Genomic DNA, 72,089 nt, shown 5'->3' with positions numbered 1-72,089 from the left:
TTTGGATTCCAAAACAACCACAGTATCAACTTTCAAAGCCTGAATCCCATCCCCAACCAAGCATACAAGGGCTGAAGCAAAGACCACTGTTGACTCACACAACAAAAAGGTGGATCCCAAAGAAGTATCTTCAAACACAAACGAAGCACGGGCAAGTATGGGTTCCCAAACGAGAGCCACCAACAAAATAGCCAATAATCGCAAAGAAATGGGTCCCAAAGAAGAACAACAAAACTGCTGTCAGTGCATCGCCGCTTGAATTCTTACAATTCTTCCTACGATTACAGTACAGTTAGAAGAGAGCAAGTTGCTTCAATCAAGCAACAAAACAGGAGCTTCAAAGACCATTACATTGCGTAGAATAGGAAGCCTCGCCAACAAATGCCAATCAGCATAATAGGGCTACATTACAAGGCCTGCATAGGCACAACTTTTAATTTCCCAACAACACATACCCTTTGCGATACCTTGTCGTAAAGGATGACTCCAAATAGGAAGGGGGGAGGCATTCTGAATGCGGACCTAACATTATGACTATTAGAGAGCAATGTTTTGTGAGAGGCATTGAATTTTTGCGTTTTATTGTGATAATTTTTTGACGAAATTTAGAGTATATGCCCTCATAGTAGTGTTACAGAGGAGTATGGGGACAAAATCCATATATGAGCCCCTAGAGACATGTGTATAGTGTACATAGCATTTAGATTTCTATTTGAATGATTTTTCTTTTGTTAAGTTTTTTTAAGATTTTCTTTGTTTATTATTAAGAAAAAATATAAAAATCCATAATCCACATGAAGAAAAGACTGACGAGAGGCTTGAGCACTACAAAGAGAAGAAGGTACAGGGAAACGATGAAACTACACGAAGTATGTCTCAACAACCACTACAACAGCCGAAGAACTTGTCACAAAGCAGTGTCAATAGGCAACCGACAAGTCATAAAAGTCAGAGTCAAGTAGCTAAGCCACAAAATGAGTGAGGTGTTAGTCCCAAAGCTTCAAGTAATATTCTCTGTGGTCTAAGTGTCTTAGCTATTCTAGGTACTGCTCAAGCTAGAAGAGTTGAGCATATTTACGTTGTATCGCTCATGCTGGTATAGGTGAGCAAAAGAGTCGAAGTCTAAGTACTTAAGTCTAGTGAACTGAAGGAGAAGGTCCAAAAGACACTCACGTACTGAGCACAGTGAGATACGAGTGGAGAAACTTCTACATCGACAACCCTTCTTGGAAAGGTGGAAGCTATTGACACATCTTTTGATGTCACATGTGCTACATTTATTCCTCAAAACACCCATCATCTCCTTCTTTCACATTGCATGCTTTTGGTGGCAAATTTCTCATATGCATATAGAGTGTCCCATAATTGGCACTTGCATCAGGCACTCTTTCCGTGTTTCACCCAAGCACTCACCTTTCATGAACATGTACTTCACGTTCAACTGATCAACTCCAATAAGAGCATATACCAAAGGCATTTTTTTTCCCACCGGGTTTTTTTCCCTTTGGTCATCCAGGTTTTAGACCCTAATCTAAAGACACCTATCACCATCCTCTTGTACATATTCCTTCTACATTAACAATAAGGAACGCTACTCAAATCAATTGACAAATGAATTGGAGCACCAATTTCAGATCATAGCATACTTCTCCTCAATGGCGAGTCAAAGAATGGCCTACAATGACAAAGCTGCAGACAACACTAACAACATGATTGCACAGGAACAAAGAAGTCCCCAATGAAGAAGATCAGACATAAAAGTAATCAGAGGATCTCAAAAGATGAATGGTTTTGATGATAGATGTCCGCTCTAATGGATCATAGTTCTTGTTGTGGTTCGACAAAGTTACAAGCAGTGCAACAGATGAAGCCAAAATGACAGCAAAGACCACATCGCCATCGACAATCAGGTCATGTCGAGGACGACATGAATGCGGAAGGGGAGAGTGTTGACCGTTGGGTCAACAACACAACATAAGGCAAGTTTCGTACCAAAGTCTCATCTTTTGCAAGTTATGAAATGCTACGGATTATGGCTATAAACGTCATTTGTAATGAGTAGTTATTCTAGTTTCAGAAGCCAGGGTGCAATGGCACTTCCAGATTGTAAATACAAAGCCATTTGACCCTTTCAACCCCATTTTTGGTTAAACCTAAGGTAGCCTTAGTATATAAGGTACCTAGGTCATTTTGTAAAGGGGGGGGGGGGGGGGGGGGGGGGGGGGACTTTAATCATAATCAAAACTTTGGCGATGCCGTCTACTGTGTGTGAGAGAGAAAGAGAGTGAGCGTGAGCTTTATCCTCTAGCTACACCCGGCTCGCTCAACACATTGAAGATCCGACTGCACCATTGTTGTAGGCTCGAGGAGAGCTACGCGACAACGCCAAGCATTCCACGCGAGACGAAGCGCACACGCCAACGCATCTACGAGCTATTTGTGGCCGTAAGTGTATCAAATGATGTCTGTTCTCTGTGTGCTAGTAGTCTATAGAATCCTGGCAACATAAGCTACGCATAGGTACTCATAAATTTCAGTTTCAGGCACTTTCAAAATTCTGCTCTATTATCCTACGCGTTTTCCGCAGATGGGTTTTGAGTGTAGAAGCTTAGGGACAGGTGTATCCTAGTGAGAGGATGGTGTTCCTTATGTTTCGTACGAATCTGGCATGATTAGGTGAGTTACCTTCCATATGTGTGTATGTGGCTAGGTGGTGTAGTTGAGAGCAGTGAGGTTCTTGATTGTGGTATAGTTGGCCTTCCAGAGTGTTGTATGTGTAGGATGGTCTCAGCCTGACAAGCTAAATATATTTCCTCCATGTGCCTATTGTGTCATCTGTGTCCTAGTTTGACATTATGTTGATTTAGGTAGTGTTTTCATGCACTTCATGGGTGTGTGAGTCGCTCCCGCAACAACCACCAAGCCATCAAATTTCTTTCTCCGACTACATAGTGAAAGATGGTGCACAATCCTCGTTCATAGCTGTACGTTTTGCATGAAATAATGCCTCGTTCATGAATACTCATCCTTTCTAGTCTTCATTTCTTCACAATCTGACACTCGTCTAGCTTGAGCACAAACACCAAATTTGAACCTAGCACTACAAAATGTCCCAAAGAACATAAGGAAAACCATAATTTGAAAAAAAAAAGACTATGCATTAATGTAGCTTCACCATTAGGTGGTACACCAAAAATATGTATCATTGCCATTTCAAGCCTTCTCAAATCAACAAAAATATTATTTGACATTGAGTAAGGAAATCCCTTGTCCACCCTGTATGCACCTATGCTTGTATTGGTACGTTTCCTTACTCCTTTTGACCGCTTGGTAAAAATGGAAGAAGTCATTATCTCCTTTATGTGCAAATAGCCTCCTATTCGAAAGTACACATCCTCGTTCGAGGCCTTCTTAGCAAGATTGACTTTAAGTGGTATAGGAAAAACATTCTCAGTAATTCCTCTTTCCCTTAAATCATCCTTAAGGAGAAAGGCAATGTATCCCTTAGTACTAATTCCCACTTCATTACAAGCCTTCTGTACATCAACATCGCTCACAAGATTTGAAAACTTTTGCATCACCTCCTTTGTGACATCAATGTTTAAATGTTGTGCATTTGGTGCTTGTAAAAGGGCTACGACATCGGATTTTGTGAGGCATAAACTTAACAAATGGATGCAATCCTTCTGGATCTGGCCACCATACAGCTCTTGGATAAAATTCCTACAAGAATGAACAAAAAGATTACCACAAAATTCCTATAAGAATGAGAAAAAACATTACCAAAGAAGCACAGATTGGAACGTAGCAAAATGCACCGTGTATTTGTAACCTTCTTTTTTGAGCACCGCCTTCAAGGGCTAAAGTCTCTAGGCATTGAAGCTCCTCTTACGTTCGCCTACACCCGAGGGCGTCTTTTTAAGATGCAAGATCTTATCTCCAAGCTTCACAGTCTTAGCATCCTTCTCTTCCACCTTTACCTTAAGAGTTTCCACTTCCTCCTCTGCATGAACGATCCTTTTGCGCAATCCACTAGTGGTATGGGAATGAATTGACATTGATGCAAAGACCATTGTGTGCTATCAGCTCCAATAGTCAACAAGTACTTGCAGTATCATAGAAGACCTTGCTCTCCTCTACCTACATATTGTAAGAATGAAGCAAGGCTATTGAATGTTGGATACACATTGATGGCTGGATCATTAGGGTAGAGGCAACCATGCACCCAAAGGTCCACATTGGTGTGACCTACACCACGGAATTATTGTGCAATTTCCAAGTAATGATGCTTTGAGGGTGCAAAGTCCTTTGATAGCCAAACATGTAGAGAAACCGTTTCTAAACTTGATGATCTTGCTATTCATTGATTGTTGTGGTGAGCCCACTTGTTATAAAGAAGCCATTTAGATGGAAGATAGCGTGAAGTGGGAGCAGGCTATGTAATTTGAGTATAACTCAATTTTATCCAATGAGACTTTGGATTTGACAGAGTTACCAGAGGGTGAATAAGTATTGCCTTGCAAATGGGTGTACAAGAAGAAGTACACGACAGAAGATCCCGAACCTAAGTATAAGGCTAGATTGGTAGAGACGTTGATTTTGATGAGACAGAGTGTTCAAAAGGGGTGTTTTACCTTAAGTTCACCTTGAGACTAAAGTTTTGACCAACATTTAGTACCCAAAAGACAAAAGATGGAGTGTCAAAAATGGGAAAGATAGAAAATTGTGATTCTGAGCATATCTTTACATGAAAATGGGTAAGAGTGCTTTGAAACTAGTGATGGAGACTTAGAGATGCTTGTGAATAAATCCGGGCTAAAAATCCATCAACAAGCATTATATGCGTATGATGTCGCAAAAGTGAATCTAACAGCCAAAGTGAACTTTTGACTCTGCACCCATCTTTTGCAAGTAGAGTAGAGCACGCACATTAAATCCATCAACAAACATTATACGTGTACGATGTCTGAGAAGTGAATCTGACAGCCAAAGTGAACTTTTGACTCTACATCCATCTTTTGCACGAAGAGTAGAGCACACATATCAAGTTTCATTCCATTTGGACATATAGATTGAGTATTGAGAGTATTTTACTATGTTGGGGAGATTCCTCGTAAAAAACTCATGAATTTGTACAAGTTTGACTTCCAAAATTTGATGTGAGCACATGTGCTTGTTGTGCACATCAAGGAGCACCTTGGGTAGAAATAGAACTCAATTATGACCTTAGAGACATTATATATGTATGATGTCTTTGAGACCACATTGAGAGCCAAAGGACATATCTGTGTGCACCATTGTGATCTAGAGTAGTTAAGAAGCAAATAGGCAAGATCCTATTGAATTTGAAGCATTTTTGGGCTTGAAAAGGCCAAGAGATGGATATAGGTAAAGTAAATGCTAGAATTTATCATAATTAACACAAAAAGTGTTGAAATTGAGTTTTGAAAAGTGTTGTGAGTTGCTTGTGTGGTGGAAGATCTTTAGAGTGAGTTTCACTTCATTTGGACCAAATAGACACCATACACATTGTTAGCATGCAAATGACAAGGAAAATGAGTGCCTCTATAGCCTTGCAGGAGTCACACCGTCGGAAGGAAGAACTATTGCACTGCTGAAACCGCCTGTAAAGATTTATGAAGAACCCTTATAGCATGAAGCACACTTGGAATTAGGAGAAACCAAAGACATAATGATGTAGCTCATCTTGAGTAAATGTTCATAGAGTATCCATAGGCTAAAGACAGATGAAAGATGAGAGAGATATGGCTATCCGAAGTTGGGGTGTACTCTCTCTTGCTAAAAAATGAGCTCTCTGGAAAGTTTGCGGCTGTAAAATGGGGCCTCTTTTATCTTTTATCCCCAAATATTTTCTTTCTCTTCTCAATTGACAAGACTCTCCTTGTAGGCTCCTTCAATTGGTCCATTTTTGGCCTTTTTGGGTAGGAAATGAGGTGTCAATGACTTTTGACCCAAGGGAGGGGGGTGTGGCAAGTGTCTAGGGAACCAAAAAGGGAGCCAGCAGGTGCCTGGCAATCAATGGGAACACAAAAATGACCATCTTCCCCTCCATGAAGCCCACAAGCCCCCTATTGGGATAAAGGCGCTTCGTCTTTTGCCCGCCCAAATGTCTAGTGTCTAGCCGCCCATCCACATGTGTACATATCCTTATTCTTCATTACATACGAGAATAAGGAGCCATCATCACAAGTTCCTGAAGCTTCTCCACCCACATCCTGTGTTCTCTCTCTCTCTCTCTCTCTCTCTCTCTCTCTCTCTCTCTCTCTCTCTCTCTCTCTCTCTCTCTCTCTCTCTCTCTCTCTCTCTCTCTCTCTCTCTCTCTCTCTCTCTCTCTCTCTCTCTCTCTCTCTCTCTCTCTCTCTCCCCGTTGTCGGGGGATTTTGTTCGCTACGTGAGCCAGGCAGGCGCCGGGCCTCTGGCTGTGGGAGGTGTGAAAGAGAGAGAACAAGAAACACCGACAGCTCTGACAACCACCGCAATCATCAATTAATTGAATATTACCTTGACTACAACTTCGTCCTTAGACAAGGCGGGCTGTTAACAGCACCGTCACTTGGATCAGCTGCTGACTAGGAGTTTAAGCTCCCATTTACAGGATTAACTTGGCCGTTAACGACACCGGACTTAACAAAATGCTAATTCAATCTCTAACGGATGACGGTGATGGAAATTTTCCTCATGTCGCTTCATCTGCTTGAAATGCCCGTGGATTTTGCAGTCTTCAATTCAGTTCACTACCTTGATCATCAATGCTTTAGACCGGCTTAATTGCCATTCTCTAGTTGTAACTTCCTCCTGCTTCTTACCTTGCTTTGTTTACCATGCATGCCTTCTCCTGCTTTCTTCTCTTGCTTTGGTTCAAGACCAAGCTCGCCTTCTCAAGATTACTCGCTTCGACTTCGATAAGTTTACTTGCTTCGACCTCGATTCGGCCAAGACTTGGCTTGCTCAAGCCTCGACAAGCTCTTCTCGACTTTGATTTGCTCTAATCACTTCACGCCTTGCTTCTTGCCTTGCCGAGAACTAGCTCGAGAGAGAGAAACCTTGCCTTGTTTACCTTGCCGAGCATGAGAGCGGGAGAGAGGGAGCTTTGCTCCTTCCTCCCTTCACGCCTTCCTCTAGTCGAGGACGAGAGAGAAGAGAGACAGAGCTTCGCCTTCACCCTCCCCTGCAAGCTCTTCCTTTCTCCCCGCGTTCTCCTTCTCTTTCGTTACCAGTTTCCTCTTTCAAAACGTCGTCATGCCCTCCTCCTCAAAGTTCGCCATCCCATTAGCGATGTTGCTAATGGGAACGGATCCCTGGTGATGTGGCAGTCCAGCCAAAGAGGAGCGTCGAATTGAGCGAACCCGGGGCAGAAATTCTTCGCCCAGGCCTGCTCGCCATCACTCGCTTCATGGGCTCCCTCATCCGAGGTCCGGTTCGGCCAGCGCGAGCCTCTTCCCTGCTGCTCATCGCCTCTCACCTGCATGCCATCGACCTCCCCCTTTGAATGTTCACACCCCTTTTAAAAATAGGGTTTCCCCTTTTCCCTTAGCAAGTGGGCGGCCATGATTTTTATTGGCTTTGGGTGGCCGCTTTAATTCATAAGGGCACCACATTAGGCATACATATTGGCCAAACAATGCCAAGCACTGCAACTCTCTCCAGCAGCCCCGTCCGACAATGTCATCGGGGAATCTCTTACCTTGGTGTAAATTTCACAATCAATGCATTCCAAGAGGCCACATTCCGAACACAAAGCTCTTCAAGCACTTTTTGTGCTTTCGTAAAACAGCATTACATTTAGTATACACATCGGCCAAGCATTGCCTAGCAACTCAGTTTTCTCTAGCAAGCTGCAGCAGTGTTGGCCTTTCCCCGCAATAATTGCATTCCAAAACCCGGACAAAAGACAAAGACTTCGAGATGGCACTCCAACCGAGTGACCGGACTAGTGCGGACCCGGCCCCCGATAAATCTTAAACGGTCAATAACTTGAAAATCGTAAATCCAATCATTGATCTGAAAATACCGACGTGCTCCTCAGAGTGAGCACTTTAGGCCCGTACATTCATTTCAATTTTGTCACCTTAGCTGCTGTTGTCCAATTCGGTACGGATCTGCAATCGACTTGAACTTTAAACTGCCATAACTTCTTCACCGTACCTCCAATCGACAAGCCGTAAAGACAGGTCGGTAGAGCACATCGAGCACTGTAGTTCTAGGTCACAATATCCCAGCCATGTCCACTTCAATCATAACACCTTTTATCATCATTAAGGCATGTTTTGGCCCTTTCAGCCGCATTTGACATACATTCAGCATTGAACTTGGCCTGTTACGAGGCCTTAATCACTGTTCATTAAACATATAAGCTTCAAACAACTTGATGTGCATTTTTTTGGCATCTTTCTTAGCATGTGAGCGGAGCTACACGACACCGTACACCCGCCACATTCGCACACTCACAATTGGTATCAGATTGCATGGTGATCGCAGAGAGCACGAAGCCTTTGAGAGCTTCAAGGCGATAGCTCACTCGCTCTTAGTGGTGGAGAGATCAAGAAATCTTGAAAGCTTTGTAAGAATGCAATGGGAGCTTGTGAGAATGCAATGGGAGCTTGTGATCTCAATTGAGAGTGATGTATGCTCTTGTGGAAGCTAAGAAAGGAGTGTGAAAGATTGTGTGTAAGTGAAGGTGCTGCCCTAAAACCTATGTGCGCAACAACATTGTTTTGAAATTTATTTTTCTCCTTACAAAAGACAAATTTGAATATTTTTCCCCTTATGCCCATCCGTTTTAACGTGGTCTACAATGTTGCAGAAGAAAGTTTTTGCAAATTCCTCACCATTTTGCTGATATTTAGCTCAGACTTACTGTATACAAAAATTGCAGGTTTTCTATTTTCGCTTAGTGTGCGAGTTTGATGCATTTTTGGAAGCACCAAAGATGCTCCAAGTGGGTGCATAAATTCTGAGTTGGAGATGCAATTTCAATTTTTGCAGAGCTTGTGGTTTAAGAGTTTTTGGTAGATTTGGGCAAAGAGCCACGGAGGCGTTTACACACCATCGAAGCGGTCTCTTGAGAGACACGATTTTTGGAGCACACAAATGGAGCTTCTTTCACAGGTTTTCACAGGATTCTTTGGCAATGATTTTGTACTTGGATTCATGGTCTTTGCGGATGGTTTGCATATGGTGATGACACATGATTGATGCCCATTGTACATGCCTTCTCTTGAGAGAATTGTTTTTGCATTAATCAAGTTTCCGGATTGCAACTCTTTTGGCACTTGCTTATGAGCGGTCCCTCCGTTGATGTACGTTGAGTGCGGATTGCCATTGTATGTGAAAATATGCAGCCATTTTGGCATTTCTACTCATTGGCATTGAGTAGTGTTATGGTTTATGGTAGAGATTATACTTGAGTTTTTGCTCAGTTTTCAGGGGAAACACTACCAAAATTTTCCCAGGTTCTCGCCATGGTTTATGCACATTTTTTATTTACTCTCTGATGGTTTAGTGGTCGCGTTGACTCCCACTCTAGCAGTTATCTGCAAATTCTTGGCTTGCGGTTTGCGTTGAGTTTTGGCTCATTTTGCAAAGGAAACTCTGTCCGTTTTCCCTCATCTTCTTGCCATAAAAGTTTGTAGTGCTATGCCATCTTGTACAATGGTCAATATATTCCCACTTTGACAGTGATCAAGTATTTACTCTCACTTTGACACTTGGACACAAGTTTAGTGTTCTTATATCAACTCTTGCAAGAGTGCATTTACGGTATGCTCGTAGTGGTTACATGTTTCCTTTGATTTTGCTTCATGTTCTCACATCGATGCATACTCCGAGCATGAGACTACAGCATGCAGGTTACAGGTTTTCACTATTGAGCCACTAGCTGGTTTATATTTGATTAGCGCAGTGGTCAAGTTATCTCCCACTTTTCACGCGTATGCATTGACATGATGTGTGACACAACTGAGTCTATAGTGACGGCTCATGAGAGACGGAGGTCTCGATCTTGCCGATACTTGCGTTGTTTGCAATGTGGTCACACAAGGCACATTAGGCGTCATTGTTTCAGACGTATGAGACAACAACGAAGATGTATATGAGATGCAGATATGACTTTGACACATGTAAGAGAGGCAATCCAGTGGTAGTCTATGCCAGTGACGGTGATGTCACACTTGCCTCCAGTGTACCTCTTGTAGATTTGTCTATAGATAGCACACTTTCTCCACAGTGGCTACTAGTTACCGATGTTTCTTTCCAGGGTGCACCGCATCGTGTTTGGTTTAGCACTTTTTCTAGTGGGAGACTTGGTTGTGTGCACTTGGACGATGGTTCGGCATTTGATATAGAGGGTGCATGAGACGTTTGTTTTTCTTTGCCCATTGGTGCGTCATACACACTACGATATGTGCACTATGTTCCGCAGCTGAGACAGAGCTTGATCGCAGTGAGACAATTGGCATCTTTTGGTTGTTAGATACTGCTTAGAGAGCAGTCTTTCTCGATGCATTGAGTCTCACTAGTGATTGCTAGAGGAGCCCACAACGGCTTGGTATATCCTATGCACGTGTCTGAGGTGCGAGACGGCATAGTCTCAGTTTTGTTGCTGGCATGCTTTGAGTGAAAGATGAGACGTGTCCCTTTTGCAGGTGAGCTCCACCATGCTCACAAGACAGAGCATTTAGTTGTGCAGGACATGTCAGTGGACTCTGTAGAGATAGAGATAGAGTGGCAATGCTTTAGTGAGACACATAAGGTGTTGTCAAAGTTTGTACAGGTAGAGGTAGAGTAGGTCTGCTCCGTAGAGACACAGACACAACTGATAAATATGGAGTTCTTTGATATGCTCATGTTAGAGGCTGATGAGTTGGTTCCAGGACACACATTTTTGCCTATGGGTGAGAGGGATGTAGCTTCCCCAATGTCGGTGTTGACACATCCATACGTGATGGTAGTCTTGATGATGCAGTGATTGCAGATAGCACAAGGGGAGGTGAGTACAACCAGGTTTGCAAAGATTTTGTCATCGTTTGAGAGTCTCATGTTCGACTTGTTAGTGTCGAGGCCAGATCTAGCAATTGTAGTATGAGCATTTGCACCAGGGATAGTTAGTCATACGGTGACTGACACTACCATGATGCTTTGTGGAGCTTTGCAAACCATACAAAGCTGTTTGCGAGATTTACATGTAACACTAGCCTACCACTAGAGTCGATACGATTGCGTGTAGATCGACAGAGTGAGCCAGTGGGCGTAGGTTGAGAGAGTCTCTCACATGTTTCCATGTTTCCTTGTACATAGCAATAGTTTAGCTAGTAGGTCTCACTTATCGGTGCATCACCTTTAAGTGGGAGATTGTTGCGGTAAAGGCGCTCCGTCTTTTGCCCGTGCTCGGACGTCTACTGTCCAGTCACCTTCCCACGTGTGTACATACTCTTATTATTAATTACATATGAGAATAAGAAGCTCCTCATCACAAGTTCTTGAGGTTGCTCCACCCACATCCTATGTTCTCTCTCTCTCTCTCTCTCTCTCTCTCTCTCTCTCTCTCTCTCTCTCCTTCCTTCTCACTCTCCGGATACACACTGCATTCGCGCACTCACACCCCCATAGCCAAGCCTTGACATAGCTCCTCTCACCTTTGATACACCTCTAACGGGCACCCATTCCCCCTCTTATACCCTTTGCCGTGAGACCAAGTTCCCCTAAGTGGGATTATTTCCTTGCCACATGGAAGCTTCCTCCCACATTTCTCCAAATCCCTCCTTCCCACCAAAAATTTCCAGCTTGACCCCTTCTCTGAACCAACTTCCCAGGAGCATAGTGCATCGCTCCGACCACCAAATGCAACACTGTAAAGCACGGCTGGGAGCCCATTACTTTGGCTATCTCCATTTAAAATCTCAGCATTTCTAATTTTAGATCCTCAAGTTGGTCAATTGCCTTTGTCGCATGCCTCTACAACCACTTTCTAAGTCAAGACCACCCACTTCGGACGCAAATAACTCATGATGTACAAGTCCAATTCACAAGCTATAAAGCATGGCTGAAAATAATTATTGAAAGCCATGTTTTGGGGACTTGAACAACCAAAACACTAGTACACAAGCCCAGAAAAACCAAACCTTTGTACATAAATTTTACATGGTCACTCCCAAGACTCGAAGCACTATGTACACATATATACATGAGATTAGTTAGCAAGCTTTTTGGCATGATCTAATGACTTTGTGCTCATCCAAAAAATGCCTGACATAACTTGCCAACCCCCCCTAGCTTGCTTGATCATTCATGACAAGCAGAGGTTTTAAGGTTGAACAATTGTTGTAGCTCATTCCCAAGAACCTCATTCATATTCTCAGATGTCTTCACACTGTCTTCCTCCATTGATAACATCTCATTTGTCGCAATTATCATCAAACGTGCTAGATATTTCTTTAGTCTATAACTATAGCACAGTATTTATGCTGCGCACCACGTAAATCTGCCAACTGATATGTGCCATTGTCAAACTTGTTAAACAGTAAAAGGACGTTCCCACTTGATTTGAAACTTTTTCTTGAAAGTATTGTCCAACTTACTATTGTATCACAACAAAATATCACCATTTTCAATTTGCTTATCCTTCACACACTCATTAGCCTTTATCTTAGCTTTCTTTGACACTTCTTCGTAGTAGCTCAAAGCCAAAACTCTGTCCAATTGCAAACATTGTAAGTCTAGCAAACTTTTCTGCCACGTATCTCTTTGCTCTTCATTTCCCAATGACAACAATTTAAGTTCAGGAATCTCTACTTCAATTGTAACATTTGATGCACTAGTAACTTGTGTGTAGCGGAAAATGATAACATAGTGAGCATTCCATTAAGAATAAGTTCCTAGTGAGCATAGAAAGAGTACTTCATTGGAGAAAGCAAGATAGCAATTTACACCTAGCTAGTTTGGCATAGACACTACTTGAAAAGAGAGAGAAATAGAACAATTGATAACAATTGAGGACCGGATTTACATGGAGCCAGTCCCCCCTCCAAAAAGGCTTTGTATTATAGCTTCTCCCATCAAAGGAGGCTTTTGTACAATACAATCTTTGTGTTCCTTGACAAAACTTGTTGGTGCAATGAAGATGGAAGCTGCATTCACCAAATTATGCTTGAAAAACACACTTAGAGGGCCTAGCCTCAGTCCCAAGACCTCACACGCCTTCAAAAATGGTGAGAGATAGCAGGGAATGAGGAAATATTGAGAGGAAGAAGATGTATCTTACAAGAAAGAAGTATTCTCCTCACATAATCACTCTAATAGTGTAGCTTAGCTTAGTAATTAGCATGGTAGAGGAGATGAGCTTGCGATTGAAGCTTGATTTGCATTCCATAGCCAAGAGTTGTTAGTGTAGGCCTCTACTTCTCAATGATTGGAGAAGGAGATGGAGTTCTTGCTGAACACATGAGTTGTGTGTGTGTGTAGAAAAAAGTAGATAGACTAAAATGTCAACCTCTCTCTCTCTCTCTCTCTCTCTCTCTCTCTCTCTCTCTCTCTCTCTCTCTCTCTCTCTCTCTCTCTCTCTCTCTCTCTCTCTCGGTCGACCCTCCTCCCAAATACTCTTCATGGCTTCCCATTGGCTCCTGTAAAGCTTAGCCAATAGCAAATAAGAAGCATACACTACAAGAGGTTGTGTGCTCTTGTGACGCTATTAGCGATGGAAATACATTGGGTTTTTATAACCCCCGGCGTCGCTAAAACCGTCGCTACGAGCATCGCTATGAGAGCGTCGCTATGAGAGCGTCGCTATAGGCGTCGCTATATGCGTCGCTATGAGCGTCGCTATATAGCGACGCATATAGCGACGCCTATAGCGACGTTTACACAGAAGACTATAGCGAGGCTCATAGCGACGCTACAGAGCCATAAATAGCGACACTCATAGCGACGCCCGAGAGAATATTTTTTTGGTGGCAGGGCATCCATCAACCATATTGTACTTGATTCACTTTTTAAAAAAGTGCAAAGGTAGATAATAGACCCAAAATAGTCACCCACAAGACGCATTGTTTGCAAAATTGACAATTGTACACATCATAGGCAAAATGAATTGATTGGCAAATGTAATAATGACAATTGTACAACATCATAGGCATAAAGAATTGATTGGCAAAAGGAACTGCGGTGACAAATGTAATAATATACATGGTTCAAAAAGACGTATAAAATCCGTCTCATGATACATAAGCTATGAGAAACCCTAAACTAATGCTATCTAGCTACGGCAAAACTGACGTCGTCTAGTCAGACGTCTCATCGTGTCCAAGCGGCGTATCTGTCGGATTCTGCAAAAAAAGACAATAAGACAGCTTTCAGTAAGTATAAACATATAACGACATTTATAAAACAATACAAAAAATAAAAAAGAGTAAACCCTAATACTAACCATGCCGCCGCGAGAACTGAGAATGTCCATAAGGGCGTTTAAGCCCTTCCTGCCTGCGTACTCGCGCTCGTACGGTGTGGGATCACGTCCTGTCATCGACCACTGTCAAAACATACAAAGATTTCATTATGTTAGAACTAAAAAACTCATAAACCCTAAACTATCGAACATGCATAAAGACCAATGTGAAAAGACTTACAAAATCGGCCTCAAATGATGCCCATCCACCGCTCCCCAAGTGGTGCGAGCTCCCTGCCTCTACTCGCGCTCTGGCTGCATCTTTTTGTTGCTTCCACTTGTCGGGATTCTCGTGCGCTGCTTTCTTCGCATTCTTCCAATCTTCTTTGGCCAGCCAATCTGGCCTGTTCCACCCATTCTTGATTGCTTTTTGCACTTCGGAACGCTTGTGTTTGCAGTATTCGCACATTCGAATCTTCATCAGGTCTTCATTGAAGCGTTGATCCCGTGTTGGAACGGGAAACTCATCATGAAGTATGCTGATGACTCTGTTTTTTAAATCACTTGGTACTTCACTCCATTTGTTTAGTATGTAGTGTCTAAACAGCTGAGAGCAAAGACCACGCATGCGCGAGATCACCTTCTTGCCGTCATCATCCATGATGATGCCGCCGCTGATGTCGACGGAGTAAGGCAAGCCCTCTGGCCGGTGACGCTTGAACCTGGGTGTCCCGACAGGGGTCTCTAGCGGCGTGTCAATGGGGGTACGGACGTCAAGTGTCTCCACTGGCGTCTGGGCCCCGAAGCGAGGAGTGTCGAGTGGGGTGGCTCCTGGCGGAGTAGGTAGAGGTGTGTAGCTTCTAGGAACACTCAGCCGTGCAAAACCTGGCGTAGATGGCGATGCTGTGGCTGGTGTGGGGGCGGGCAAAGAAGGGGAGGGTAAAGAGCCTCGTCGAACACGAGGCGGTGTGGAGGCATCGGTGGCGGAATCCTCACAACAACCGCCACCGCCACCACTAGAGCGCCGATGTCTAGACGAGTGTGAAGCTCGTCTCGTCGACGCCGAAGCTTCGGAGCGCGCCGAATGCTCCGAAAGAGAGGGAGATGCGGATGGTTTAGGAACGCGCGATGATGCGCCAGAGCGATGACGCTCCACGTACCACTGTCTCTGCTGCGGTGACAAAGAAGAAAGAAACTCCTCATCATCCATACTTGCATTAAACACACGAATATTTAAACTTAATATTGAATGAATAGAGTAGACAATGATGCAAAGACCATTAAATACAATGACGTAATGACGCATATAAATACAATGACGCAATGAATCGAGTGATAGAAGAGGCAAGTCGAAAACTCAGAATTTTCAATCAAAAGTTGTGAGCGCGAGTAGAAAAGAGCGTTATACACCATGGAAGGTACTTAGAGAGCCAGAGCTTTTACAACACGGAGCAAAATTGTTCAAATACAATATTTGTGGCTTTAAGAGATCTCTCTCTCATCCTCGCATAACTCAGCATAACTTCCTATATCTATATAGAGCTCTCCATTTAAACACATATCCTCTGTTTCATTTTGTAGCTCCTCTGCATGCACCCCATATAGAGTAGTAGCATCTTGATGCTCGTCTGGCACCACCGCAGCGGCTTCTGATTGATCATCTTCTCTGATCTCCTCCATTGATGTCGTTGTGATTGGCACATGGTAGCCTTCATACGTCCTTGCACTACGAGGGGCTACCTCTATGACGTACCACCAGTTTGATGTAGACTTTGTAGGATGAAATATTACCTGCCAGAGCCACATAACTTACATGAGAGCTTTCAAGCACATAACTTGTAAAAGGGGGATGTTAACTATTTACATACTTACTTGTTCACAATGCTCGGGTAGTACGAAAGTGTCTCTTAGGTCAGACCATTTCTTAGTAGAATCCACCTCAAGGAAACCAGACTCTCCTCTACGCACAGTAGCGTTGCGACCCTCCATGATTATCTTGAACCATTGCACGTCGAACAAGTAGAAAAAAAATCCTCTGTAATCGATCCTCAAAATCTCTTGCAGCGTGCCGAAGTAAGTGAGTTCCGCCACCACAGGATCTGCATCAGAGGAACGTCGTCGACTAAACTGTTCAAATTTTGCCATGATTCCACAATCTTGAGTAAAACGCTTTTTGTCGATTCGTTCCACCCTAAAATGTCGACCTTTACACCATGCTGCTATGTATGACTTATACTACAACGAACAAAGATTATGAGTGGCCGTTCAAACGTTTATAAATAAAGTCACTTGCTAGTCGTACATTGCAAACTTACCTTGGTCGCACAACCCCGAGAGTACTCCCACTCTTCTTCAGTCACTTCGTCACCGCATTGTTGTGCGCTTTTCAATTGGTTGTGCAACCATCTTAAGCTCATGAAGGTTGGTAGGCTCTCCAGAACCGCTGTATAGTGCATCGGTGGTCGTCTTCCGCCTCTCCACTCGATTAGTGCCCTTTGTCGCTCTTGCTTTGCATCCTCATATTGTGAAATCCACTTTTGCATCACTGGATTGTGAAGCATGCAAAATCGGTTGATTTTAGCCTCTAGATCTTCCGTCATCTTCTTCTCAACACCGAGATTGCACATGACAATCCCAGATATGCGCTCATCATCTATGGTTCGCCATAGCGTGTCCCGGGATTTATCAACTCCGTCTAGCCACTCTCCAATGTACACTAGGGACTCTGATACCAACCAACCTTCTGCCATGCTACCCTCCGGACGTGCCTTTTGACGCATATATCCCTTAAGCGTTTTCATGAAACGTTCTAAGAAGAACATCCATCTAGAATGAACTGTGCCAGCTATTTCCACCTCATCAACTATGTGAACAAGAAGATGCACCTGAATGGTTAGCATTGTAGTAGGAAAATGTTTCTCAAACATGCACACAAGCTCTGCAGCATTTAGTTTGGCGAATGGTATGGAGTCTACGTTGATCTCCTTTTGTGAGATCCATTGCACCAGCTTTGCAAGTTTGTAGATTGTGTTACGGATGTCGAGAGACAAACATCCCTCAATGGCAACCGGTAAAATAAACTGTAAAGTATGTGCAGCAATGATATTAAAGTCCACATTTTATGCAATGATATTAAAGACCACTATGAACGTACCTGACACATTTTATGCCAATCGTGTGACTTCAAACCGGTAAGCTTTCCTTCTTTAGTAAAACACGTTCGGAGCGAGTGCATTACGCCAGTGGGGGTCCGCAAAGATCGAATGGCCTCTTTTACTTTGCGTTCTTGGGCTCCTGTGAAAATCCATGGTGCTTTAGGGAGTTTTATCGATCCATCAAACGCTGTTTGCGGCCAATATTGCTTCATACGATCCACATTTCTAAGGTCAACTCTGGCTCCCAAAGTATCTTTCTTGCCGGTCAAATGGTCCCATAGTAGATTACCCACATTCTTGAATATGTGCATTGGATCGAGCAAGTGATTGATCATGAGTCGGGGCCAGTATGGTAACTCGTACCATAGAGATAGTCTCTTCATCCCTGGAGGCAATCCGTCATCGCACATCTCCTTCTGCTCTAACCATGCTTGTGCAGACATCCTTGGTGGCTCTCTTCCCAAAAAGCCGTCACGTAACACATGATTCTCTGGAAGATACGCTTGATGACCTTCGTAGATTTGCTTCTTCAGTGAGGGTGCCCTATGTGCATTCAGTCTAGGTCCACATGTGACACATGCTCTATATCCGCTTGTTTGAAGCCCTGCATGTATACACATGATAATAGATCAACTATGGGAAAAAACAATATTTACAGTGTCTGAGTGAGGAGTGTCAATAGATCACCTGAGCATTCTGTTAGCCCGCGATAGTCATGCATGGTCCACATTAGAATGCCTCTGATCAAAGCATTCCGTCGTCCTGTGTGTCGGCTCATATCCACCACCTCTATGCCAATCCACAATTGTTGTAGCTCTTCCAATAGTGGACAAAGATACACATCCATATTCCCCACTTTATATCGCCCTGGCACAATCAAGCTTAGCCATAGGTGCCCCTTCTTCGTAGTCAACCACGGGGGAATGTTGTAGTTGACGATGACAACGGGCCATACACTGTAAGATGTTGATCTTTGACCAAATGGATTTACGCCATCCATAGCCAGGCCTAAGCGCAAATTTCGAGCTTCCCTGGCAAAATCCGACCATGTTCCATCTATATGTTTCCAGGCTGCGCAATCTGCAGGAATTCGTAGCACACCATCCGAAGATTTATTCTCCTCATGCCATGATGCTAGGGCGGCCATGGACTTACATTCGAAGAAATGCTTGATGCGAGGAAGCAGAGGGAAATGTCGCAAAACCTTTTGTGGAATTTTTGTCCCGTGGAGATCTACTCGATATCTTTCGGAATCACATTTCGGACACTTCTCCATGTCTGTGTATTCCCCTCTGAAAAGAATGCAGTCATTAGGACAAGCGTGGATAGAATTGTAATCCATCCCCAAGTTTCGCAAAATCTTTCTTGCTTCATCTCGGGAATCTGGCATCACATTGTCAGCTGGTAGTATGTGCTCTTTCAACAATCTACACAACATAAAAATATGATACAGTCGTGTAAAAATCTATCAGATCATTGTACATTTAGAGTTCTATTAAAGTAAACTAATTGTAATAGATCACCTGAAAAGCGCTGTGACGCTAGTGTCACTCCATCCAAACTTTGCCTACATGTTGAGAAGAACCAGGAGTGCTTTCAATCTAGACATACGTGCTCCATTATACAATGGCGTATCGGCTTCACTTTTCATATCATCATAGATAAGCCTTTCTGAATCCATGATCGTCTCGATCATTTCATCAATCTTGGGCTCAAACATTGCCTCGTTGGGAATGTGCTCTGCATGATCATCCCCCGAGCTGTCAGAGGCTACATCTTGTGGCCTCACATATGCTGCTTGACCAAAGAGCCCGCGAACACGTCTATTGGGTTGCAAGATTGCTGCTTGTTGGCCAGCGTCAGAGTCCGACGAGTTATAATTGGCAACAACTCGATCTATAATAGATGGATTGAACTCGCCAAATTCGCGAACGTGCTGCAAAGAAACATGTCTTGTCCGTCGCACAGCATGCTTGCATTGATTACAAGGACATAAGACCCTCGTTGAGAGATAGGTGTTTCGGTTGGACGGTCCCACATCCTCGTCGCTACTCATAATGAGGATAAAAAACTTATAACCTGGACAAAAAATTTAATATTCTATTGGCATTCTTCGTCTTCTCTCTCTCTCTCTCTCTCTCTCTCTCTCTCTCTCTCTCTCTCTCTCTCTCTCTCTTTACCTCACATTCTCTAGTCATGTCCAATCCCCGCACACCTCGGTCTAGAGGTGCACGGAGATCAGAACCACCGGGTTATAATCTCGTCTTTATTGGTCAATACCTATATTTGTGGGTACAAGAAATCTACACACCCACGTCTACATGATACTGCATGTAGTGGACAAAACCCCTTTGCCTCTTCTCTAGCTGTAGCACTTCACTTCATCTTAACATCTTTTCACAGTAGATCTTTTCACTGTTCGTCTAACTCTAAACCCTAAACCGTAAGTAATTCTTGCGTGGACTCGATCTAACGTAAATAAGCGTAAATCTAAATAAACATAAATCTAACTAAAAATAAAGCTAAATCTAATTTAATGTAAGTCTAATGACTAGAGGTTTTCTAGATGGTCATTGTGTCGGGGATGTAGTGACTCTTGCCGCCCTGAAGATCCACCTTCTTCCCTATCTTCTGAAGACATTTCACCAGTACTTTTGGATCGACGGAGCCCACCATGAGTGAAGGCAGCAATACCCTATATTCCATTGAGGGCTTTCCTCACCCGCTTCATGCAGGCATCGCAGTCTATGGAGACCTAAATCTAATCTAATATAACGTAAATCTAAATCTAGCTTAAATAAACGTAAATCTAGTTAAAAATAAACATAAATCTAATTTAATGTAAGTCTACATATAACCTAATCTTTAACGCCTTTTAAGATAGTTTCCTACAACGTTATAACTCTCTTCTTCTTGTGTGTGTGCGCGTGTGTGGATGTGTGTGCCAATAAAAAGAGATAAATGGTATAACCTTTCTATCACCCATGCCAAGTATGATAGATTGATTATGCCATTTCCCTTTTGAATAATAGGTCTTGAGTTCAACTCCTCGTCGGCTAGATCTTTAGGTCTTTTAATTTTAATTAGTTTCCTACGACGTTAAATTAGTTTAATTTCTCTCTCTTTCTCTCTCAATGTGTGTGCGTTTTTTTGGATCGTATGCATGTTTTCTCTCTCTTTTCCTCTCTCAATGTGTGCATTTTTTGTTTATGCATGTTCTCTCTCTCTCTTTTCCTCTCTCAATGCGTGCGTTTTTTGTTTATGCATGCTCTCTCTCTCTTTTTCTCTCTCAATGTGTGTGTGCATTCTTTGTTTATGTATGTGTGTGTGCGTTTTTTTTTTTGTACTCTCTCTCTCTCTCTCTCTCTCTCTCTCTCTCTCTCTCTCTCTCTCAAAAACACTATGTGTGTGTGTATGTGTGTGTGTGAGAGAGAGAGAGAGGGAGAGAGAAAGAGGGGAAGGGAACATGAGAATGAGGAGAGGGAAGGAGCATACCTGGCTCTCCTTCCTCTCCTCGTGTGTGTGTGTGTGTGTGTGTGTGGAGAAGAAAGAGAGAGAGAGAGAGAGAGAGAGAGAGAGAGAGAGAGAGAGTGAGGGAGAGTGTTACCTGCTCCTTGCTTGAGGGCGCCGAAAAACTCAGATCTGAGATCTGAGTCTTTGGGCGCGCTCGGTTATTTTTTTACCCCAGCCGGCGTCGCTATGAGCGTCGCTATAAGCGTCGCTATGAGCGTCGCAAATTTCTTTGTAAATTTGCGACGCTCATAGCGACGCTTATAGCGACGCTCATAGCGACGCCGGGAAAAAAAAAATTGAGCGTCGCTGTGTGAGCGTCGCTAATATGAAGAACCTCTTGTAGTGATACTTGATAGCCTTGTGACATGTGTCCCGCTTTCCCCTTTTGTGAGAGCTTTAGGTAATCAAAATAATTTATTTAAACTCTCATTGGACCTTTTAGTCTTTTGGTCAATAGGAATCAAGCAAGCCATTGGGTTGTTGGATGCTCATTGGACCCCTTTGTAGACTTTCCAATAGTCTTCTAGGTATCTTAATTTCTATTGGTTCTTTTATCAAGCATTTTTAAATTTATTAGACTAATTTTATTCTAGCCTAATTCTCATTGATACACCTCTATGGTCATCCAATAGGATTTGAGGGGAGATTGGGGGCATCTGGGCTAAGATCCTGCCATGTGTCCATTATTCCCTTTGTGTAAAGGGGGAGCTTGGGTGTGTGTGTTTCTCTCTCTTCCTCTACCATTAGGGATCACCCCCTCCTTCCTAGGGATGTGGGAAGACTTTTAGTCTTCCCATAACCATCCAAATTTCCCCACTTTTGGCCATTGGACAATTTATTAAAAATTAGGAACTTTAGCCTATGGAAGTCTTAATGGAGCTGCACATTAGGTCTTTTAAGCTCCGTTGATGCACATTGCTCTTTTGCAGACTGTCCCCCTTTGGATCCCTATTTTCGGTCCTCGACTATGAGGTAGAGAAGATAAATCCTAGTCATTAGTCCATTTGCTAGCGGATAGAGGATCCCTATTTTACCCTATGACAGCGTTCTAGAATGGATGACTAGTCCATTTGGTGCTTGAGAGCCTTAGTTGATGCAAGCATGTCTGCACATTAGTCCATATCAATCTTCCATAATAGAGTGACAAACCGTACTTGGTGTTTGGGAGACGTCGTCTCCACAAACATGATCGTAATACTTATTAACATTTGTCCACAATAAAGAAAAAGAGAGTCTTATAAGACAAAAACTTTGCTCATTTATACAAGTTTTACATTTGCTTACTCTAGGGAATCATTGTAAGCATTAACAAGGTTTAGGTAATCCTTTAATTGTATGCCCTGCATCCATCTAGCATCTTCAAAAGGATAATTTTTAAACTTAATAAGATATCATCGGATAGTCTTACGGCCTCTCAATACCTTGTCTTTGTGTCGGAGAATGGACTTGGGCTGCAACATCTCTTCTTGGTTCTCGATCTCCGGGGGGTCTTCAATGGTTGCTTCTTGAGGTTGCTCTCCTTTGTAAAACTTTAGTAGGCTCACGTGAAAATCATTGTGTATGAGCCAATGGTTGGGCAGATTGAGTTAATAGGCCATCTCATTGATTGGCCTAAGAATATGAAAGGTACCCTAGTATCTTTTTGCTAACTTAGCATAGTACTTTTGGTGTCCCATAGGATTCTTGCCCATCGTGTGACTTAATCGAGGCTTGGGAAACTTAAGCAAGACCCAATCATTTTGCTTAAAGGCTAGGGCTCTTCTGTGCTTATCACAGCAGCCGCCTTTTGCCTTTGCTGAGAGATGGATATAGCATCCTTAATCTTTTGGAAAGATTCTTGTAGGTCTCGTCTATATTTATCTGCAACAGCAAAGATCTTCCCATGTACCTTAAGTAGCATGACTTTTTTATCTTCCCACCATCACCTCAAAAGGTGCTTTTCCCATGGAAGTATATACAATGTTATTATACGCATACTCCACTAAAGTTAAGTACTTCCCCATTGGGAATTTTGCTCTACTTCTGTGACATAAGCTTTTAGTAGATCAAGAATGCCATCCGTTTGGGGGTGATAGGCCAAAGAGAAGTTTAGCCTTGTACCTAAATTCTCAAAGAAACCCTTCCAGAAATTACTGGTCATTCTAGGATCTCTATCCGACACTCTCGACATTGGAAATCCGTGGTACTTGAAGATTTGTGATATAAAGAGGGTTGCCATTTGATGGGCCTTGATAGTCTTTTTGACAGGTATGAAATGTGCTTGTTTGCTAAACCTATGGGCGCAAAAGAGTCAAAAAACGGTCAAAAATGTTGTGAAAAATCTTCAATTTGACACATCACTCACGGTGCCATGAGTGTTGAGGTTAAGGGAGAACTTTTGGAGTACAATATCAGCACTTTCACCTCTCTCTATGTGGGAGGAAGCAAGGTTCCTAAAGGTGGTCTAGTGCAGTCTCGTCGCGTTCACGTCCTATTTTTGAGTGTGTGGAGAAGCGAATGAGAGCTTTCTCTCTTCAATTTTGCACTTGGGAGAGTCTATGGAAGTTTTGAGGTTTTCGTGGATGTGTGTGTACAAGGAATTGAGGGAAGAAGAGGCGGATTCTGCAGGACTTTGTGACCATGTATCATTGTCATTAGGGATGGCGCTACTCCAAAGAGTCCAACAAAGTGGAGTTTTGTGAAGTTTTTGCAATGGTTTGAGAGAGTCCTTTTGTGGCTGGAGTTTTTCAATTTTTGATGGTTTTTCTTGTATATTTTGGTCACCATCAAGTGTGATTTCAAGTGTTGATCAACTCGACTCACCTTGTAGTGTCTGTGGGTAGGCAAGGGCTTGTAGGTCGAGGTGCTTGGAGTTTGAATTGAGCTTCAGGGTAGTATTCTTATTGAGCTTTTGAGTGGTGGTGTGTGTGGGTTGGAATTTGAGTAAATTCCTTGGGTGGTGTTGAGTTGTCTAGGTGTGTGAGTGTGTGCACGACATCTTTTGCTCCATCAACGCTTGATGCAACTTGAGGAAGTCAAGGAATGTAAATGCTCTTTTGTGGACTTGAATGCTTTGAAGGAGTGCATGAGCAAAGTAGAGCATGACCATGTATTGAAAGAGGAGAATTTGAAACCATGAGTAGGGATGTATGCGACATGAAAAATGTGTGAACAATCTGGTTCCTAATTCCTCACTCATGCAATCTATGGTTCAAACAACGAAAATTGAGAATGTGGATGTGGAGGAGTTGAAGGAACGGGAGCGACTTCCAAGAACATTGTTATTTGTGGAATTCCCAAAGAAGTTAGAGACACCTCCTTCTCTTGCCATTGTTATCAAAGATTTCTTCAAAACCCACTTTGGCATGTCTGGAGTTATGGTCTATGGAGCACATAGAGTGGGGAAGCAAGGAGCTCCTCGCTTGAGAGAACGGCCAATTGTATGCACAATGCCCGATAAGGCCAAATGAAAGATTATCCTTGATAATAGTTGGATCTATTTGAGAGATACAAAATATTTTGTATGTGAAGATCACACTATTAAATAAGCAACAAAACATGTGTCGCAAGGCATATGATGAAAATAATAAGAAAAACAAGGAGATCTCTCACGAAGAAAATGTGCCCAAGGAGGAGGCAAGTCCCTCGAGCAAATAGGGATGTGTGACCTATGAGAACAAGTTACAATTGAAAATATGCTTTTGGAATTGTAACGGATACCCATGGAATGCAAGGGTTGGCATTGATGAACTAACAAGCAAAGCCGATATTGTACTTCTTGTTGAAACATGGGAGCATGATACACAAAGGATTAACGGCTTGGAGGATTACAATATACATTCACTGATGTGGTCAAAGAATATCAAGCAATGAAGAAGGCAAGGAGGGGTAGCATGTATGGTTAAGGAAGGATTGGAAGCTTTTGTATCAATTGTGAAAGATGAGTTAGGTCTTCGAGCAAGCTCAACGAAGCGAGATTTGGAGCGAGGTCGCTATTGCTTTGCATGGTTTTTTTTTTATTTTTTTGGGTGGCATAAGCATTCCTCTCTCTCCCTTTCTTTCCCTTTTTTTTAAAAAAAAAACTACACTCCACTCCCCCCCTCTCACAGTCTCTCCCCTCTCCTCCCCCCCCCCCTCTCTCTCTCTCTCTCTCTCTCTCTCTCTCTCTCTCTCTCTCTCTCTCTCTCTCTCTCTCTCTCTCTCTCTCTCTCTCTCTCTCTCTCTCTCTCTCCCTTTCACTGCAAGTTCGAGAGTCTCAGCTTTTGGTCACATGTAAACTTACTTTCTTCACATTTTCAATCATGACCTAGACCTACACACTTTCCTCTCCCAACCATAGTGTGGGCTCTCCATTGCGACTCTCATCACCACAATTTTGGACCATCAAGAATCACTCATCAGCGACACAAATACTACATCACATGTAACTTTGGTCCCATATGTCCCATGTAACGTTGGTCCCATATGTCATACGATAAACAAATCTATCTATCTACCTCTCCCTCCCCCGTTGGCCCCTCCCTTCCCCCCCCCCCCCCCCCCCCTCTCTCTCTCTCTCTCTCTCTCTCTCTCTCTCTCTCTCTCTCTCTCTCTCTCTCTCTCTCCCCTCTCTTTCTCTCTCATTTTCCTTTGTACCCATGCATTGTATTATATCCACCAAGACTGTATCAGTTTGGTCTCATATGTCATTTTTACCTTATGAAAATCCTTAATACAGCATTTCATTCCATTTCGTTTCATTTCTCTCTAGGTTTGGAGGGACTCAAGGGGGGGGGGGGGGGGGGGGGGAGTAAAGAGAGAGAAAAGGAATAGGGGGCGGGGAGAGAGGTGGAAAGTGGAGGGGGGCAGAGAGAGAGAGGGATAGGGAGAGCAAGATAGGAGGACATATATATATATATATATATATATATATATATATATATATATATATATATATATATATATATATATATATATATATATATATATATATATATATATATATATATATATATATATATATATATAGAGAGAGAGAGAGAGAGAGAGAGAGAAGGGGGGGGGGGGGGGAGGATCGGAGCTAGGGAAGAGGGCGGACGTAGAGCAAGAGGTGGGGGCCAGAGAGAGGAAAGAGGTGGGCTGGAGAGAGAGAGAGAGAGAGAGAGAGAGAGAGAGAGAGAGAGAGAGAGAGAGAGAGAGAGGGGGGGGAATGGGTTGGAGGGATCATGAGAGGGAGAGAAGGGCAGCGATGAGAGGGTCTAATTTTTAAAAAAAAGACCAAAGGAATTAGCAAAATCGCTAATGTTTTAGGTTTTTTTGGAGAGACAGAGAGAAAGAGAGGAGAATTTTAACGTTATAGAAAAGTACATATATATATATATATATATATATATATATATATATATATATATAGAGAGAGAGAGAGAGAGAGAGAGAGAGAGAGAGAGAGAGAGAGAGAGAGAGAGAGAGAGAGAGAGAGAGAGAAGGGGGGGGGGGGTAGGGGGTGGGAGGGGGAGACAACAAGAGAGAGGGGTGGCGGGCAAGAGAGAGACACATGCACATAGGGAAGACAGCAGGAGAGAGAGAGAGAGAGAGAGAGAGAGAGAGAGAGAGAGAGAGAGAGAGAGACAGAAAGGGGGGGGGTAGGGGGTGGGAGGGGGAGACAACAAGAGAGAGGGGTGGCGGGCAAGAGAGAGACACATGCACAGACGGAGGACAGTAGGAGAGAGAGAGAGAGAGAGAGAGAGAGAGAGAGAGAGAGAGAGAGAGAGATGAGGTCCTTGGCTACTCCACTGGAGAGAGGGGCGGCAATTGGCGGTGGTGGTAGGAGTAGGGGCGGCACATGGTGGTAGTAAGTTAGCACCAGTAACCACCAGTGGTGGGCTAGGGTGGTGGCTAGTGATGGTTGCTAAGGGGCGGCAATGGGAGGTAGTGGTGGTGGGATGAAAAAAAAAAAAAACCTCGCTCCAAAGCTTGCTTCGCTGAGCTCACTCCTTAACCGTCCCCGTGAAACATGACAAGTACAAACGTTATGTATGACTGAAAATTATGACACCAAAAAGAGCAAACCGTTCTTGTAGCCGGTTGCTACATTCCTCATCATGATTTCCCCTTTTATGCTTGCATGGATAGAGATCAGTCATTTTTTTATTTAGAAGAGGACGTTGCTTATTTCAAAGGCAAAGGTGATGTTATTGTATTTGGGGATATGAATGCTCGCACAAAGACATTGCATGATGATACTCAACAATTTGATATGCCATACATTTCAAGGGAGTTGAGGGAAGCTCACTTGTATGATCGTACTTCAATGGATGAGAAAGACCCAAAATCCGACCATTGGACCTTATGTATTGACCTTTCATATGGAGAAGCAACTAAGCATGATAATGTCAGCCAAATGAAAGAGAGATAATCACTATCTATGGATTTCAAATGGGCACCAATGTACATTGAAATAGTCGACCAAAAGTTATGGATGACAACGCTTCAATATGATGCACCATTGGAAACTAAATGGGAAGCTTTCAAGAAAGTTATTTGTTCTTGTGCTACAAAATGCTTTGCCATAAAGCATCTCCATGGTATCAACAAAGATAGATCGCGCAAAAGGTGGTTTGATAAAGAATGTCAAGATGCTTGAAAGTCCTTGAAAAAGCTTGATACAACTATGGACAAAGACAACTATCAAAGTCATTTGCATACATACAAGGCATTGATTCAAAACAAGAGAAGAAGATGGGAAGTAAAGCGACAACTTTTTCAAGTCCAAGAAACGGCACATGCATGTGGAAGATTTTGGAGAAACCTGAGGGGCAAGCGGGTTGAGAATTTTGATAACTTGAGTCTTGTGGATATGTACACACATTGTAGGCAATTATATGAACAAGCAAATGCTGAAAAAATGTCATTTTATGGTTCACTCCCATGTAAGCCCTCTTTTTTTGCTATTGAGGATGTATGCGGTGGGTTTGAAAAGTTGGCCACTCGCAAAGCGGGGGATCTTCAAGGTATCAAGCCGGAGATGATCAAATGAATAGGAGATTTTACCCATGAGTGGATATTGATATGTTCAACCTTGCACTTCAACATGGTATTACGAATACAAAAAAAAATAATGAAAGGTTAACCACCATCGATTGACTTGCCTTCAAAAATTAAACTGTTACAGAAATAGAAATCAACATAGGGCAAACACATATCAGATTGAGCAAAAATTAAAACATAGTATGACCAACCAGTAGTTTAGGTGTGCCATTCCATAGAAATAAGTTAATATGGAGTAATCAATACAAGTCAAGAATTAGGTTTCCGGTGGCCGCAAATCCTATGGGGATTGCGCTATTGGAGTGTGTGAAGGTGGGGGCCCCATGGGCCCTGTGGAAAATAGAGGTTGATATAGCAGTTGACCATAGCTTGTCCAACCAGGAACTATGGTTGGAGGTCTACTCGAAGAAGGAGGAGATGGCCCAACCGACTCTTGGCAAAGTCGTAAAGGAGACAGAGGTGGATGTGACTGTGCTCTCAAGATACCTTGCCCACATGAAGAGTCGATCCTAGACCAGTGGAAAGCCGTTGTTGCGATTGAATACGTGCCAAGAATAATTTCTTGTCTCGATCAATGCTGATACAATGTCGTTGAAGACGCTCGCACTCCATTTCCAAGCCACCACAACCTGCTATACTGTCTAAAATTGCATCCCCAACCTTTGTCAAGGTACCCAATAACCACTTGTTTACAAAAGCACAAACATTAGCAGACATTTCAATGGCACATTAGCAGAGTAGTTCAATGGTAAGAACAAAGCATAAAGGTTCTCTCCTTGACTTAACGAGCAAAGAACTCACTCTTCTCCACTCCATGCCAAAATGGTGCTCCAAGGACATCTAGCATCCATGGCTTGTCCCGTAGTGGCTCTCGGATCATGTCAAAATCAAACTCAAACCCATCATTGTCAGTTGCCACATCTCCTGCTTGATGATCATACAGTGGAATCATTGGAGGGCATTCAGTTTTACATGTGAACATGACTAGGTAGTGGCCTACAAAATGAGTATTGTTTCAAACAAAAAACACACCAATATCTACCAACCATGAAATCTGTGGAGAAATGGTTGAGAACTTACTAGAGCCGTGAAGTCATCTATCACAGCGTGTGTGCATGACACCATACAAAGAAATGTAGTGCAAAGATGGCAAAAATTGTGCAAGCGAGCCTCCTCGGTGATGAGTGCCAAGTGGTCTGACCGACACACCATGACTATTGTGCCATCCGATGGTAAAAACTTTGCAAGTAAGGTGAACACACTAGAAATGAGCTCGACAAAGAATGCATTCCATCGGGGTATGCCACCAATGCTGAAATCAAGTTTGCAATGTGTGAGAAGGTCTATCCACACAAGTCGCACCCCTCCAAGCCGCAAATTGGGCTCCATTTTTCCGGAGTGTGAGAGAGATCCAATCAAACATTGGATCACTCAAAGGCTCCTACAATACATAAATACCATGCAAAAGAAGATTGAGAGAGTGCTTGCCAAATTCAAAGTGGGAGCCAAAGTGTCATAAACTCTCTCAGAAGAAATCTTTGGATCCATGATAGCCTTCCGTAGATGGTATACATCAGCAAGTACTGCGAGATGTATTGGGTCTATCCTAACACTTAAGATTTATTCCGTTTGTGCGTCATAATGGACCGAAACTGTGTCAAACGCAAAATTTAATGAAATGTTAGGTATCACAATTTTGTTGTTGTCAAAACAGACATGGGTTTGTAGTGACATTTCTTACCTAGTGGAAAGGAGTCAAGTGGTTTGGATAGCTGAACAAAAACCCGTTGGATGACCTCGCTTTGAACAGTACCAATGGATTTGGTTCGCTCGGGACCTCGAGATCTCGAGGCTTGAAAAGGATTGGATCTCCGTGACTCCAAGTGATGTTCAGAATCACCTTTCTCATAATTTGACCAGCCACCTTTATGCTTGCTCCTTTTGCTCTGAAACTCTGAAAACTCTAAAAAATCACTGATGACTGGTCGTCCTCTCTTCTTGCCTTGTTTAGGTATGTCCTAAGAAATTTTTGGGCTTCTACGTTCCTTGCTCGTGCCAGGAGAAATGGCATCGGTGAGAGGCTAATTGCTGGTGAGACTTCCACTTTTTTCCTTACCCTTAACCTTGTTATGCAATGCTGCAAGTCCACAAAAAAGTGAGGATACTATAGCAAGTGAAACACATTACTTGAACAAGAAAAACATTACTTACCATTGTATATTCAGCTTCGTCTTTGAGAAATTTTCCATCTGCATAGTCCAAAAACCATGGACAGTCTCTCCACGTTTCCTTACCATGGAGCTTCTCTATCCAATCGTCAAGATAGAGACCGCTCTCTTCTCTCCACGCATCACTGGGATGCTCAGGGTATGGACTGCGAAGGTCTTTTTTAAGGGCGCCCAACTACCATCTACAAAAAACAAGAGGAATAACGTACTCCAGCATTCATAACACACAATTTTAATATTTAATAGTTCAATACCTATATAGCATTCATCGGATAGTATAAGTGAAATGCGGTTACTCCTCTGCATTGTGTGTAGCTCGTATGGTTTTCTTCCATCACACAAAATCCTTCCCAAAGTGCTTTTGTCAAAAAGCCTGCAGTGCATCGCTAAGGGATATGCCACAATCAGATGCGGTGCGTGCATGCAACCTCTTTAATGTGGAGTTCTTGGCCTCCATATTTTTTGCCACAGTCAATTCATCCCGGCACATTAAGTATTAGTAATGTGGTAATACTAGATAAGACCACAAACTCTAGTGTTAGTACGCTCACCTTTCAAGATGCCACCAATATACGTGCATCCTCAACCATTGTGAGAAGGGCTTCTCCTGTGTCGGAATAGATGCTTTCACTAACCACACATTGCCATTTGCCAATGAATTGATCAGGCAAAATTTTCTACAATGTATCATTGGATAATATTCCTAATAAATTAAGGAGAACAAATAGTGCTTTCAAAAGCAAATAGTACTTACTCTGAAGGACTAATCCGCACCCGTGCAACCTCAAAGACTCTAAAGGGTGTCATTTTGCAACCCTTCTCTCCCCGGTCCACAAAAGAGATGGATTTTTGAAAAAAATGTGTTCCTTTTTTGGATTGGCTATGACTGTTATCTCTAGTCCCTTTTGCACAAACAAAAATTCTCAATCTCTTTCAGTACCAAATCATGGCTTGTCTCCCCTTCACTGGTAAATTCTGTGTTTTCAGCCAATACATTGCATTGAGCTCTTCCTACAATACAAATCACCAAATCAAACTCATTTTTAAAAAAAAAACCCTATGTACTTATCCAATGCATGTGTATTATAAATTTATAACTGCCTTCCACAATAGTTGTGCTAGAAAATACATAGGTAGTCTAAGCCATTTTGAATGGTTCATTGATGTCCCATGAAATGCCCTATAAGCTTTTGTCCTATCTTCCTCATTGAATTTATTCAATAAGGATTGTGGGTCCGTAAGAGCTAATTTTTGCATTATGAATATGTCGTGCATAGTGGTGTGAGGAACATGGACTCGTATCACCCTAATTTTAAATGAAACATTAGATTAATAATTGATAATATCAAGTGCACCAATAGACTTGTGAAGAAACTTACTTGTTGATTATGCCGAGCACCAAAAGAAATTCCGCCATCTTCGTAAGGTCACACTTCACAATCATGCACTGAAGATTTGGTATAGAGAATTCATCCAACCACTCCCGCAATGCCCAATCTTTCCACGCATGGAGCCGGTGGTTGCTATCCCAAACAATGAACATTTTCTCCTCCATGTGAGAGAGCTTGAGGATGTCTCTAATTTGGTCATCAAATATGGCCGACATCACTGACTCTCTCCCGTAAGTGCCACACCTATCGAATGGTATAGGATCTTGTTTGGGAAGCTTCGGACACATCGAAGCGAGTCATTGTGGGCTGGTAACCTCTTTCGGCTATAGAGGTCATTGATTCAACCACACAATCATCATTCATTCTAATGGTCGGGTTGTCCAAAAGATGGCAAAGGGAGATGTGAGGCAACAACTAATTGTATGGCACAACATGTGCATCAATCCAGCCCGATGAGATGTGGGTATCAACCACGGAACCAAAGAAATCGGTAAGAGGATCATTACCCGTGTTTTTTGCAAGGATGGTCGTCGACGTGACTGCACTCGTCAAAGGAGGCACTTGCATCATCGTCAAAACGGACGCTCCAACCACGGAACCACTCTCTTGAGTGGTGTGCAGAGGATTTTCTTCTTGGGTGATTTGAATCATCATCCCTTCTTGGCGATCCACATCTTTGGATTGTTTTCTTGTTTAAATTGGCATCTTGTTTGTTAATTAGGGTGCTTATGGTTTCAAACAGGGATTTCATTAATGTAATCATGATTGGGTGATTACATCAATAACTTTAGTATTTACACAAAAAAATCACGTGATCATGTTAATTGTTAATGTGACTTTGATTATGACCTACAAAAACCTATAGAGCCGATTAGCCCTCTGGGTTTTCCATTTTTCACGACGGAGACCGCTGGGCTTTTTCATTTTCCCGACAGGCCCGCCGGGTATATGTAATAGCCCAACGGGCCCGTCGGGAAAATGAAAAAGCTCGACAGTAATAATTATATATAGTAAACTTTGTGCTAACCACGGTCTTTTAGCTAGGTAAATCCTTGGGGAGTGTATCCGAGTGCCGAGTATAGTCATCTCCTTGTGAATTGACCTAAGGTTACAGAGTCACATGTCCTTTTTTTGGGCTGAACGTGATTCTTAATTCGGTAACCACTTCTTAAAAAAATTAGTTCGTTTACTAAGTACATAAAGGTACGAAACCAAAACAACTGAAAACTTGGAGGATCATGCTCATTGCGAAGAAGCCATTGGTCCAAATGAGGGTTGTAATTGGTTTTAGAAGTGAGCATATGTAAATGACGAGTCGATAGTCAAGGGTCGGATGTCCTATACTAGTGTGCTGGGCATATAAAGATCCTTGAAGTCTTGCATTTAAGTTGATTTACACTCGTCACTCCACAATATAAGAGCTATAATCCTTGATTGGGTTAAATAAGCTTTTATATATTGAATTGGTTGCATGGGTGGGCTACAATCCTTCAGTGGGTACAAGTAGTCCTCAATTGAGTGATTATATTGAAGATTTATTTGCGTTAGCTCATGCATTGGTTTATACAGAGAGTGCATTATGTATTACGATAGATTATTAGTGCATGAAATGACCAATCATATATTTTATTGCTTTCGTTTGTTTTTTTGTAGCAATTGAAATTAGATGTGTCTTATTGTTTGCAAATCAAAGTGGACATATAAATAATCATTATAATAATAATTGCATAGAGAGATTCATAGCATTGTTATAGTTATTATTCCATGCATAGACTGCATTGCAATGTGATGGTTGCTCACAATATAGGTGATCGATATGTGGATTGACTAGCATGAATTGAAAATCTCATATTGTGCATCATGGTTACTTTCATATTGAATGGTTTTTAAATTTTAATATATAATGAAAATAAGAAAAATGTTTCAAAAACTGAACATCTGGTTCTTTTGTCTTCAGTTTTAATTTAAAGCAATGGAGCAAAATGTGGGCACAAGTGGTACGAAGAAGCCAAAGAATAAAAAAGCTCCTGGCAAAGACTGGGATTATGCTCACAACATATGCGGCCGATATATGGAGTGGCAATGTAGATTTTGTCACACAACAAAATCAGGCGGTGCACCACGTATTAGGGATCATTTTCTAGGTAGCGCTAAAAAAAGTTCTAAGAAATGTGAACATCCTCAGGTACCTGCAATTGCAAAGAGTTTGAGAGAAGAGCTCGCCAAAAAGGGTGGCAAGAGACAACAGATATATAGCTTTGTGGCTTCGAGTCAAGAGTTCCCAGAGCCAAATATTAACTCCACAGATCCTATAGTGATGCCAACTAACTTTGGAGAACAACTTGCGCAAGGAGAGGAAATTCCAGGCAGTGTTCCTTTTAAACGTCACAATAAAGGTGGACTTTGTCAAATGCGTCAAAAATCATTACATCAAAGCGTTCGAGTGTAGTATGTAGAAAAAGCACAAATTGCACTCGCAAAGCAATATTCTTTACTCGAAGTGCTAAATGGTCATGGTAGACAGCAATCATTGGAAGGCTACTTAGAAGAAAATTGGCGAGTTTGGTCTAGGATTTTCAGCTCCTTCTAATCACACGATAAGAAATGTTTTCTTGGTTACATCGAAGTCAAAGGGCATGTTGGCAAAATAATACTTGGGAATATTTCTCTTTCAGGATGTACAATTGTGAGTGATGGCTAGTCAAATGTTCAGAGAAGACCGTTGATCAATGTAATGCTGGTTTGTCGAAGGGGAGAAACGTTTATAAATGTGATTGATAGTTCTGGTGCAATTAAAAGTGACAAATACATTTTTGAGGTCTTAATTTAATGTAATGAAAGAAATTGGTGCTAAACATGTCGTTCAAGTAGTCAGGGACAACGCAAAGAATTGTAAAAACACCAATAAATTAATAAAGAAGTACTTTCCATACATTTTTACCAATGGTTGTAATACGCACAGCTTAAACTTGGTGTTGAAAGATTGGTACACTAGCAAAGAAACCACATGGTTCACCAAAATAATTGATACAGCACCTCAAGTTGTGAAATTTATCTTGAAACGACAAAGAGTGCTCGATTTGTATAGGATGTGCATGTCAGTGATGTTGAAACTTCCTGCTGAAAATCAGTTCTACACACACTTTTATACCTTGGAATCACTTCTCCGTAATAAATACGTTGTGATTGACACATTCAATTGTGGGGCCTTTGATGAATGGCAGCTTCAGCAGAAAGAAAAAGTGAAAGATAAAATTACATGCTTACGTGACAATGTAAACAAGGTTGCTTGGTGGAGGAGTGTAATGGATGCATACCATGTAATGATGCTCGTTATGTTCGCGATCTACAATCTTGATCAAAGGGTGCCAAACCTGGGCAAAGTGTGGATGACATGGTGGTCAGTCCAGCAGAGTCTTGAAAATCCTGAAGAGCTGAAAGAGTCTGTAGTAGAGAAGGAGTGGCGATTACCATTCTTTGGCAAACAGCGAAAAATTTTGACTAAGTATTTTCATGCAAGGTGGAAGAGTGCTCATAGTCCACTCCATAGTGTTGCTTACATGCTTGATCCAGAGGATTGGAATTTAGATCTAATGTCCAATACAAAGGCGGTAAGCAATTTCTATCACGTGGTCAACACGTTCTACTCCAACGTTCAGGACCGAATTGATTGCATCAAAGAAATAAGTGCATTTAGATTAAAAGAAGGTCCTTTTGCGAATGTTTTTGTACAGGTAATGGCAAAAGAGCAACATGCATGGAAGTGGTAGATGATGAATGGTGGAGAGCATTACTCTACCTTACGTTCCCTTGCAATGAAAGTACTCGTACAATGTGCAGCAAACTCAAATTCAGAGAGAAACTGGAGTATGTGCAAGTATGTTCACACCACAATTCGCAACAGATTATTAGCAGAGAGAGCAGAAAAATTAGTGTATATGTTTTGCAATGAAAAGATATTGAATCACATCGAAAGTGTTGTCTACGAGGAGGAAATGCCAACCTGGTTATATGATTGTCAAAATGAAGATGAAGAAGAGTTCAATGTTGGTATATCTCAATGCACTGTAGACGAAATAGAAGAGAATTTGATAATAGATGTGGAGGTTGAATTGCAAGGAGAACCACAACACTCAGACTTAGAACTAGATAACAACTCAACAAATTCAATATAGCTTGAGAGTAGAATGAGTAAATATCAAAAACCATTGTAAAAGACCTTGTATTCAAATGTGTTTTGAGTAATTACAATGCTTCATATTCGCAATAGCACATAGTTTGCCGATCTCAATTGTGTTTCCCTGAAGCAGCATCTTGCTCATCAAACAGATTTCTAATTGTGCTAGGGGTATCTTGGCGTGCTTGCTTGAATTTATACTTGTTTGTCATGTCAAACATAATATATATTCCTTGTGGTATATCTTGTGAACAGATTGTGCATTGACTATTGTTTTGCATTAAACGAATAAGACAAACTAAATGACAATAATGACCACATGTCAATGTATAATATCCACTCCATCCATCAATATTCTTGTAGCACCCTAGAAATTGGGAAGATGAGGATGCATCTGAAGTAGATGAGGGGACCAAATCCGAATGCATGACAAGGTGGCTGATGTGTGTCCCTTGTACAGGTGTTGGATTCACTCGCTGTGTCAGATTTTGAACGTTTTGACTTAAGTGGTGAATGCTTTTCTCCATCCGGACTTGTGAGGGTTGGGGTGTCTGGGTGGCTATAGAAAGCTGTGCTATTTCTGCATCTTTCTCTGCCAACTGTTTCGTGTAAATATCCTTCTCTCTTTCCAACTGTAGGTCGGTGTCGGGGAATAAGTGTTCAAAACTTGAGCCAGGTCAGCGCCGGGCTGCTGGCTGTGGAAAAATTGAGAGTGAAAAATTGTCGCACCACAAAATACAACAGTAGTTAATTACTTGCTAATGCTATTGATGCACAAAACTTGCTCAAAAATTGGTAACACCGGATACGCAATCAAGAAGAAGTGTCATTAACGACACCATTAAATAATGCTAATGATAGTTTAGGAGCTTAAACTCCCATTACAGATCACTCCGGGCCGTTAACGGCTCCGCAACTCATCAAAAAGAAATAATTAAACTAGGTTGCCTGCTGACGAGAAAAATCCTAATGTGCCGGTTCCATCTGTTCGATTTGTCTTCTAACACTATCTTGCCTTTTCTTTAGCACTAGACTTTCCAATTTCCCTTCATGGTCGGCTTGCTCCGAGCTCTCAAAACATGTCCTCCTTGCTATGCCGAACCTTGGCCTTCTTCCCCGAAGACTGCTTACGAGCCTTGTTTTCTCTCTCCTTGCTTAAGCCGAGAGAGAGAGTATCCCCTTGGTTCCTTCCTTAGCAAAGGCCGAGAGCGAGACTTGTGCTTTGGTTAGCGAAGGACGAGAGAAAGAGAGTGTTGTTCTTCCTTAAGCCGAGAGAGAGAGTCGTGCCTTGGTTGCAAAGCCCTTGCTTGTCTTTGATTGTCGAGCAAAAGAGAGATTTTTTCACGCTTTGATTACCTCCTCGCCTCACCTTGCTTGAGCCGGAGATCGAGAGAGAGAGCCCTTCACGCCTTGATTACCTCCTCGCCTGGCTTTGCTTGGTCCGGAGATCGAGAGAGAGAGCCTTGCTTGCCGCTTTGCTCCCCTCCTCTCTTCTTTGAACCCTTCCCTTTCTTGCTTCACGTCCAATTTTTTCTTCTTTTTCCCCTCGCTAAGCCTCCCTTGCTATGTTTTGTTAAGCCCATCAGTCACAACGCCGTGACTGATGTGGCGCGTGACTTATGGTGATGACGCGGCAGGAGTAGTTCCAAATCCGCTCGCGAGGCCCTCTTCGTCTCTTTACCCTTCTGCAGCGACCGCATCCGAGCACCGTAGCGCTCAGCGCGAGTGCTTTTCCCCTGCTGCTCGTCGGCTTTTTCTTCCCTGCACGCCTTCGCCATGCCATTTTTCTTCACATAAGGTTAAAATTTTAAAAAAACCCGTTTAGGCAGCCATCCTTAGTCCCTTGGGCGGCCATTGAGGAGTCCTTTGGGCGGGCCTTGGTTGTCTTGGCCGGGCAGCCTTCGGGCTCCACTTACATATTGGCCAAGCTCCACTGGGCGGCTCTTTGGGCGGCCACCTTAATCAAACCGCCACAACATTAGGCATACACACTGAGCAAAGCAATGCCAAGCACAACACCTTTCCCCCACAGTCCTTGTCTAACCTTCATCTTGAACTTCGATGCCCGTATCAACCTCTTGTATAATCCTGCATACCTTTAAGATGCAAGTATAGGTGATTGCATTAATGTAAAGCCTTCTCATCACATCCGATAAAAGGTGTCAAAGTTTATTTCTTGTCAACTGGGTATTGCCAATTACGACCACTGTCGACCAAGCACTACATGAAATGACATCTCGGGCATGAGACTCATCAAGCTACTACTGCTCCAGCATCCCAATCTGTGGAAAATAGACAAAACTCCCAGCTGAGACACCGACCGAGCCGACTGGACTGGTATGGAGCCGGCCCCAGGTGTATCTTAATCGGCCAATATCTTGGCGACCGGGACTCCGATCACTGAATTGAAAAGACCGATTTGCTCCACAAAGTGAGCACTTCAAGCCCGTGCATTCTTTTCATTTCTGTCACCTCGGCTGCAGTTTCCCGATCCGGTACGGATCTACAATCGACTCAAACTTTGAACTGCCATAACTTCTTCACCGTAGCTCCAATCGACGAGCCGTAAAGACAGGCCGGTAGAGCACTTCAAGCACTGCAGTTCTAGATCATAATCTTCCTTATGTCCTCACTTCAAGCATAATCATTTTTGGCATCATTACGGCATCTCTTGGCCTTTTTAACCGCATTTGACATACATTCAGCATTGAACTTGTCCTATTACCCGGCCTTAACTACTGTTCATTAATCATGTAGGCTTCAAACAACTAGATGTGCATTTTTCTAGCATCTTTCTTAGCATGGGAGCGGAGCTGCACGACATCCACCCCCTCTGAACCTGCACAGCCTCCGGTCTGTGCCAACCGTATTTATAAAGCATCATCAAGAGCATCATCAGACTCATCGTCTGATGCATACATAACATTGTGTTCAGGAGGTTGATCTGTGTTGAAGTCACCAATATTAATCTCACCATCTCGTTGCTGAAACAACTTAACTCTTTTCCCTGCAATAGGCACCTTGAGCTCAGTGCCATCAAGCTCGCATAACTTGTAGGTCGCATTATCATAAACATGAAGTACAACATATGGTCCAAACCATCGTTTAACTATCTTCTACATAGCAGTGTACTGGTTCTCCAGGCTGCTGTCATATACAAGGACCCAATCCCCATCTTTAATAGCACGAGGTCGTAGTATGTGCTTACCTTCAAACACTACTTTGTTCTTCAACCTTGCTTCCTTAAGCATTACTTTAGCCTGTTCAATATCTTCCTGACGCCTATCAAGTTGGCGAATGCGCAATGCCAACAAATCTTCTGTAGACATACCTTCTTCTCATGGCATTATGGTCCAAGAAATAACCGCTTCCTCTGTAGGCATAATGGGTTTTTGCCCGTACATTAGCTCAAATGGCATAAAACTTGTAATAGAACTATGTGTAGTTCGATCAGCCCATAAAGCAAATGGTAGGATTTTAGGCCAATCACCAATATGTCCCTGGCATGCCTTTGCTAAAGCTTTAACAATAGGCGGGTGCCCTCTTTCACTTTTACCATTACCCTCTGGATTGTATGCTGTAGTGAGAGCCAATTTAATGCCCAAGCGAGCAAAGAATTCCCGAGCTTCATCTGCATCCAGCTCTCCTCTGTCAGCACTATTCTACCAACACATCCATACCTGGAAATAACATCCTCAAGCAAGAACTTGCATACGGAACTGGTAGCTTTGGTACGCAAAGCTCTGCCTTCCACCTGATTAGTAAGATCCTCTCTTGCAAGAACAATATACCGCATCTGCCAGACACCTACTGGCATGGTAATCAGGTCCACCACCCACTTGTAGTGCATAGCCACTAGATAGGTGGGATGCAACCCATCTCGATGTCGCAAATTAGAATATTGTTGGCATATTAGGCATGTCTCCACAAACTGAGCCACATCTTTATACATACCTTTCCACCAGTAACGATCCTTAATCTTGACAAAAGTTGCCCAGACCCCTCTGTGTCCAGCCCATAAACATTCATGAAACTCTTTGATAACCCGTTGTTGAGTCGCTTTATCACAAACAACCCGTTGTGGTACTCCTTTAGAGCGTTTTGGCTGCTTCCATAAATGGCCATCCTTCAGAAAATAGCCGTAAGCTTTTTTCCTGATCTTTTTGTACTCTTGATCCGTCCACCCTTCATGCTTAGTAAGAGTGCTAAGGTAGCGACCAATCAAAATCCATTCTCCTTCATAGAACTCTTCAGAAAATACCTCAAAAGTATGAGCAATATTGCCACAATTTGCATGTAGATAAGAAGACGAATAGAACTTTAGGTCAACATCATCACTTGTGGTCAGCATCTCTTCTTCATCTTCAAATCTAGCTCTTGTTGTTGAAGCTTGCCAAATGAAATTGGAAAGAGTTCCTCAAACCCGTAAGAAGATTCCTATGGAAGAACAACACCAAAGACTTGATGCCCTGGCAATGGGCTAGCTGGGAAACAGTTGAGAGATTGATTGAGCAAGGCGGTCTTGGGATTCTTAGCCCTGGTATCCATGCAGAGGCCTAGTGTGTTAAGTTTGTGGCCGCACTCATGAAGCAAGACCAGTCTCGGGCTACTATGGCCAATGCCATGATGGAAAATTCCAAGCTCTACTCACAAGGTGGTTAGTGGAAAGGGCTCAAGATACACGACAAATTGTTTGCCCCTCGGTGGGCTAGCCTGAAGCTCAATGGTGCGATGGGCAAGCTCATTAGGAGCAACAGAGAATTTGGGATGTGGACAACTTACAAGGTACTTTCACAACTCCGCATCTCATTAGTCCCCATGGTTGTCTAAGGTGGGAAGCATTTCTTTGAACCCATTTTGGAGGGAAGCTACTAGAAAGATCAATAACAAAGGTGTCCGATGTTTGGGCCAACTGTGGGATTATAATGGTAATCGATGGGAAAGAACGGAACAAATGGTGTTCCAATACAACCTTGATGGGACTGAAAGTCTACTGATGAGCGGAACCTTGGAACGGATGGACAGCTGGTGCCTACCTAGCGCAAACATGTCTAGAAGGCTAGGAATGATCGTATACTCGACAACTCCATGGAAACAACTAGGTTCACAGAGATAATATAAGAAAGCAAGGGAGCAATCCTACCCTTCGGAAACGTAAGAACTTTGATGAAGGGAACCTTGTCTTGAAAGTGATGATTGCATGGTTGATGCAATGCTTGTGTGTAAGAGAGGTGATTGTTGTTGGATCTCATTGTATCATGTGGGTTGTTGTTTGAATGCAGGCAAAGGACTGGTGAAACTTGAGGTCCCACTCCCCTTTCCAATCACTTGTAAGCCTGCCAATGCAAACATTGAGGGAAATATCCTCTTGTTGTTGTCATTCACATAGTGTGGATGCCACCCGTTCTTCAACCTTACGCAAGATGACCTCTTGCACTTGAATCTTGAAATCCTTTGTGAGGGTGGTCTCTACTTCCGGATTTGTTTTATTGAGCTTGTCTTCCATATGTTCCACCTCCTCTTTCTTGCAGTTCTTCATTGTGGTGAGACGAGCTTTGATGGCGGTGAGTCCCTGTTTGAGCTCATTGTTCTCTTTGCGAAGTTGTTCAACTTCATTTTGAAGGTGGGCAAAGATGTCCATCTTTGGGGGTGTCGCTACGACCCTGGGGAAGGTGGGTTTGTCTCAAGATGCGGCCTGAGTCGGCCAATACAAAAATGCAATTCGAGGTTGGCCAGTGCAGAGTGTGCCGTTGGAGGACAAGGCTGTTTATTGATGCCCCCCCAAAGGACAACCCCTTGCCCAGGCTGAGGGAGGTCCAAGGGAAGACGACAAAGAAAGAGAGAGAGTGAGAGAGAGAGAGAATCGACGCTGTGGATGCGGACGTGCACTAGCCCCAAAAACTTGGTGCCCTTTTTGGTATTTCCTTTGTGGTTCTTCACAAATGCGCAACTATCGGGACTGAGCTTTGCTTCCACAAAACCTAGAATTCCAGAGAGAGTCCCCCAAGGTAAATATATTTAAATACCCTTGGCCTAAAAGCAACTCTTTGGAAAGTTGACCTCCAAAAGCACTATTGTCCAAAATCTAGTGCCCCTCGGTTGTTCCGCAATTTGTGGAGAATCCATATAGGTGCCACGTGAACAGGGTGTCTGCATTTTATGGGTTGCATCTGTACATGATACCACATCATTAGTTTTTAGGATTTCATTGCTCGGTTGGTTTGTCCAAGATTGACACTAACACCCAAGGGGCCATGTCACGTCACCAACTTGTGACAAACCTACTACCTCTAGCTGTGTACGCCAAGATGGCAAGAGGGAAAAATCTATATGTGATTATGGGTAAGGAGATCATGGAGGACTCAAGATAAGGAGATGTTATTTTGGTTGGGGATTTCAATGCTAGGACGGCATGTTGCCAAGTGGCTTTCTTTGTCACATCATCGGAGAACACAATAGATCTTGGCATTGAGAGATCCTTACACAATGCATAGGGATACACATAGACATCTTTTGGAGATGGGAGCTTCGCATGAGTTGGCGATACTTAATGGCATTGCTAGATGGCCACTGTTTGGAGGATCACATGCAACCCACACCGACATGGTGCTACTTATAGACTCTCTTCCAACGCTTGGTGAGGCGGAATAAGCATGCCTGTTTGGTGTAGCTTAAGCAGGATATCTATCAACTATTCTTGAGTCAAGGTTACAGAGAGGTATGGAGGCTCTTTCATCAACAACAGGCAACTACACCCATCACCTCTCTGGACACATGGGGACTGTATGCTAGGAGTATATATACGACATGAGATGAATCCTCCAAACAATCATCACCAGGATCTCTCCCCCTTACATCTACCTTTTTCACTCTTGGCATGGTACATGATAGATAACATATTGGGAGAGCACAAGACATGATGGTCTAGTTGTAGAGAACCTATCTCATGCTTGAGATATGTTGGCACCTTTGTTGAGAAACATGTCCAACAGAGTGATGTATGAAGGATTTTCTTAGAGTTGGAGCATTAATATCGACGTGCATGTACAAAATGTGTAATCTGCAACGGAAGTGATTGATGGTGAATGCTCATGATGAGTGCTCGGTACATAATGAGAGATGTGCAAAGACTAGAGAGAGGAGAGAATGATACTCTGAATGAAGGTTCTCTGAGAGAGAGAGAGAGAGAGAGAGAGAGAGAGAGAGAGAAGACTAACACCAGATGGAGTCCCAAACACCCCTCCAAGGGCCCCCTAGCGAGAGAGAGGGGGGCCCTCGCTAGAGAGGTATTTGCTTTAAATTGCACAAATGCTGATACAATGGTCCTTACGTGCTTGGATTTGTGAGGCTAAGGGTACTGAAAATGTTGGGGCTGATCCGGCTCGGGTTTGTGATTTGACGATGAGGCTAGGGATGAAATCTGAAAACATTGGTATTGATGGTTGGATCTACGACGGTACGGTGAGGTTATGGCTGAAAACAAAACATTGGTGCTGATGGGGTGCTATAGGCTAACGATAGAGATGCTGAGGTACTGCGGGTATGTGGGATTAGAGCTAGGTCTGGCAATCTTGTAAAAAATACCATGATTTGGTAATTGTTGGCTAAAACGTCACTTATTAAAATAAGTTGATGAAACATTAATAAGAGGTGATTCGTATGTAGTTATTACCTAGGCTTGGTACTGATGCAACTCTATGGGAACACTCCCAAGTGCCTACACCTAGCAAACACTCGTTGTGCTCATGTGCAATCAAAGGGTATGCAACTACTCTAAAGTTTTTGGGCATGCAAGTCCTACGTACAGGCTCACAAGGGTGCTAGAACACTTCCTAGGATGTCCTAAACCCTAGAAGTAGAAGTTAGCTTGTTCAAATGCACATAGGGTTAGATGTGCACATGACAAAAGGGAGGAGATCCTATGCTACCTAGAAACTATTGCACCATCATGGTCGGCCATAGACTAGCCAAGTTATATGCATCTATACTGAAGCGTCAACTTAGCCAATGGGAAGATCAAGAGGTTATTAGAGCTCAAGGCTAGGTAGGGTTTAAGGGTTACTCTACTTTGGATCATATACTCACACTTAGATCCATTATTGATAAGGGTAGAAAATATCTATCGTTGTCTTGTGTATTTTTGCAAGGCATTTGTCTCTAGAGCAAGATAGATGTGCAGGCTATACAGTTTTGAAGTCTCTATTAACCTTACATGGTGGATCTTGGCATTGTATGAGATGGAAACAGGCAGAGTATGCACAACAGAGGGCTTTTATTAGATGTGGTTCACTCCAGCATTGGAGTGAAACAGGGATGCCCACTTTCACCTACTCTTTTTGGTATGTATGTCAATGAGGTGTCAAGGTACATTGACGGACAGGGAGATAAAGGAGCACATCTATCGGGTACTTGGATACCCCTGTTGTTATATGCGGATGACATGGTTCTCATAGCTGACTCACCACTAGGGTTGTAGAAGCAACTCGATGCATTATGGACCTTTGAACATGATAGAGACCTATCGGTGAATCTTGGCAAGACCAAGGTAACGCTATTTAACACTACAACAGAGTGGGTGAGGGCATCAACACCAGCTCTCATGTATGGGTGGAAGGTTGGTGGAGTACGTGGAGTCCTACACATATCACAGAGTGCAATTTAGAGGGTTTTCCTTCTTCTTGAGAGGAGGCAGTGGCAACGAGATTGACACAAGGGTATGCGATATTAGGAGGCTTAGAGCGGATGTGCTCACAAATGTAGATCTAGGAGCCCCGCACTGAGCTATGGCTTTTCGACACATTGGTGACCTCCACATTATTATCAGGGATATAGATTTTGGGCCTTAGCTTGAACCATCACACTGGGACTGGTTGGGGACCTATGATGGATGGAGAGCGATGGAGAGACCTCTCATGATTATGATATCTAGGTTGATTAGATGTAAGGCCAGTCTTGCATGAGATTGTCAAAGTAGACTTGGAGGCCACACCGATTGTGGCTGAGGCACTTCTAAGATCAATATCCTATATACATGGCTTATGGGAGCTTCCACATCATCAATATGCCTGATTAGCACTAGAGTCATCACGAGACCTTGCTATGGGAGGAGAATCCTCATGTTAGTATGCATAGATGTCAGCTTTGTTTCTTACATTTGCACACTTTGTCCTCTTGTCCTCTTGTCCTTTCTTGACAAAACCGCGAGGCTGCGTTTGATTGATGTACATCCCAACCAAAACGAGTTGCCAATGCACATAGAAAATGCATAGTAGTCATACGACAAGTGGGAGAAAAAGTCTCTTCATAATATATGCCTTTTTGTTGTGCATAACCCTTTGCAACAAGTCGAGCCTTATAGCAATCAATCTCACCATTCGACTTGCGTTTCAACTTGTAAATCCACTTCGTACCAATGGCCTTTTTGCAAGGAGGAAAATCACATAAAGTCCATGTGTCAATTTCTATAGGTGCATCATTTTCTGATTGCATGGTAGCCATCCAATTTTCTGAATTCTGCGCTTCATCAAAAGACAGAGGTCCTCAATATCATGTAAGCTAGACACAGCCAAAGCATAACAATCTGATGCATAAGATACATGGCCAGAACTTGAACGAGTACGACTAGACAAAGGTGCATCTAATTTACTATCACGCAAAGTATGCACCAGCCATTTAGGCATACCTCTAGCTTGCTCATTCTCAGCCCTTTCCTCACCAAGTACATCATGTACATCTACATCATTAATAGGTTGATCTATAACATTTTCAAAAACCGTAGGCTATACATTTGCCTCATTGGAATTTACATTCAAACTTCCACCACTAAAAAGAGGCAACAAAGTGTCATAAATGTCCTGTGAGCTTATATTACTATCTCTAGTACATGACAACAAGAGCTGAACAGAATCTTTCACAAACACAATATCCCGTGAGACCAAGATACGCTTTGTTTACGGATGATACAACCTGTAACCTTGTCTTTCAGCACTATAACCAACAAAAATACATTTGACAGCCTTATCATCCAATTTTTTGTATTGTGTTTGTGGCACCAAAGGTATGCCAAACAACCAAAAACACGCATGTGCTCAATAGAAGGCTTTCTATCATGCCATGCTTCATATGGAGTCATAGAATGCAAAGCTTTCATACGATACCTGTTTAGTACATAAGTGGCACACATGATGGCCTCAAGCCAAAACGAATGCAAAAAAGCTTGACTTTTGACCATACATCGTGCAATTTTCGGAAGTGACGTGTTTTTTCTCTCAGCAATGCCATTTCGTTGAGTGATATAAGGCATTGTACATTGGTGTTTTATCCCACGAGTATCCAAAAATGCAAATTCATGAGACATATAATCCCCCCCCTCGATCGGAATGAAGGGTGCCCATATTACATTTTGAGACATTTTCAGTCATGGCCAAAAATTTCTTGAAGCATAAAACGCTTCGAACTTAGCTTAAAGCGGATAATACTGGAGTAATCATCAATGAAAGCCATGAAGTACGGGTAATTGCCCAAGGGCGGAGTTTAAATGGGCCCACAAACATCACTATGCACAAGCTGCAACCTACGTGTGGCCCTAACTGAACCATTCTTTGGAAACTTTGAACGTTGCATCTTACCCAAAATACAGCCTTCATAAACATGTTTTGCAAGTGCTTCAAGAGGCGGCAAAGAAGAAACCATATCAGATTTTTGCAAACGCAGCAAACCGGTAAAATTCAAATATCCAAAACATGCATGCCAAAGTTTTGCATCTAAAATAGCCTTAGAATCTACAACTGCATTTGGAAAATTCTATCCACACTTGTCATATAAAGTGAGCTTATACAACCCACGACATAAAATGCTAGATGCAACAATTTCATCATCAAAACTGAGATCATGTACTGTACATCTGTCATCCACAAACTTGACTACAAGAACAAGTCTAGCAAGTGCAGATACAGACAAAAGATTCTTCTTGATCTGAGGTACGTAAAGTGCATGAAAACAAGTGTGAAAGAACTACCATTTGCAGCAGTAAGCACAATTTTTCCAACTCCTTGAACCGGACAACAATCATTGTTGGCACAAGTAACTGAATTCCCATGAGGGACAGACTCAAGAGAGGTGAAAAAATCACGATGTGATGTAATGTGCTTTGTAGCACCATTGTCAAAATACCACACATGTGAATTTGCAGCAACTAGCATGCATGCATCATGGACAACATGATTAATATAGGTACACTCTGCACTAAAAGCCCATTCTGCATCAACAACAACATCACAGTCTCCTTTCGCAGAAGATTCAAGAATAGCTGCATTTGTAGTGGAACCAATATTAGTAGTAGAACCAGCCTCTTTGGCCTTCAACTTAAGACACTGCTTGATCAAGTGATCATTAGCTTTATAGTAATGACAACGCATCTTCTTTTTTCCCTTATCACCAAAATTTTCAGACGAATTGCTACCAACAGAAGCATTAGGAACATGTGATTTTTCATTCGCATAAGAACCATGAAAAGTGACTGCATTGCTATTGCCACCTTTTCTCTGAGCAACAATAAAAGTCTGTTCAACTGCACGCTATCTAGTCCTATTTCTTTTGGAAAGTGACTCTTGTAACAGCAATGTGCACAATGCATCAAACTTGACAACTTCAGGATTTCCTTGGGTCATAAGTCTCCAAGTACTAGAAAAAATCTGGTAAGAATCTAGCAAGGCATCAAGAACAGTCTGAACAAGGGAACTGTCATAAATGACTTCACCTGCAAAAATAAGTTTTTCATTGATATTCTTGATACCAGCAAGTAAAATTTTCATATCATCTTCCTCAGGCATAAGCATCGACTCCAGCTCTTTACATAACAATGCAATTTTTGTCTCATTGTGACTTGCATAAAAACTAGCCAGAATATCCCAACCTATTTTGTAAATTTTGTTGAACGAATGTGAGGAGTAATAGTGCACTTCACAGACAACGCAATCAATGCATGAATATGCGCATCTTTTACATCCCAATGAGCTTGCTCAACCATAGGCAAAACAACTCTAACAACAACAAGACCTGCAACATTCTCAACATCGCATGTATCCAATGAGCTTGCTCAACCATAGGCAAAACAACTCTAACAACAACAAGACCTGCAACATTCTCAACATCGCATGTATCCTCTGAACCAAGACGTACATCAATGCCATGCACAATGTTCCAAATGCCCTTTGACACAAGGACATGTTGCATTATGTAAGCCCACATAGAATAATTGTCCCTATCCAATCTATCCTCAGTAGCAAACATCTTGAACACATCTGTGTTGTTGTCAGCCATGACAAATACTGCAACTGAAGTGAAAACTGTCTGAAAAGAGGACAAACAGAGTGGAAACAACACGTGCTAGAAGACTGTAAGAGACCTGTTATGCAAGAAAACGACGCAATACTGTCTGTAGTGGAAATGGAGATCGAAATGGACCCGACTTAGAAATCTAAGCAAGTGAACAAGCGTATACTGGAGCTGTTGGCAACTAAGCCCAAGCGCATGCAACCTGCTATGATACCAATTGTTGGAATTAGGGTTGCAGAAAAACGCACACAACTTGGAGAAGACGAAAGAATCTCAAGGCATACAACTGAGAGGATATTAATTAATGTGCAATGGAAAGATGAGTTAGCCCTATAGTGATGGACATATATACAATGCATGGAGATAAAACCCCTTAAAGAGGTAAAAAAGGCCCCGACGGTCCTAAGTGTGTTCACATACATCACTACCACATGTATATGGTAACACCCCACACTAGTTCCAGATAGAGATAGGCAGATACACATCAGTTTCCCCAGATCAGAGGATATGACAGCTATGCCACCTAGTCTCTAGATCCAGATATAAAGGAGCATTACATACGTAAATGCCGAATGTATTACGAGATACGAGGGCGCTTCCCTTGTTTAGAGGGTTTCGGTGCCCTTGCTAGAGTGGAGGACTACATCGATCACAGGTGTCAAGAGAGATGCACCTACTCACGCTGTCTCTTGGAATGCATTTAACGGAGCATATGCCCAGCAAGCGCATATCCTCCTATACGTGCAAACAACAGCGCTGTGCAAGGGCTAGTAGGCTAGCCAAGGAAGCTATGGGCTGTTTCCAGAGGATGTGAGAGGTCGGAACCTCCCCAGATGCAATCTCTTGGAATACAATTATATCAGGATACGACCACCGGCCACGAAGCTCTGGGCCTTTTTCATTGGATGCAACAAGACTACATCTTGATAGATGCAATCATTTTTCTTGATACATGTAGTCCCTCACGTCTAGGTGGATAAGAGCCAAAGGTAGCTTGATGAAATGAGGGAAAAGCATGGCATTGCACCAAACAAAGAACACTACACTTGGATAGCTGGTCTCCTTGGATAGCAAGACTAATTTTTGACAACCCTACAGCATCCTTCTCGATGGAGCCTTAGTTGACATACATGCCAAATGTGCTATACTTATGAAAGTTTGCTGTGCGTAAGCGGCTTCTTGGGCTCCATTAATTGTAGGGTATGCCCAATAGGGCAGTGGGTTGTTTACAGAAAATGCTAAGTGAGGGCTTCTCTTTGGTTGTGGTCTCTTGAAATGCACTTATAGAAGGATATGCCAAGTACCAGTCCGCGAAGGAAACTCTGTTGATCGCAGGATATGCCCAACAGAGGTAGAGCACTTCTAGAAAAATATTCCTGGCAATGGCATGTCCTCATGAAAGTGCTGAAAATAGCCAAAGCTTCCTTGACCAGCCCGTTTTGGATTGTTCTCAGATGAAGCAAGAGGAGTTACATTTACAGGAAGAGATACCCAGAAAGGATTGGCGAAGGAATTCCTAGGCTGTTTTTAGCGGGTATCTTTCCAAATGCGATCTCTTTAACTGCAATTATAGGAGAATATTCTTGGCAATGGCATGTCCTCTTGTAAGGCCTGAAACAGCCAAAGCTTCCTTGACCAGCCCTTTTTGGATTGTTTTCAGATGAAGCAAGAGGAGTTGGCATAACCCTCCCACGTGTAATAGAATAGCCACAATTGATCAGTTGTGATCCTCTTACTAGTCACAACAGATAGGTTAACAGAACCCTCCCATGTGTACCACAAGAAGTTTTGGACAAATTCTCACAATATTTCCCACATTGTGACTTACCTCAACATCATGAGCTTCTGTGAGGGATGCGCCGCATACCTAGCTGGGTACGATTGGGGGTAGGGGACTGCCGGCCTGGTGGGGGGTTGGCGGTCCCCTACCCCCAATCGTACCTAGCTAGGTATGCGGTGCCTCTCGAGCAGAAGCTCATGATGTTATGCATTGTATGAAAAACAATGAGAGACTCCGTTTTCCTACATGAGAAAATTTCTAAATCTTCTTGTGTACTAGAAGAGACACAATCAATCAATTGTGATACAAAAAGAGACAATATTAGTTACAATAGAGAGGTTGGCATAAGCCTCCCTTGTGTATTAGAACAGCAACAATGTGATACAAACCAGACATTTTGTCTGACTTAACTTATGGAAAACATTGAAAGCAGTATACTGGCCAATTAACATGTCACGATGAAACTTTTTCTGGAACATTGAAATAACTTTCTGTAGTAGAATATGTTTTTACAATCTCTTTTAAAGTATTTTATAATCTCAGAGGCAATCAAATAGAATAAACTGGATTCAACAACATTATGAAGCTCTTTTGTTTGCCACGAGAAGAGGCAACGATTTCCTTCAGACAAAGGAGCATCATCGGAGTGTGTGTCGGACCCAGTATCAACGGGGCTTTGCTATTTCGCACATGAATGAAAAGAGTTTGGAATGGAGCATATAATTCTAGTCATTGCATTGGCAATTGCTAGAGTGAAGTCAAGAATTTCTCAATAATTTTCACCACTATGACGAATTAAAAAATTCTGCGGCATTACAGCCGTAAAAAAAATTCAATGAATCGATGCTCTAGAGATGTCTTTTGCTTCTAAACAAGATATGTGTGAGGTTTTACCAACTATGACAGCCTACAAAATCCGCTAAATGGAAGGTACATGCATCCATGTATAGTCGGGGAAATGTAACATCCATGTATAGTTTGGGAGATGTAACAGCACCCTCTTGACATGCGTTGATGAACAACCCCATGAGTGGTCTCTAATGCTAGTCAATTTTTGCTGATGCCATCTCCCAAGCTAACAAGTTGCGTACTTGAACTGATGCTGTTCCATTGTTGAACAAATACAAATGCGCCTTGTTGTTTATTGCTTTTGTCGGATATACGCGAGATGTAATGCAAACTTTTCCGCCTTGTGCAAATGACTCCACAATCGAATGGTCCACCTGCATGAAAGATAGCAAAGGTTAAAGTGATCTTAAATCCTTGTTAGCTGCATGGTACACACAATAAGACGTCCGTTGCAGAAAATTTACTTACAAGAACTCGTAAGCGAAGCGATGTTTCTCTTTGTGAGATTGACACATAGCTACCGTAGCTTGTCTTGTCAAGATCTCTAGCCAAGGATGATCTGCAAAAATAATGCATTGGCATGATTGTGTGTGGAGCTAAATTCTCTGTGTCTTGATTTGGAAAGGCATATACTCATCACCATGTTTATACGTAATATGTCATTGAGTCTCTTTTACAAACCTGCTTTGATCACTGCATACTAAAGCTTTCCATCCGTGTTCACTTGCCACAATGTAAAAGAAGAGAGCCGTCTGTTCCACATGATCATCGGAAGCAAGAACAAGGAGCCCAAAAGGCCCTAAAGCACCATGACGTGATGCTCCAAGGTTGCTGCATGTCACTTGAACATTGCTAGCATCCACATTCAATGCTTCTGCAAGGTCCATTCTTGGTAGATCAAACTCTACCTCAACATCCAACTGCTTGATTTTGAAGTTATGTGAGCTTTAAATTGAATCAATAATCACAAGTTTAGTCCATAGTGAAATCAATTGACAACCATACCTGGGTCCCTTCAACCCCTCGAACTTCTACTAGAGAGCCTGCCTTCAAGGGTACATTACTAAGTGAGACACTCTTCCTACGCAAACTCTCAATCTCTTCAATGGGCCATTGCAATAGGCTGTTCTTTGTGTCTCCATCAAGCCAGACTTGTCTTGGAAACCCCTTACACATTGCATTCAAAAAGATAGATTTAGTTTCAATATTGAGCTTCACAAATATATGTGTCTATATGAATATAATGTGACATAGGCATATACAACTCTCAATATATGCATGTTGTTTGTTCGTGTTATGTACACATGTCCCGGAGCGGTCACTTTTCAAAACATGTATCATATCACATGAGGTAACCAGAGAGGATTATTAATTACCCAAAATGTATACTTTTATGTGTACATTAGAGGGGGATGAGGGTTTTTTTAAATAAAACGTTAGTGTAAATATAGTATGTATATTGAGGTATTATTATTAACCTTTTTAATGCACGTGATATAGGGAGCTCTTGATAAGTGACTGCCCCGGAACACATATATTTATGCACTCATCTAATTGTGTTAATATCTGTCAATGCATGCAAGTAGTCACAAACCGTTTGTGTATGTGTGTGCATGGGCACACAGATGCCCATGCATGTTCACATGCATACCATGTGTGTCTTTATAAGGACTTTAATTGATGACTCATAGTACCTGAAGAGAGGACCAGCCCTTCCCAATATCATTTTCACTCGATGAGGACTCATTCACCCAGCCAATCAAAATACGACGCCCCTTGCCACTATCATAAAATGTCTTAGATGCATAGAACTTTCCATAATCATATTGAAGTCCAATGCCAGCATCAAGGGCAGCATTGGCAGGCAAAAACGAATCCGTGTCGGAAACATATGTACCAACTGTATAGTAGTCGTGTTTAGTGTCATCCAAGCTAACCTTGAGAACATGCATTACACCATGACCATTAGCTGAGGTTTCAATGCCATTCTTTCCAGCTACAAGAATGGGATAGAGGTCCGGGCACTCCCACATGCCAGTCCTAGGTACACTATGCAAAGGATGCTTGGCTTGCTCCCAATGCACAAAATCAGAACTCTTGTAAAGCAAAGCAAGACCTCTATTCTTCCTCTTGGCCCCAATGAGCATCCTCCATTTGCCATCTGAAGCTATCCATGCTTCTGTAGGATCCCGAAACTTTGTACTGTTGATGTCAGTGGGAGCTACCAAGATTGGATTCTCCTCAATTTTCCTCCACTTTTCAAGCAAAGGGTCACTGCTATTTTCTGGTACGGCCATGGCCTGCATACACGCAAAGAGCTTAACAGAATGAGCATCCTCAACAAAATCAGCATTAAGTGTGCCGCATCCAAGATAAAATATAAAATGCAGCATGTATTGTGGAAGCAAAAGCTCCAAAATTGGGTCTTTGTTTGAAAGACTTCATACATTTTTGAAATTCACAGGATTAAGAACTTTCATAAAGTCTCTTGCCCTTTGAGTTTGTTACCTGCATTTGAACTTGGTTGTCCCTGGAGAAGGACACATTGCTCCAACCTGTGTAGAGAAGGACGGGCTTATCGGGTCCTATAATTGTGGCTGAACCTGACCAGCACCCATATAAGTCATACCATTGATCGGGAACAAGGGCTAGTTGAAGTATCCGCCAATTTAGCATATCGGTTGAAACTGCATGACCCCATGTGATGTTGCCCCATACTGCAGCATATGGATTCCATTGGTAGAATAGGTGGTAGTAGCCCTTGTAGAACATGAGCCCTATATAATTAGACAAGAATGCATAATTAGACAAAAGGCATTTATGTGCACCGTATAATGTCAAGTTAAAATGCAACACCATTGAGGCTCATTGAGCTGGCATGGGATTCTGAAATGAGAAGCATTATTAGAATAAAGCATACTATTGAGTTATTAGTACGTTGTTGATGATTAAAGACACTTGATGATGAATTAAATGTTGAAGTCTGTTAAATTAAGTTGAATGCTGAAAATCTGTTATAACACAAGGAGTTTTGGACAAATTCTCACAATAATCTCACATTATGACTAACCTCAACATCATGAGCTTCTGTTCGGGAGGCACAGCATACCTAGCTAGGTACGATTGGGGGTAGGGGACCGCCGGCCCGCCCACTTACCCCCAATCGTACCTAGCTAGGTATGCCGTGCCTCCCTAACAGAAGCTCATGATGTTGAGTATTGTATGAAAAACACAGAAAAAGGCTCCCTTTTCCTACATGAGAAAATTTCTAAATCTTCTTGTGTATAATCAAGTAGAATGCTCAAATGTGTGGTTTACCACCATGCGAGCTTATGCAAGTGGTACTTCGAAATATTACATGCAAAGCTGGTTTTGACCCATTAAACCTCGAGTTCAGTCTGTATCACAAAAAATAATGAGCTTGGAGGAGAATGAAATTTCTAAATGATAACTGAGAAAATGCTATTCAAATAAGAACTTCGGAGAATGAAATGATAAGGTGATGTGTGGCATACCATTAGGATCTGCGTAACGCACACACCATCGGATTGAGAGCAATGCAACGCAGAAAGAATATTAGATTGATAAAACAAAGATCTCTCTCTCTCTCTATCTATCTCTCTCTCTCTCTCTCCATTTTTAGACGTGACTTGGACCTACACACTTTCCTCTCCCAGCCAGAGTGTGGGCTCTTTATTGCGACTCTCATCACAACAATTTTGTAGCATCGAGAATCACTTAACAGCCCACTACATACTACATCACATGTAGCTTTGGTCCCATGGGTCATATTTGACCTCCGAGGACGATAATAAAATCTATCTATCATCTCTCTGTCTCATAATCTTCTTCTCACTCTCCTGGAAACACAGAGATTCAAAATAACTCTGGCATGAATGTGTATATGTGCAAGAGTCTTTTACTCACCATTCATCCAGTTCTTAGTTGGTTGGAAGTGGAAACCGGTGCGATAAGGTTGTGACTGTGAAGCCTGCACATTGAGTGTTGTGAAGAATGTTCCTTTGTTCATAAAATGATGAGAAGCTGAGGCCAATACGAAGCAGCAGCAAAGGCTCAATAGAGCACAAGCCAGTATGGCCATGGCTGGGTGTTCGTATCCCAAAACACTGATAGTAGCAATGCACAATTGTTTGTTGTATAGATTAAAGGACCTGTGCATCATAAGCATGATGAATTACATTGGGTTGCAACAAGCCTAACTTTAGGATGCAGTAAACTGCACCATGATGCATCAAGAAAGTACTGGACTGCAATATATATTGTAAAATGTGGACCTTGGAGAGTATTATTTGCACGAAATTCGCAAGTATTCACGGTTTGGATTGATCAAGTTGTGATAGCAGCGACGCTTAATTGCTGTGCTCTATCTACTGTTTTGGCTCTGGCAATTCATGATGCGATAATTGATCGGCTCTATTGATTGTAAAGATGCTGTGTACATTAAGGAGCATTTTGAAGTCAATTTCACCACCTTAGAGAAGATCTCTCTCTCTCTCTCTCTCTCTCTCTCTCTCTCTCTCACACACACACACACACACACACACACACAACGTTACAAAATATATCTCTTAATGGCACTTATCAATCCAAAAGTGAGATTGTCTCGGTCGTGGCCTGGGCCCTAAATGGTGTCTGTGTTTTTGACTAGGAAAAGCAGTCACTACGCTTCTGTGCAACTACAACGTCTACAACAATATAACATATGTTACCTTGCAGCAAGCAAAAAGCCTAGACTTGTGAAAGAACATTCGCAATATACCTGGGCTAAAGGATAAGGCTAGTATGTAATCAATCTTTGTCTAATGGGCTGTACAACAGCTTACCCTCATGATGGGGATCTAGAGAAGGGTCCTCATCTCTCTAGTGATCATCACATTCAAGGCAATGTGAATCATCATATAAGGGGGGGAATCTTCAAACTAGCTTCAACCCCTTCAGGAGCTGGAGCTCTCCTTCCTCCCAGGGAGACCCATGAATGCCCATCGGCCTTTGTGCTCTCCTAGAGAAGCAGAAGGAGGGTATCATGCTGTAGTCATAGAATTTTCAGCTAGTGCCCAGAGGGCCGTGGCGCAACTGCACATGTGCAAGCCCTTCTCTGTCATTTCACGCTATCAATCATGTGGGTGGCTAATTGGTTCTTCGGTTAAGGATGACATTTCTGGACTTGCCTCATGACACCCCTTTATCACCTTTGTACAAGCACAAGAGCCTTATGCATCTCACCCTTTTCTTTCTCTCTCTCTCTCTCTCTCTCTCTCTCACACACACACACACACAACTAACCTTGTTATTGGTGATAACGAGGGAGAAGGGACATGAGGAGCTGCTTGTTGTTGCAACTGTCAACGCCCACCTGACTCAACTGGGTGCAGCGTGGGATCAGAGGCCTTTGGATATGTATGCATGCATCACATCCCCGATCACCACCCACTGCTTGCTTGCATGCATGTAGGCTCTTGCTCTCGCTGTAGCTACCACTGCACACAACTCGTCGCCTGCCATGCAGCTGCGAGCTAGAGGTGAAACTTAGACTGTCACTAGGTCCCTTTACTTATAATACCCACGGCAGCCAAATTAGACGGCACTTAGAGCCGAGTCCCGCATGGATTGAAAATAGGGCAAATTCCGTAATTTGTGGAAATTCCCAAAATACCCCTCAAATTTCAAAAACTCCCAATATACCCTTACACCATTTTGGGATGGATTTGCCCTGCATAATCTACTAATGTTTATGGCAATAGAGATCTATCTTTTAGTGTCTCAAAACAAAATTATTCACAAATGAGCTCACAAATAGAGGCATCTGTGTTCAAAAATGATCAACAATTTCACCTAAAGAGGTCTCGATACCATCTAAAATCCTAGTTCTATCATCTTCTATTGAGGAGAACCAATCTTCCTATGAAGAGTTGCAAAAGAAATTGTTTTAAGAGATGGTTGAGAGGTTAATTAGGTGTATTTTGGAAATTTTGGCAAAATTGAAGGGCATTTTGGGAATTTTTGGCAAAATATGAGGGGTATGTTGGGAATTTTTGAAATTAGAGGGGTATTTTAGTAATTTTTCCTTGACAGTATTAGGAAATTAACGTGTCTCAATTCTAGTTCTAGAGACTCTTTTTGACTTTGGAAATAAGAGGAGGACAATTTCCTATGCATAACGACAACCACTCCTTTGCGCTAAATCCCACTAATACTACCTTTTTAACAAGAATTAGGAGTATGTTGCCACGATTTCTAAAACAGCCTAAATGGAAGAGAATCTTGCAGAGATGCCTTCAAAATTTGTGGCAGGCAGATATCGCACTATTGCAGCTTTTCTCTCTCTCTCTCTCTCTCTCTCTCTCTCTCTCATTGTTGCGATCCTGCAGGCGGCGGAATCTCCTATTGCCATAGCTATTTCCCAAGAGGCAGGTGCTGACGAACGTCATGTAATGCCCTGTTATTGCAACAGGTCAAGCGCACGACCGAGCAGACAAGAGATAGAGAAAAAAAAAAAAAAAAAATTGCAGGCGGGTTGAGTAGGAGCACCGAGAGGGTGTTGATGTGATGGCTTCGATAAATGGCTTAAGGCCCCCGCTCTAGATGTCTGCAGGTCGAATCCGTTCTAAATCAAAGTTTTAGATGAGAATGGAAGTAATCGTGGAGGTATCCGCGAAGATTCATTGGAAATTGATTTTGAAAGCTACCAGTATTACGAGTATAAAATGACTTGAGAAAAATGTGTTGTGGAGATTACATTTTTTCCATATTAGGAAACAACCTTCATACTACAATATGCACATGAGTTGAAATGGATTCCATGCGGAGGATAAGAAGTGGATAGCTAAACAAGGTGAAGCTTTCACGATAGCCTCAAGAAGGCAACATTTTCTGGTGTAATAAATTAAGCCATTGTTAGAACACATTTGACATGTTAATTGACTCTATGTTCAGGAAAAATGCATCTCAACTTAATATCGTGTCGTTTGTTGGAATTAGGGTGGCAGAGAAACACACACAGCTTGGAGAAGACTAAGGAAGCTCAAGGCACACAATAGAGAGTGTGTTACTTGGTATGCAATGGAAAGATAGATAGCCCTAGAGTGATGGGCGTATATACAATGCACGGGGAAAAAACCTCCTAAAGAGGGAAAAAATGCCCCGGCGGTCCTAGTGTGTTCATACACATCACTACCACATGTATATGGTAACAAATCCCCCTTGGAGTGATGCGGTGTACGAGAGATGGCACATGAGTAAAGGGAAGTGCCATGCCCTGAGGACATGATCAGTCCACAAAGGGGAGTAAGCCCAAAGCTTTGCGGAAAACTTCGAGCTTCTCACGAGACAATGCCTTTGTGAAAAGATCTGCAAGGTTGTCCTGTGTTGGCACATAAGCCAAGCTGATCTCTCCTGCTGAGAGCTTCTCCCTGACATAGTGGTAATGCACCTCAATGTTCTTTGTGCCAGCATGAAAAACTGGGTTCCTCGCAACTGCCAATGCGCTCTGACTTTCAGTGTAGATAGTGTTGGCAGTGTCCTGTCCAACACCCAAATCAGCCATAAGGCGTCTGAGCCATACACACTCAACAATAGCTGTGAAGACTGCCCTGTACTCAGCCTCACAACTCGAAGTGGCCACATTAGATTGCTTCTTGCTCAATCATGATATACATGAACTGCCAAGCATGAAACAAAAACCACTTGTGGACACTCGCATGTCAAAACAACCAACCCAATCTGAGTCCGAAAAAGCATGTAAATCTGGCGGCAATGATCCCCCCTTGGGATAAAACAAGCAAAGATGTAAAGTGCCAGTAAGGTAGCCAAAAATTCTCTTGACAGCGTGCCAATGCTTAGACCCTGGGCTATGCATAAATCTGCTGACTTGTGAGATTGCAACTGAATATCCGGCCTCGTGCTGCACACATAAATGAGGCAGCCAACAGCAGTTTGGTAAAGAGTGACATCAGCAGGATCGCCAGCATCACGTAGACTCAACTTCAAACGTGTTTCCATGGGAGTGGAAATAGGTTTGCAATCCTCAAGTCCAAACTTACATAGCAATGTCTCTATGTAACTTTTCTGACACAAGGCAATACCACCATCACACTGCTTAAACTGTATGCCCAAATAATGATGCAACAACCCCAAATCTTTCATCTTGAAAGTAGCATTCAAATCAGCCTTAAATTCAGCAATATGTCTCTCATTTGGTCCAGTGATCAGCAAATCATCTACATAAACAACCACAATGAGAAGTACACCACCCTCATGCTTTACATACAATGTGCTTTCTGTTGGACTGTTACGAAAGCCTTGTTGGACCAAATGAATGTCAGCTTTCTAAATTCTCATACCAAGCACGAGGAGATTGCTTCAATCCATACAAAACCTTGTTACATTTGCACACTTTGTCCTCTTGTCCTTTCTTGACAAAACCGCGAGGCTGCGCTACATAAACTTCCTCAAATATGTCACCATTTAAGAAAGCAGTACCAATGTCTGATTGATGTACATCCCAAACAAAATGAGCTACCAATGAACATAGAAAACTCACAGTAGTCATACGACAAGTGGGAGCAAAGGTCTCTTCATAATCTATGCCTTTTTGCTGTGCATAACCCTTTGCAACAAGTCGAGCCTTATGGCGATTGATCTCACCATATGGCTTGCGTTTCAACTTGTAAATCCACTTCGTACAAATGGCCTTTTTTCCAGGAGGCAAATCACATAAAGTCCATGTGTCATTTTCTATAAGTGCATCATATTCTGTCGGATTGCATGGCAGCCATCCAATTTTCTGAATTCTGTGCTTCATCAAAAGACAGAGGCTCCTCAACATCATGTAAGCTAGACACAGCCAAAGCATAACAATCTGATGCATAAGATGCATGGCGAGAGCCTGAACGAGTACGACTAGATAAAGGTGCATCCAATTTACTGTCACGCAAAGTGTGCACCAGTCATTTTGGTATACCTATAGCCTGCTCATTTTCAGTCCTTTCCGCATCAAGTACATCATGTACATCTGCATCAGTAATAGGCTGATCTGTAACATTTTCAAAAACTCCATAGACTGTACATTTGCCTCATTGGAACTTACATTCATATTTCCACCACTGAAAAGAGGCAACAAAATGTCATAAATGTCCTGTGAGCTTACATTACTGTCTCTAGTACATGACAACAAGGGCTGAACAGAATCTTCCACAAACACTACATCCTGTGAAACCAGAATACATTTTGTTTGCGGATGATACAACCTGTAACCTTTGCTTTCAGCACTATAACCAACAAAAATACATTTGACAGCCTTATCATCCAATTTTCTACGCTGTGTTTGTGGCACCAAAGCATATGCCAAACAACCAAAAACACGCATGTTCTCAATAGAAGGCTTTCTATCATGCCATGCTTCATATGGAGTAATAGACTGCAAAGCTTTCGTAGGACACCTGTTTAGTACATAAGTGGAACACATGATGGCCTCAAGCCAAAAAGAATGTGGCAAAGCTTGACTTTTGACCATACATCGTGCCGTTTTTGTAAGTGACCTGTTTCTCCTCTCAGCAACACCATTTTGCTGAGGTGTATAAGGCATTGTACATTGGTGTTTTATCCCACAACTAGCCAGAAATGCATCGATTCATGAGACATATACTCCCCCCCTTGATCAGAATGGAGGGTGCCCATAGTACATTTCGAGACATTTTCAGCCATAGCCATAAATTGTTTGAAGCACATAAAAACTTCGCACTTCGCTTTAAGCGGAAATACCCATGCATGCCTGGAGTAATCATCAATGAAAGTCACGAAATGAAGATAATTGCCCAAGGACGGAGTTTGCATGCGCCCATAAACATCACTATGCACAAGCTGCAACCTGCATGTGGCCCGAACTGAACCATTCTTTGGAAACTTAGAATGCTGCATCTTACCCAAAATACAGCCTTCACAAACATGTTTGACAAGTGCTTCAAGAGGCGGCAAAGAAGCAACCATATCAAATTTCTCCAAACGCAGCAAACTAGCAAAATTTAGATGACCAAAATGTGCATGCCAAAGTTTTGCATCTGAAATAACCCTTGAATCTGCAACAGCATTTGCAAAATTTTGTCCACACTTGTCATACAAAGTAAGCTTATACAACCCACGGCACAAAAGCCTAGATGCAATGATTTCATCACCAAAACTGAGATCATGAACTGTACATCTGTCATCCACAAATTTGACTACAAGTCGAAGTCTAGCAAGTGCAGATACAGACAAAAGATTCTTCTTGATCCCAGGTACATAAAGTGCATCAACAACTGTGAAAGAACTGCCATTAGCAGCAATAAGCACAATCTTTCCAACTCCTTGAACCGGATAAGAGGCATTGTTGGCACAAGTGACTGAATTCCCATGAGGGACAGACTCGAGAGAGGTGAACAATTCACGATGTGAGGTAATGTGCTTTGTAGCACCACTATCGAAATACCACACATGTGAATCTGCAGCAATTCATGCATGCATCATGGACTTTTTTCTTGGCCTCCCTATTGGTGAAATCAGGGCATGTGTAATAGGGTTCATCCTTGATGTGCACCTTATACATGCCCACCTGTCCATCTACTACGTGATGCTCAACCTTGAAGACTTCACATGCTTTGTCTACAATGCATTTCTCTTCAATCACCTTAGCTTTTAAACATAGAGCAAGCCCAAATTTCTTATCTGCCTCCTCTAAAATGGAAGTCTAAAATTTGACTCTTATGCCATTTCTTCGTATTGAGCCACTGCTACTTGCTTTTGTTGAAGCGGAAGAGGAATTACTTCCACCCCTAGGAGGAGTTCGCATGGTTGTTGCACTCTCTCGATCTCTTCCAACTATATCCACGTGAAATCCTCCTTCAAGTAGTACCTCAACCTCTTCATCCGTGAGATTTGTTCCTAGATCAACTGGCCAAGTTGTTGGAGGAGGAGTTGGCCTTGGGAGTGCATTGCAAGGAGATATTTATCCATGCAGTTTCCATTTCTCCACCATTGTCAAAGTAGACAAGACTCTGCTGCAGCTGCCTCTTTAGAAGGGGCTAGACGCCACTTTGTGGGTTTGTTGAGATGAAGAGACAATGTACTTTGTGGTGCATGCCACCATGCTTGTTTCCAATGAAAAAGGCAAGATCACTCTTGATGTTGTAGAAAATTGTCTTTGCCACCATTGAACACTATGCGAACTGCATACCAATTGGCTTGAGCTTCGTTCTCCATGAATCCATGGAAATCTGCTCTCTCAAATCTATGACCCTCCATAACTTCATTTATGCACTGACAGAAAATAATTTGTGCCTCCATGTATTCCTCTTTCATCTCACATGTTGCAATAGTGAGGAGATCCTGCATGCTGCAACAGAAGACAAACACATTAGTAAACACGTTGGTGGTTGTTTCTTAAGATATGCCAAACTTTTGAAATATGTTCTTAAGACAACACCATGGATTGTAAACGTGGCATACCATCGTCACCCAATACGCCACTTGGTGAGTGTGATCAAACTAATTCAAAGCGTGCCGAAGATCTCCAAGTCCACTTTGTCGCATTCGATTAATGTGGCATGCCATGGTCACCCCATCCGCCACTCGGTGAGTGTGATCAAACTGTATCAAAGCGTGCCGAATATGTCCAGGTCCACTTCATCGCATTCATTTAACCAAATCCAATCTAGAAGCAAGACCTACTGTAGACATTTTGAACACAAAACAACGCTCCCCTTCCGCTCCTTGCCCGAGAATTTTTTTTTCGTGAAAAAATCATATGTGCAATCACAGACGGAGAGTGAGAGAGAGGGAAGGAGACCCACACACGATGTGGGTGGGGAGGCTGTGAAGTGGCAACTCCCCCTATACATTATACTCACTATAAGTATAGGGTAACAGTGGGCGGGCGCCCGTGACCTGGGCGACCGGTCAAGGCACATAGGCCTTAACCCCAACAGGAAGGAGTCCACACCAAAGCTCTCCTTTGTTGGCCCATTCCTAGTTATAGCCATAAACCTTCAAAACATGTAGTTAAACTACTTTGAAATATTATGTCCAAACAAGAGAAACATGAAAGCATCCTCACCAATTTTTTTCCACCAAGGGGCTCATTGCCTCAGCAACATCTAGATATTCTTGCTCACCAAGTACATGGCTAGAGCCCCCTTCTTGCATCAAAGTTGTCGTCACAATTTTCTTTGCCACAGACATTTGCACCTTTCTTGCGCCATGTCTATCTTCACTGAGAACTCATGCAACCATTTGTTTGGTTTTATCGGCGAGCCCTTTTGACGACCCATCCCGCATGTCATGTTAGTGAGTTCCTTGATGTACCATTAATCTGCTCATGCTCTCATCCCTTGGCATGACATAATATACGAAGCAATCACATGTATGCAAACAAATGGGCGGTTGACCGCAATAGTGGCACGTAAGCTTGCCACCAAGTTCGTCACAAAACTCACCCACGCAAGGTAAATTTAGCATGCTGCCATTGAAATATGTTGTGTTTGACTTCTTAAAATTAACAATTGGGGACAACTTTCATTGAAACATTTTAGAGCACTTGCACACTGACTTCTGCGACACACTCTAGGAAATGCAATATTTGAGGTTTGCAGTTTGGTCCAATGGTGTGGATCATAGTTATGTTCCATAGCATCCATTGGATGAACCTTTCCTAAGGTCGGTGGAAACTCAAACATCATGTTACCATTGTACACCTTTGGTATTTTTGACACTATCTTTGAAAGAAGTTTCGTCAAAGTGTTGGGCTTTATCATCATTAAAAAATGACAAAATACTATTTGTACTCCTTACCTCCATAGAGTTTTGCAATGCTTACTTTCTAAAGATTTATTCTTTTCTTGGACTAGTAAGGTCTATGTAGGGAATATCCACCAATGGATCAACCATGCGAGTAGAATTTGAGACCGTGTCATCTTCGACTAGCACCATGAACTTTGTAGAAAGAGATTCGTCCACAACATAAAATCCTCTCCCAAGTGATTGCTTGTTCTCTCCATTGGCACTATCAACTCTTCACTCCCAACCATGAAAATTGCATGCAAAGCAGAAAAAGTTTGTGGCAAAACATGCTCTTGTAGATATTTAACCCAAAGATAATCTTCCCTTTGGTAATGGAAAAAGTCCTTTTCAAAGAAAGGAAGACTATAGTGCATGACATGATAGTTGAGTAGAAATATCTTGCAAGAGATTGAAAAGATGAGAGTGAAAGTGTTTAGTTGCATTTAGAGGATTTGAGAGCATTTTATATTGATCTTAGTATTATTAAAAATATTTAATAAATTTTGAAATCCATATTAAAATTGTATTGCCCTTCCTTGTTCGCTCTCTCTCTCTCTCTCTCTCTCTCTCTCTCTCTCTCTCTCTCTCTCTCTCTCTCTCTCTCTCTCTCTCTCTCTCTCTCTCTCTCTATCCTTCTAAAGGACATGAGACTCTTCCATGGTGATTTCTTGGGGTTTGCTTTCACCCTTGGCAATCATTGAATACACAAATATCTCTCCTATTTGGAATGTATCTTGCTCTCAGATAGCATCCAAGGGAAAGGCCTTTCCCTCGCTCTCTAACTCTCTTTCTCTCTACATCTTGATAGAATCTATCAGGTTTTCTATCCTGAATTATCATTCTGCTTATCTCAGAATGCTTTCAACCCCAATAAAATATATATCTCTCTCTCTTTTGCTCTTTCTCCCTCTCATTGTACCTGGTTATCCCTCTAAAAACAATCGGACTCTATATCTAGTGTTTCCATAATATATCACTTGGTTTTACTTTAACCCTTGGCAATAATAGGCTACATGGTCTTCCACCTTTACTGATATATTTTTCTCTCCTTATACATAGAAACTGCTATCTAATGTTTACCCCAGTAAATGGGTCTTTTGCTTGAACTACCTCATGGCCTGAAAAATGATGTGTTGCCACGTGGGCATGGGTGCCCAAGGGGTGTGTAAATGGACTTTTGGGCACCTACTGGGCTTTAATTAAATTGCTATTTTAAGGCCATCATTTTGGCGTGGCAGAGGTACAGAACGAGCTGGATGCATATTTTGTTCGCCGTTCGCTCTATTTGGGGGCTCTTGCAAATGGCACCGCCGCATATCCTGTGCACGCCTTGGTGGGTAGATATTCAAGAGATGCAGATAGGGTTTCTATATCTATTTTCATTTTGTTGTGTACATTCAATCGGGTGTGTGCTTCAACTCTGCAAGCGTTTGTGGTGATGGCTCCTAAAAAGAAAACACATGTCGACACTACAGAGGTACTTATGCGGTCTATTTTGGCATTAGTGAATAACCTCTTTGGTAGGAAAGGATATGGTTTACTGGAATTGGTTGATTACGTTTTATTGAATATTCCATTGCTGTCAATTATATTGTACGGGTTGTGATATGCAGTGCGTACTCAATGATTGTATAGATGTATTATTTAATGAGGTATATGCCTTTGAATGGCTTGGTGAACTGGCCATATGGGTGTACAATGGCTGGGTGTACAAGTGGATGGATGCATTGTCTAAATAATGATTTTGAACTTAGTATACTGGCCATGGCTGGATAAATTTCGGATGTTCCATTATGTGTTGACTTTGAAATAATAGATTGGCTCCTTGCCGATCCTTGATATGTTGTACTCAGAGTTGTTCTCTGCTGGCTCTAGCAGTTGCGGACTGGCCCTATGTCTAAATATAGGATGTATGTGTTTCAGATGTTCTATTGAATGTTGGTTATGAGGTAGTGTATGCTATCTGGTCCTAACTTCTTACCGACTGGTTGGTCTTTCTTTCTATGGCTTTGTTACAAAATCTTAAGTTGTTTGTTTCGAGCTGTAGCACAACTCATTGTATCCATTATGGTGTGTGGATTGAGAAAGAGAGTCTTGGGCTATGGAACTGATCTTCTCTCTCTGTTTGAGGGGTTGGGGTTGATGTACCTTAACTCTTGGCTTTATCTGGTAGTGGTATGTTGGAATGGATGGATTGACCATATGTCTAATCATTGGTTGAACTTTGAAGTGATGTTCTACTGTGTGTGTTTAGTGGAATAGATAATCGTGTCCTTACTGATGTTTGGTATAAGGGAGGAGATTCTCCCCTTTGCTGGTCCTGGTTGTTTTTTGCCGATTGGTTTGCTGGTTATTTCACTATTGCCGACTCTTGAGGTTGATTTACCTTGACTCTTGGCATTATCTTGTTTTAGTGTTGGAAAGGATAGACTAGCCATGTGTCTAATCATTGGTTGGACTTTCATGAGTTGTTCTACTGTGTGTGGTTATTGAAATAAGTTGATTGGGTCCTTGCCGATGTTTGCTATAAGGTAGGATTTGGTGATAGGTTCCAAGCTGACCTTTGGGAAGGGGTAATGGTTGCTCTACATTACTGGCCCTAGCTATTGCGGTTAATCCTCTCTCTATCTCTTTTCTATGTCTCTCACCAGCTATTGTATACAGAAAACATATGGATGGTGTGAAGGACTAGGTGCTATCTGGCCGGAGTGGTTGGCCGAGTGTATGGCTTGGTTGGTTGGGTTATCCTCGACTGACTCTTGTGTTGTCGCTGGCTAGGTACAACACTAATAGAATTATTGATTGGTTGGCCGACTATATGGCTTTGTTGGTTGGTTTAACCTTGACTTACTCTTGTTTTCCTGGTCAGTTGGATGCACCAATAATGTTTTTGCCAAATTGTTGGGTAGTCTTATGATGGGAAGGGGTAATGTTTCCTGTACATTACTGGCCCTGGCTATTGCGGTTAATCATCTCTCTCTCTCTCTCTCTCTCTCTCTCTCTCTCTCTCTCTCTCTCTCTCTCTCTCTCTCTCTCTCTCTCTCTCTCTCTCTCTCTCTCTCTCTCTCTCTCTCTCTCTCTCTCTCTCTCTCTCTCTCTCTCTCTCTCTCTCTCTCTCTCTCTCTCTCTTTTATGTCTCTCACCAGCTATTGTGTACAAAAAATATATGGACTGTGTGAAGGACTTGGTGCTATCTGGCCGGTTGGCTGGACTGTTTGGCCGATTATATGGCTTGGTTGGTTAGACTGTCTCTTGTATTGTTGCTGGCTGGGTGGAGCACTAATAGAATTACTGACTGGTTGGCCGATTATATGGTTTGGTTGGTTGGTTTACCCTCGACTAACTCTTGTTTTACTGGTTGGTTGGTTGCAGTAATAATGTTTTTGCTAAACTGTTGGTTATTCTTATGTTGGGAATTGAACCAGCAGCTACTATAGACACATCTTGAGTAAATCCAAAGGTTTGTTTGGGGATTCGAGACTAGAATAATATGGTTTATACGGCCCCTTGGTCGGTTTGAGAAAACTGGTTGAAGCTCATGTTTGTAAATGCTTACACTATGTTTTGGAAGCAGACATACATGGCTTGATGGATAACATAATTTGACTTGTTAACTGGCTGGTGGATATGTGGTTTTTTATCTACTGACCATGGTTGGTTTCAAAGGAAATGTAACTTTCAGATTGCTTACACTCATGAAAATCTACTTTCTAAGGAAACTTTTTAATGATAGAAGTTTTTTGGCAACAAGCAAGTTGTCCTTGCCGGGAATTAATCCTCTAGGAATGAACCCAATCAGGGCTTGAATTCACAGTAGTTTTTTTATAAAAAACGATTGTTATAATAGGAACTCTTTCTTGACCTGTTAAAACTTCACTTTAAAATTGAAATTTTTGAACTAAAACCTTCAAGTTTTTTTCAAGGAAGTTTCATTATATTGTTAGAAACATAAAAAAATTCTGGCATATGGAATACAAAAATTACTTTTCACTATATTTATTAGCAGCATGATTGTTCTTTTTTGGTACCTCGGTGACATGGATGACAACTGGGTCACCCTAGTTACCTGCAATGCTATCTGAAAGCTAACCGAAAGTTTGTTTTCTTATTGTGGATGCAGGTAAGGGTGTCCTTTCCTTGGGTGCTATTTGACAAGATGAAATGCTGTACACTTACACTGTGACATTAATCAGAACCGTCTTTCCCTAATATGGCCTAATACTAAGATGTAGTTTTTTTGGATATTCAGTCAAAAGAAATACATGATTTTGTACTTTGGACTGTAGACATTGGTCTTTGTAGTTAGTCTCATGTGTTATGTATATTGTAAATAGATTAAACTCTCTGTCCTTAAGCACATGGGTGCTTTGGGTCTTAGACCTATGGCACCAGGACCTAGTCTACATAATTTTTTCCTTAGGAGATACGGCTTGAAACTTGATTTTCTAGGGTAGGGGGTATCCCACACAACCATTATGAACTAGGTCTTGGTTGGTTTTAGGATGGAATACCCACCAACTCCTCTTTTTAGATCTTACTAATTTTGATGTTTTTCACTTCAGATTGTCCCTGTCTTGGCTGCTCTTGACCTTTCACTCTTCCCTTCTCCTGGGCATCCCTGCTTGTGATTAAACTTATTCAGGACCCTTTGCGGTTTCTCTACTAAACCAATTCTCAAAGGTTACAGAAACCCATGACTCTATCATGAATCTATTAACCTTTAATGATTGGGTTCTTATCCTCACCAATCTGGTGGCTGAGACGAAAGAAGGAGTATTTCACCTTCAAAAGTTGGCTTCTAACCTTGCTGCTATTAAAATGGTTGGAATTAGGGTTGCAGAGAAACGCACACAGCTTGCCAGAAGACGAAGGAAGCTCAAGGCACACAATAGAGAGTGTGTTACTTAGTATGCAATGGAAAGATAGATAGACCTAGAGTGATGGGCGTGTGTATACAATGCTCGGGGGAAAAGACCTCCTAAAGAGGGAAAATATGCCCTGACAGTCCTAGTGTGTTCACACACATCACTACCACATGTATATGGTAACAAATCCCCCCTGGAGTGATGCAATGAACTAGAGCTGGCACATGAGTAAAGGGAAGTGCCATGCCCTGAGGACATGATCAGTCCACAAAGGGGAGTAAGCCCAAAGCTTTGCGAAAAGCTTCAAGCTTCTCACATGACAATGCCTTTGTGAAAAGATCTGCAAGGTTGTCCTGTGTTGGCACATAAGCCAAGCTGATCTCTCCTGGTGAGAGCCTCTCCCTGACATAGTGGTAATGCACCTCAATGTGCTTTGTGCCAGCATGAAAAACTGGGTTCCTTGCAACTGCTAATGTGCTCTGACTATCAGTGTAGATAGTGTTGGCAGTGTCCTGTCCAACACCCAAATCAACCATAAGCCGTCTGAGCCATACACACTCAACCGTAGCTGTGAAGACTGCCTTGTACTCAGTCTCACAACTCGAAGTGGCCACAGTAGGTTGCTTCTTGCTCAACCATGATATACATGAACTACCAAGCATGAAACAAAAACCACTTGTGGACACTCGCGTGTCAAAACAACCAGCCCAATCTGAGTTTGAAAAAGCATGTAAATCTGGCGGCAATGATCCCCCCTTGAGATAAAACAATCCAAGATGTAAAGTGCCACTAAGGTAGCAGAAAATCCTCTTGACAGCCTGCCAATGCTTAGACCCTGGGCTATGCATAAATCTGCTGACCTGTGAGACTGCAAACTGAATATCTCGCCTCGTGTTGCATACATAAATAAGGCATCCAATAGCAGTTTGGTAAAGAGTGACATCAGTAGGATCGCCAGCATCATGTAGACTCAACTTCAAACATGTTTCCATGGGAGTGGCAATACGTTTGCAATCCTCAAGTCCAAACTTACATACCAATGTCTCTATGTAGCTTTTCTAACACAAGGCAATACCACCATCACACTGCTTAAACTGTATACCCAAGTAATGATGCAACAGCCCCAAATCTTTCATCTTGAAAGTAGCGTTCGAATCAGCCTTAAATTCAACAATATGTATCTCATTTGGTCCAATGATCAACAAATCATCGACATAAAGAACCACCATGAGAAGTACATCACCCTCACGCTTTACATACAATGTGCTTTTTGTTGGACTATTACGAAAGCCTTGTTTAACCAAATGAGTGTCAGCTTTCTCATACAAGCACGAGGAGATTGTTTCAACCCATACAAAGCCTTGTTACATCTGCACACTTTGTCCTCTTGTCCTTTTATGACAAAACCGCGAGGCTTCGTTACATAAACTTCTGCAAATATGTCACCATTCAAGAAAGCAGTAACAATGTCTGATTGATGTACATCCCAACCAAAATGAGCTGCCAATGCACATAGAAAATGCATAGTAGTCATACGACAAGTGGGAGCAAAGGTCTCTTCATAATCTATGCCTTTTTTCTGTGCATAACCCTTTGGAACAAGTCAAGCCTTATGGCGATCGATCTCACCATCCGGCTTGCGTTTCAACTTGTAAACCCACTTCGTACCAATGGCCTTTTTGCCAGGAGGCAAATCACATAAAGTCCATGTGTCATTTTCTATAAGTACATCATATTCTGATTGCATGGCAGCCAACCAATTTTTTTAATTCTGTGCTTCATCAAAAGACAGAGGCTCCTCAACATCATGTAAGCTAGACACAGCCAAAGCATAACAATCTGATGCATAAGATGCATGGTGAGAGCCTGAACGAGTACGACTAGACAAAGGTGCATCCAATTTCCTGTCACGTAAAGTGTGCACCAGCCATTTGGGCATACCTTTAGCCTGCTCATTTTCAGCCCTTTCGTCATCAAGTACACCATGTACATCTGCATCAGTAATAGGCTGATCTGTAACATTTTCAGAAACCCCCATAGGCTGTACATTTGCCTCATTGGAAATTACATTCGTATTTCCACCACTAAAAAGAGGCAACAAAGTGCCATAAATGTCCTCTGAGCTTACATTACTGTCTCTAGTACATGACAACAAGGGCTGAACAGAATCTTCCACAAACACTACATCTTGTGAAACCAAAATACGCTTTGTTTGCGCATGATATTACCTGTAACCTTTGCTTTCAGCACTATAGCCAACAAAAATACATTTGACAGCCTTATCATCCAATTTTTTGCATTGTGTTTGTGGCACCAAAGCATATGCCAAACAACCAAAAACACGCATGTGCTCAATAGAAGGCTTTCTATCATGCCATGCTTCATATGGAGTAATACACTGCAAGCTTTTGTAGGACACCTGCTAAGTACATAAGTGCCACACATGATGGGCTCAAGCCAAAAAGAATGCGGCAAAGCTTGACTTTTGACCATACATCGTGACATTTTTGTCAGTGACCTGTTTTTCCTCTCAGCAACACCATTTTGCTGAGGTGTATAAGGCACTGTACATTGGTGTTTTATCCCACAACTAGCATTAAATTCATGAGACATATATGTAAGACTGCGGGGGACTGGACCATGCAACTCTTCACCCAACCGTGCCATATATAGACTCCTAGCCCCTAAATATAGCGCCCCTTGACCGCATGTCCGTCCTGGCCCTTGGCCCTGCCCTTGGCCTGACATTACTCCCCCCTTGGAGAAGCGTTTTCATCCTCGAAAACACAAGTGGTATTATCTTCGTAAGAACACTGATGTTTTCCTTATTGGCATCCTCTACACGGGCCAATTGTCCATATGACCGATACCTGGTGCAGTGAGGAGGTTCAATGAAACCAAGAGCAACATCTTGATTTTCAACATTGTTGTCCTTTTGCAACCACCCGTATCTAAATGGTAACTCATGATAACTCATGTGAGTATCTTGAAAAGCTCATAGCTACTGAAAGATAGAATAGGGAGTGTCCTCATGTCAGACTTCTGAACATTTTGGAACACACAGAACCACATGTTCACCCCTAACAAAGGTTACATGCCAACATACTCTGTCAGCACACCTACTAAGTCCTTGACTTATGAAACTATCGGTATCCAACCCCACCACAATAGGTGTTCAAAGTTGAAAACCTAACCTAAGCAAATTCTAGAATAAGGAGAGAATCACCTATTCAGAATGCATTGTGCTAACGTATGCTCTTAGCAGATCCTTTAGCACGGTTTACTAATGTATGCGCTTAGCATATCCTTTAGTACTAAATGGAATACTTGTAAGCTGCCCATCCAACGTGGGATGAATAACAGCAGTAAGAATGAGGTACTTTCCCGAACCACTTACAGACAGTCTTCCACGACTGACGACAAACTATGACTCAACTATTGAGTATCCAGCCATATACTCGATATGGAATGGAGACAACCAACTAGGTTGAAGGTAGATTGGAGGTTCCAGCAACCAATCACTAACATCCATACTCAGCCATCACCTTGTATGGCAGGGTGTAA

At 42.3% G+C, this 72,089-nt stretch overlaps 1 protein-coding gene across 3 annotated transcripts; it reads right to left on the bottom strand.

The window, feature by feature from the left end:
- Positions 1-50,741: 50,741 nt before the first annotated feature.
- LOC147459457 (beta-fructofuranosidase, insoluble isoenzyme 1-like) lies at positions 50,742-56,356 on the bottom strand. Of its 3 annotated transcripts, none has more exons than XM_086509836.1 (9): positions 56,137-56,356; positions 55,128-55,284; positions 54,760-55,004; positions 53,341-53,609; positions 52,527-53,132; positions 51,838-51,999; positions 51,514-51,752; positions 51,301-51,391; positions 50,742-51,206 (listed from the first exon to the last, which is right to left on the bottom strand). In XM_086509836.1, the coding sequence occupies exons 3-9, from the start codon at positions 54,932-54,934 to the stop codon at positions 51,027-51,029; spliced, it is 1,722 nt and encodes a 573-aa protein (XP_086365962.1). In that variant the 5' UTR covers positions 54,935-55,004; positions 55,128-55,284; positions 56,137-56,356; the 3' UTR covers positions 50,742-51,026. The 3 variants fall into 3 exon arrangements, with proteins under 3 accessions (XP_086365962.1, XP_086365963.1, XP_086365964.1); XM_086509837.1 differs by lacking the exon at positions 56,137-56,356 and adding an exon at positions 55,677-56,064; XM_086509838.1 differs by lacking the exons at positions 54,760-55,004; positions 55,128-55,284.
- Positions 56,357-72,089: the final 15,733 nt, after the last annotated feature.

This window comes from Adiantum capillus-veneris, chromosome 4 (assembly GCF_014529385.1).
Source record: "Adiantum capillus-veneris isolate H3 chromosome 4, ASM1452938v2, whole genome shotgun sequence".
Taxonomy (NCBI): Eukaryota; Viridiplantae; Streptophyta; class Polypodiopsida; order Polypodiales; family Pteridaceae; genus Adiantum; species Adiantum capillus-veneris.
Note: the sequence above shows the minus strand (reverse complement) of the source record. Positions and strands in the feature narration are given on the sequence as shown.

Excerpts from the sequence above, each read along its gene's own strand:
- LOC147459457 (XM_086509836.1), bottom strand. The coding sequence starts at position 54,934 with ATGGCCATACTGGCTTGTGCTCTATTGAGCCTTTGCTGCTGCTTCGTA. Across the intron at positions 51,753-51,837 it reads GAGGGGTTGAAGGGACCCAG|TTGGATGTTGAGGTAGAGTT; the intron begins GTATGGTTGTCA and ends AAAATCAAGCAG. Across the intron at positions 51,392-51,513 it reads GTATGCAGTGATCAAAGCAG|ATCATCCTTGGCTAGAGATC; the intron begins GTTTGTAAAAGA and ends TTATTTTTGCAG.